The sequence below is a fragment of the Miscanthus floridulus genome, chromosome 6 (genome assembly GCF_019320115.1).
Source record: "Miscanthus floridulus cultivar M001 chromosome 6, ASM1932011v1, whole genome shotgun sequence".
Lineage (NCBI taxonomy): Eukaryota > Viridiplantae > Streptophyta > Magnoliopsida > Poales > Poaceae > Miscanthus > Miscanthus floridulus.
In genome coordinates, this window is record NC_089585.1 from 38,642,509 (window position 1) to 38,714,597 (window position 72,089).

Here is a 72,089-nt window from a genome sequence, read left to right on the forward strand (position 1 = left end):
ATCTAATCCTATGGTCAGCCATGCTATGGAAATGTCTAGCTACGACAACGCATTCCACCACAAATGCATCACCAAGTGGTTCAGCTGGAGATCCACCTGCCCGATGTGCCGACGAGATTTGTCTATGTATCTTCACTCGGTAGTGCAGAGATTCCTCTCACACTTCACCGAAGAGGATTATTGATTAAGATCATTGTTTTATGTTATATAAAATACTTATTATGCATCATACTCCTTTATATATATTTGGTCAAAATTTAGAATCTTTGAGTAAATCTCCGCTCCATCGCTTTCTCCACTCCATCGCTCTAACCACCATGATCTCGTCCGCAACTTCGCTTGTTTTATTTCCTACCTTCTCGGACCTCTCCCATTCCCTCTATAGATCTAAACCACGAGGAACGTGAAGTTGCCTTCTCGTACATGTGCTCAACACATAAAACACAAGACTTCGTGCCATCAGGCCAGACACCCAAGGCAACAAAAAAACAAATAGAAACCAACCGAGGAAACTTCATCCACTACAACATCTTCACTGTCTGAGGCATTTAAAAAATGGCAGGCGGACTTTCTTGCTTGTTCAATAATATTTCAACACCAATGGCTCTTCTTTTCTGCATTAGATTAAGGCTAGACTTGTTCCTCGATTCAAGGTTCTAGCTAGTTTAACAAAGTTTGACACAGACATGCAAATAACACAACATACTATATTAGCAAGGGTTCCTACTACATGAGCTCAACACATACACTACATGACTTTGTGCTATCCCACAGATCAAAGTTAGTCATGGCTACTACTACTACTACTAGTACTACTGATATAGGACAACGAACAGTACCCAGAGCACACAAAATCTTAATGTCGTTGAATCAATTTGGTCTTGTTGAGATAGTTGAGGTCATAATGACTTCTGATCAAGTTGAGACGATGAACCATCTTGAAAATGATGCAGTCTTCACTGATGTCAACACTATATTCAGAGAGCTGATGGGCATCTACAATAGTGCTGCAAAGCACAAAGATTTCTCTAGAATCATGGTCTTCAACAACTCTAGTAATGCGTTGTTGCCCAACAACCACACGAACAATAGCTTCAATAATTAGGCTTCGCGCAACTCAATCACGTACACAACACCCCCAAGACACAAGCAACCTGTTCTATTCTCCTAACTCCACACCTAGCTGTGAATGCGGCAAGAAAGCTAGACATAAGAAGGATTCAAAAAAAAGGAGCTTTTGACCACCATGACACGCTTCAGAGTTGAATGCCTGGTACGGTTGTGATGGGTCTTTTCTATACTTTTTAACTCAAATCCAAGCAGTCACAATAATTAAGGGGTAGATTGGTTGCTACAACATTCAAAACTGATGACCCTTTATACTGTGTCCTATGAGATCAAATATACAGCCGTTGAACTTTCTTGCATCCGCAGTAAAATTCAACAGCTATGTCTCATTCGTTATGCATTAGATCTAAGGCGATACTTGTTGAGATGAACTCCTCGCTGCATGGTTCTTTAAAGCTCAACAAATTTTATCGAAGACTACTAATACGTGTTTGGATCTTACAAAATGAAAGCCACTCATGACTACTAGTACTACTGATACATGTTTAGTTCAATGAACCAAGGCACAAAGCAACCCTTGCGCGGTTGCGATGAGTGAATTGAATGCATGAGGAAAGTCTCTGCAGTTATTTCACTCCAAGCATTCATAGTAGTCAAGGGGCAGACTGAAGAGTGAAGATGAGTTACTCTTGCTTCCATAAGTAATTTCTCTTGCTTGGTTTTGCAGAGCAGTAGCTAGCTAGAGATGGCTACATGGTTTCATAGGTCCTGATCGTCTGCACTCACTCGTCTATGGTTGAATAGGCTACTTCAAATCCAACCACCTTACTAGTACTTCATGCATGCCCCATAGCTGGTGCAGCTATTCTTTGTAGCACAGCTGATCTGGCAAAAGTTCTAGTCACAGCTCAGTAGCAGAGTAAAATGTTTGGGCTAGTCAAATTTACATGACTTATGAGGCGTGCATACGATTTACAAGAAATAGGTAAACATCATTTCATCAATACTGTACTTGTCAATATATATGTGGTCAACAGAGTTTAACCCACCTAATACAAAGTTCAACAAAAGTCTATTTACATGGATATTATTACAACAAGATAAACTAAAGAACATCACAATTGTCTTCAGTGAACATTGAAAACACAAATTAGAACATTAGTGTTATGAGATACTTGAACATCACACCTTTTTTAGAAATAGAGAATAAGGGCATATCTCTAATGCCATAGATACTAAACATTAACATCATCTGACTATGTTGCTACTACTTAGTTGAAAGGAACTGCACGAACTCCACCAATCTCTAGATCATTCAAATGGATTGTAAGATAACAGATACGATGAGAAAATACTTCTGCACCACAGAACTCATAGCGGTATGAAAGCAAAGTCTAGAGATCTGCATTTGAACGAATCACAACAAACACATAGGGTCCTAGCTGATCCTCGGCAAAACAGTAGTTTCGATGGCCAAGAACTTGATGAACAACTACAGAAGCAATGTACCACCTACTGTAAAAGTTAGAATGCATTGCAAGCACTACAACCCTTGTTTGTAGGCCATGGCGAACATGAAGCTCGTGGAAGACAGCGATACACAGACATGTCCCAATAATGATCATAGTTATCCATGATCTAGGTAAAAAAGAAAACAATATGTAGAAAAAAAATGAAGAATAAAGATACCCAATAGTAGGGTAGAGGGCAAAAGCTTTGGGATGAAACTGAAGCAGGAGCTCTCGAGAGCCTTCCTCTAGCCCCTTGTCTCTGCTATTATATAGTTCATGGGTCGTGGACCACCCCATGACCCACGCGCGCATGGCTACGCACCCATGACCCCACATATACAGCGCAAGAGTTGACACGATCTGTATTTTATTATGATCCGACCTATTAAGATTTCTTTAGTATCGAATTGTCTTAGGCCCTATTTGGATGGACTACGACTAGTTTGCCATGGCTAAAAAATAGCCAACTAAGAATCAGCCAATTAGTTGTGTTATTAGTCCATAACTGTCTGTATCCTGAACTAATTGTTGGGTTCTATAGATTAGAACTAGTTGTTATCCCATGGTACTCGGGTTCTATATACTACTTGGATGGCCCCTATATTTCATAGTGATCCGGATCGTCTATATTTTGAACATCTATAGACCTACATCCTCCGATCAAAAAGAGCAAACACCGTTAGTATAACCAGTTACCAAATGACCAAAGGACCTAAGCTACACAACGCTCAATAGAGTTTAACTGACCTAATACAAAGTTCAACAAAAGTTAACACAAACATGAATGCAAATAATACTTCACATACGATCGTCCCACAGACCAAACCTAGTCATGACTTGTACTACTGATACATCCCATAGATCAAGGGTCAAGGCGGGCGTGCAGGATATTGTTGTCCACATTCACCTTCGCTAAGACGGTGTTGGGGACATACTCAAGCGATGGAGAGTATAGCACCAACTGCGACTCCAGCGAGGAGGAGGATGATCTGGAGTACTAGCGAGTCAGCAAAGTGCAAGAGCGCTAGCCAGGAGGAGGATGCTTTCATTTTTTTTTCTCTTCTCTGGAAACTCAAAGCACCTTAGAATCCATGACTACCTTTTCCAAGGTGGAAATCCATGGGGATATCATTTGAATAACCCATTTAGTTTTTTGGAGGGTTTTCCATCCCTGGGCATGTCTTCCCCTTGCTTCCTAATTATAGGCCTTAGTTCAAATAGCCATAGATGCAGTCACACACATAGAAAAATCACCAGTTGTAGCGCAATAAGCTGCAACGAGCATGTTTATTTTTCTTTTTTTGGCAAATTTTAGGTGTCAAATTCATGGATCTTTTAATTGTTTATTTTCATCATTTTTTAGTTTTATGTTTATTTATATTATGAAAATACCAAAAAGGCAACAAATAAGGCTGCTCGAAATTCTGGTCTTTGCTGAGCAGACGGGGCAGTCTGCCCGCCAAAAAATTTGATTTCGCACCGTGCCGAGCAGTCCCGCCAACATGCACCAAAAATTAGATGTCTCTGTTTTGCCTTCCGCATGGAAAATAGGTTTACCACGCCATCAATTTCAGACAAGGGCATTTGTGGTAATGTGATGGCCACATAAAAGCACAAAGAGTCATCATCTCCGCCTCCATCTCCATTCTCTAGCCACACCATCATTCCTCCAGCTCCAAATCCTAGTCCCATGGCCTCCCTTTTCACTCTCTAGCTGTCCCCTCTACCACCCTACTCTAGACCCTAGGCACCATCAGAACAGCAGCTTGACTCCCTCTCCACTCTCTAGCTGCACCCTCTCTCATACATTTCTAAACCCTAGCTAGAGCCGGATCCCCTTTGATTCATCAATAGCAGGTCGATCAGCTGATGGTGGAAGGACCATCTTGATGATGGTACAAGCTAGATCTGGATCCCCTACCTAGCTCAGCACCTATCATGATCGATCGGATCTAATCCCTAGCCGGAGCCGGATCTGGTACCCCTTCATCAACGCTGGCCACATTAGCTCCGCGACCGCGATGATAGGATGACGGTGCCAACGACAAAGCAAAGCTAGGGAACATGAAGGAAGAGGTACTCAAATTCCTTTTATGATGTGTGCTCTGTTGTAGTGGCTAAACTAAGGAATTGTAGATAGCGATGGGGTTACATATTTCCTATACTTGAGTGTAGCTGACATGTGCTTTATTGGATTAATGACTTCCATATAAGTTGTAGTTACTAGTTAGGTGCTTATTTGCATACTCTTGCTCTGTTGTGTTGACATTCCATAGAAGCTTTAGTTAATAAATGCATTTGTACTCTAGATGAACAACCACTAACTGCTTATGAATGAGCATGGGATGCACAAATCGCAAGGAATCATAGAAAGATGGAAGAACTTAGAATACGACATGTGGGCCCAAAACCTATGTCTCCAAAGGAAAAAAAGTCAAGAACAAAGGGTAGACATGGTGAAGATTTAGAATATATCCCTGAACCAGGGGAGGTAGTTGAGGGATTTGATGATACAGATGAAACAGAATCAGATTTAGAAGATGAGCCAGTGCCCCTATCAATTGATGAGGTTCTTGTTCTATCTTGTATTTAGTTTAGAGGGGGAGGGGGAGTAGGTAGTCATGTAATGCTTTACTATTTGGATATCAATGGAATTTGTACATGCTTGCTGCTTAAGTTTGTATCTCCAATTTCAGTGTCTAGGTCGAAGAAGCCATAGAGGAGGCTTTGCTAGTAGGATAAAAGGCAGCACTGCCATGAGTCTTGGGTGAAGGTTCTCCAAGCTAGTGAGGTCAACACCACCAGAAGATGCTTCTCATGGATTTTATACTCGGAGGTCTTCTGCTAGCAAAAGGGTGGAGGTAGCAACAGTAGGTGAACATAATTCTCCATCACGACCAACACCTAGACCTAGGGATCAATTCCAAGTTCATCAATTGACTAGAGACATTGGTCGAGACAACACCGTACCTAGCCCTGAGAGAGACTCCACATGGCCAGATGATGATAGCCCTACTAAAAAGGAGCCCTCTCAGCAAACTCCTGTCTCCCCCCACCTGCAGAACGATGAAAGTTGCCTAGGTTGGTATTACCTTATAGATGTCTATCAATCAATTTGCACTAGCTATTTGATATCCATGTAACATTTCTAACAATCTGAATGTATGAAAACTATGTGGTACCATTGCCAGGAAGAGCGAGGAAGCCGAGGCCTCGAACTCATGGAATTATGCTTAACAAAATGAGCAAATCACTAGGAGTGAGGATGCACATCTCTGTTGCCGAGGGGAATAGAAGGCCACATGATCCAGTGCAAGCTGCCAAGTTTTGTGGAGAGGCAGGTGTAGTAGTCAGGAGTGAAGTACCAATTTTGATGCATTGAAAACAATACAAGGGGAAGAGGCCCAACATCGTCTATTGAAAAAGATTTGTGGAGAGGCTAAATGTATGTATGGGTATCCCCTCTTGACATTCAACTCTGCTTTGAGCAACTTTAATGGATTTACTTTTCATTCACACTACTGTGTGCAGGGAAGGCTACGCGTTAATGATGCTCACTCACAAACAAAAGAAGCTTGCTAGAATGTAATGCAGTATGCGGTATGGCAGGAACGCTATAGGTTGAAGAGAAAATACTTCAATGGCATCCCTGCTAATCAGATCTGTACAACCTCTCCTGTCTCATCCATGAACAATGCACAGTGGTGTGAACTTGTCAATATTTGGTCTAGTGCTAAGAACAAGGTGTGTGAACCCATCGATTTCCTATCTAGTCTTGCTATGGTCTACTTGTGCTGCAGTCCAACACAAATGAAGCTATAGGAAACATCTGAGAAGAACAAGCGAAACCATGCAAAAGTGAAGTACCATCAGGCTATAGGATCTCGCTCCTATGTTGTCTAGATGCACAAATTTGTAAATGATGGTTGTGTTTTATTGTTACTCTTGCCTTTGTATAAATATAAACCAAATCTCATGTGCAATGTGAACAGAAGGAGAACAAGAGGGAGGCAGCAGAATATGATCAAGGACTTGAAGAAAATAGTCCACCTGATGAAGATGTTAATACTGTGGAAGTCTTCAGGGACTTCCATACTAGTAGGAAAAAGGGTCTGAGCAATGTTGCAAGAGCAGCAGTTGTAAGTACCTTCTTTTGTTTCCCTTAAAATCTACTAAAGCCATTGCCCTACAAGAAGGAAACATAGCAGGAGCCTAGTGTTATGGAAATATACTAAAATCTACTAAAACTTATGTAATCTCTATCAGCAGTAGGCTGAGGAAGACCTTGCATTACTTATTATGAATCAATCTCTTAGGTTTTCAATTGAAGTCCTCTTACACTATTTGTAACCTAATGTTTTACTGATTCAATTTTGTAGGAAGCTATGGAAACTATGCAAGCAGAACCTATTGCTGATGGGCAGCAACCAATTACTAGTGTTGATGTTGTTTGCAAGGTTCTCTGCGTCTACTAGGGCAAGGCCCCTTCGAGGAAAGTGGCAACAACCTTTTTTGAAGAATGCTGGTTTCCAGACAAGCTCCAGCAGAATAGAGACATTGGTGGATAGAATGCTTCAAGAATAGCTTGCTGCTAAACAGGAAAGTTCTGCTGCCCTCGTTAATCAAGTGGATGAACTGAAGAGGAAGACAGAAAAGACTAAAAGGGAGCTTGAGGAATACAAGAAACAACAACAGGAGGAGTACAAAAATCTCCATGAGCTATGCATGCGCATCAGCTCTTCTGGTAATTCTCAGTCTTCAACTCCTGTGGCTTGATATAGTGAACATTTGTGGTTTGATGTGTGGACTCATGTGCCAGTTTGATGTGTGGGCTTGTATGCTAGTTTGATGTGGTGATACTCTATCAGTGGTTCACTACTGACATGTGAAATGTTAATTATTGTTATTTGATTGATAGGCTAAATAGTTATGTAGTCAATCTATGTAGTAGTGATGATCTCAAATTACTTCTATGATGACTTGATTATACTCCACGTGGTAGAACCAGGACAGGCCACGTGATCAAATAAAAATGCCACACGTGGATGAACCAGTGCATGACATGTGTAATAGCCAAGACTCGACACGTGGGCTATTAAAATCTAACATGTGGAAGGAAGTCGTGAAGCCACGTGGCCGAATAAAAACATGAAACATGGACGAACAACGCCATGATACGTGGTCAAATAAGAAACGGCCATGTGGACCAATAAAAATACGACACATGGTCCAATTATGAAGTGACACGTGATCCACCGCAACATGACACGTGTGCCAATAGATAACTGACATGTGGAACAATAGGGACCCGACACATGGTCTAGTACAAACTTGATACGTGCAAGAACCAGAGATGGCCATGTTGTGCAATAAGAAGGTGACACATACCCGAACCATCTCCAATGCAACCGGCTATAGCATGTACATGTGGGCTATAGCATGTACACATGGAAAGCATCTCCAATGGAAGTGCCCACCAGTGTGGCAGCCCCCTACCACGCATGCCAAAACAGTTCTATGATGATCTATTTTTCGTCACAGATCTAAACACTTCTATGACGATTCTGTCAGATTCATCATAGATGTGCAAGAATGACATGACTTTTATGATGAACCGTTTTCATCATAAATTCGTCACAAAACTAAAATTATGATGAATTTGGCTCCTTCAGTGATGAAATCTATTCATCATAGAAGTAGATATTTCTACTAATGTCCTTAGCCACGCCCGCTACGTGCTCCTCTCTGCCCTGCCGATCAGACCCGACAGGGATGGTCCAACGTTGCACCGCTCCCTGGGTCTGAAGCCCATAGACCGCACTCGCCCTGGTTGGACAGAGGATCGGACTCTCCCTCTCCAAGGTCTGGTACCAACCAACATAGGGTCTGGTCCCCTACTTCTTTCTCTTTTTCTTTTTCTAACAACTCAATCGCTTCACCCTTGCTTCTATATTGCCAACCACAAAGTGTCTCACCATAGTGCACGTGTGTTAGCATTTTTTCAAGCATTTTTCAAGGGTTAATTGTTAGCACACTAGGTCCTAATGCAAATGCATGAATCACTTCACCTAGTGGCACTTGACAACCATTTTAACCAAGATTCTCCCCTCTTGATAGTACAACTATCTATCCTTAATCCACTCACACCCACTAGGTGTCTTGAGTGGCAAAACAAAATGGCCCTATCAAATATACTTTTGCCTTGAGGCTATTTTGTTTTTTTTGTTTCTTCTCTTCCTAGTCTAGAGCATGATCATTATCATCACATGTCCATCACCATCAACATGGACTTCATCTTGCTCCACCACTTGGATTGGACCATCCTATCTAGTCACACACTTAGATGCAATGATTAGTCCAAATAGGTTTCATCAATTATCAAAAACCAAACTAGGGCTTTTGCACTCGAGCCAAGGTCACATATGGTATTGTTGAATGTCTAGGGTCTAATGGAGAAGTGATGACCAGCCTTCTCGGATAACCTTTCTTGATTGTGATGGGAGGGTCCAACATCATAGATCCTCTTGAACTTAGAGGAAACCCATACCTTGTGGTGACTAAATTAACAGTTTCCATCAGTTCTTCAGGCTTCTCAGGGATTCTTCCTTTCTCAAAAGATGGAACTGCAACTGCTAATTGAGCTAACTAGGTTTCTAGCATCTTATTAAAGCTAAGTTGGTTCTTTATAGCAAAGGAGAAATCTTCTAGTTTAGCATGAATATTTTCAAGCATCTTGTCATCACTATCATACAACTTGTTCATATTATCATTTATTTTACCTTGGCCAAAGATAAGATCTTTAAAAGAGGATTGATTATTATTATAACCATTGAAATGGTTACCACCTTGATTGTTATTGGAGCGATGATTCCATCCTTGACTTAGTTGAGGACGATGCCCATTGTTGTTGACGACGAAGTTGACATCTTCATGGGTTTAGGGACATGCATCTCCTGAATGTCCAACATCACCACAGGCCTTGCACGTCATGAAGGCATCCATGGCTTGCATAGCTTCTTGGCTCTCATCTTCTCATGATCTTCTACCATACTCATGGTGTTGCTACTAAGTTCTTTTGTTGGTACCTAAAGGACATTACATTGGTGGCCATGTCATCTCACCCGTGCCGACAAAGTGGATGAATGACGGGAGTTGTTCAAGCTATGGTGGCGACACCCATGGGCAAGGCAGCTACCATTTATTAGTTAGGTTTAATATAATTTGTATCATAGGGCTCTCAACATAGGAAATACATGATAGGATAGCTCTCCAGTTCTCACTACACATAGGTTAGTATGTGCCTTCATTAATGTTGTACAATTAATTTGTTAACTTGACAAGACTTGAAATACTTGTTTTTGCTAATTGATGTAATCTTTTGTTGAGATGTGATCTTGGTGTGTATGAACTAGGACCCTAAGCCTTGATGTAGTGGAGATGTGGATGACATCTCTCGGTGTTCACCGAGGTTGATTTATTAAATTAGGTCGGTTAAGTGGATGACACTTTGTTTAGGTAATGTTTAGATCAATTAACGCAATAGATCCATACACCAAACAACACATATGAGTAGTTAAACGGAATGCACTCAATGACCTCTACACATCTATGGTATCTGATCATTCGTCCGAGGTATGAATAATAAATTTTATTCCTCATTAAAACTCTCATTTAACCTTTTACCACTTCACACTTCCTAACACACAACATATTTTGGGTCTTACATTGTACCCCTTAAAAGAATTCATCCTTGAATTCTGCCGCTTCTTTGATAGAAACCAATAGAATGGTAAACTACATATAACTGCATAAAACTCACCAATGTCATAGAGTTCAAGATACTCCTTACGCATCAGCTCCACATGCTCCAAAGTTGGTTCACGTTCAGAATGATTTGTCCATAGAGCTCTCACATATTTGATAATCATTCTCCTTAGAACACACTCCAACATTTCTAAGATATGCATTGAGCGACACTCCACAATTAAGTCCTGCTCCACATGAATCGGCTCTAAGTTGATCTTATGCTCTGGACCCCACAAATACTTTCTCACCATAAAAACATGGAATACATTATGAATCCCCTTCATAGACTTAGGAACTACACGTAGTAAGTCAAGCTGCGAACCCAGTCTATGATATCTTTGGTCCAACGTACATCAGGCTAAGCTTCCCATTAGAACCAAACCACACAATGCCTTTAGTGGGAGATACTCCGAGAACCTGATCACCCACTACAAACTTGAGGTCTTTCCTTCTAACATCTCTATAGCTCTTCTGGCATCTCTTAGTGGCCAACATATTCTAATGTATCTCTCGCACCTTCTTAGTTGTCTGTTGAATCTAGTGCAGACCAACTAAAGACCCCTCTCCCAATGTTTCCCAACAAAGAGGTGAGATACATCTTCTACTATACAAAGCCTCATGTGGTGCCATCTTTATACTAGCTTTGATAGCTGTTATCATAAGCAAACTTAGCCAAAGCTAGGTGATCCTCCCAACCTCCCTTCTAGGAAAGGACATAAGCACGTAGCATGTCCTCCAAAGTCTGGATAGTACACTCGAACTGACCATCACTCTGAGAGTGAAACACAACACTCATGTCAAGCCTTGTTCCCAAAGCGCTATGAAAACTCCTCCAAAAATTAGAAACAAATTTAGAGTCATGATACCAAAAGATAGACTTTGGCATACCATGTGATGAGATCCTAACATAGGGGTATGTTAAGCCTCGGGATCAAGGGTTCCTGACCAAGAGACCCCCGACCAACCCTTCTAGGATTGCCTAGGGACACAGGGGCTATACCCATTGGGTACACTCGCGTGTACCCTTTGGCAAAGGAATCAGGCCAAATTCGAGTGCGCCCGCTGCCTCTGCTCGGGACTCAGGGCTCGCTCGAGCCTCAGGCTCTCAATCGAAGGGAGTCTGGATCCGATCCTTGGCTCCCTCCTAGTCTTTAGCACCAGGCAAGGCCCAGGCTTGAGACAGGTGCCCCAAGCCACCAAGGCTCAGGGGCTTCTTAGCGCTGCCCCGTAGGTGTGGCTCTATCAATTCCTCCGACAGGGTCATGCATGGGGCGTTACGCAAGAAGACAAACTCTTCCGCTGGCTTCAGGGGCTTGGGGGCTCCTAGGCCCACATGTTTGCCCCTCAAGCCAGCCACCTTCGCCACCAAGAAGCCTCTAGAAGGCGCACCTGGTGGAGGCTGGTCCAAGATGATACAGCCTAACACTCAGCGTGTCAGAACATAGCAGTCGGACGACGCCAAGAGCTTCTTCGGCTCCACGACATCGCCACGGTCCACACGATGCCACTACAAGACCCTCCTGGACTCTAGCGCATGTAGACCATAGGCTCAACTTCCCAAAACTACCATGTACCTGACCTCCCTTGATATATAAGGGGAGGTCAGATCCTAAGAGGGGAGAGGATGATTTGAGGGGACAATTTCTAGAGGCAGATCATTCGACTCCTCACGATTCAGCTCACGCTCTACACCAAGAGTAGAGCAACCTAGAGAGAGGGACGCCGAGAGCTCCTCCACCACTTCCATCATCTTCCTCCTCTCTAATGAGGGGAAGGCCTCATCGGTGGTGAGGCTTCCTCAGACTAGCACCAAGCGATCCCCTACCAAATCTCTCTCTTACACTTTGTTGTAACGCCCATATTTTGGGTGCTCTTGAGTATAAGGATCATCAAATGCTGGATGTAGGGCCCCCATAGCCCGAACTAGGATAAACCATTGCGTCCCCTCTGTGATTCTTGTGTTCTTGAGTCCACCCAAGCCACCAGAGACATGCACTCTAACACCCGACGAACAATAATTCTTGCCACGGTTTCAACCCCCTTGACACCATGCAACCTCACAACCTCCTTGATATACAAGTGAACCAAGTCTGTAGCGGAACTAGTTGTTTCATTTGAATGAAGTGTGCCGACTTAGTGAGTCAATCAACCACCACCCATATAGCATCCCTACCCCGAGGAGAACAAGGTAAACCAACCACAAAATCCATAGTAATATGCGCCCACTTCCATTCTAGAATCTCTAAAGGCTTCAATAAACCTACAGGCCTCTTAAGGTTAGCCTTCATCTAATGGCACACACCACAAGTTGCAACATACTTGGCGGTATCAACCTTCCTTCTCTTCCACCAGAAGCTCTCACTAACAGTGTATGGAGTCCGATGACCTTCTCGTAGGATATCCATCTCACAAAGGCGTCCTCTAAAATGGACCACATCATTCTCATCAATAAAAAACTCTCGAGGTTTGCCATTTACTATCCTCTTAATATGAACCTCCTGAATTAAACGATCATGTTGTTGTCCCTCACACACCCTCTCAAGAAGGGATGGCCGAATGAGCAACTAGGTCTTGTCTCTACCAGTGCTTTCATAGCATAAGTTGACACCCATCCATACAATCCAAATCTGCAATCAACAACATTGCCACCATAGGAACCCTAGTTCTACTAAGAGCATCTGCTGCAACATTCGCCAATCCAACTCCCAGTAAGTGAAAATAATAATTTTGACATCGCGTGGCCTGATTAGCAAGTTTGAGGATTTGGATCTACAGATCTAGAAGTTAGAGACCTAGATGACACTACCGTGAAAGTTTAGGTACCTCATGTGATCCGTTTAACATATTTGGGGACCTCGATATGCAATGTTGGAAGTATGGGACGTAGATGACACCATCGTGCAAGTTAAGGTGTTAGACTGAACATGTCTGATCCATGTCAGCACTGAGTCATGATGCCACATCGGCGTATGGAGTAGGTCAAAACCCGTTGGACATGTGTTGGAGCCCCAGACAAGTTTAGGTACCTAGAAATAAAAAATGGACATTTGGGACCTAGATGACACCACCTTCCAAGTTTAGGGACCCCTAGGGTATTTTACTCTAAGATATATATAGAAAGAGGTAGAGCATCTAGTCCGTCGGTGTCCACACAAAACAAAATTCAGAGAAGCCTTTACATTTGATTACTTAATTGAACATTAAACGAAATATTTGGACCATTAAAATATATGAACTCTTGCAGTTCAAAATATGACTGTAGTTAATCATAAGGCAAGGGTTTGTTTTTTCTTTGTATAAACAACAAACCAAGTTGGTGCGTAGATCAAACATCCATGGTAGCTGATCATTTTATCGCAACACTATCATAGATCTTGCTAATGGAGGTAAACCAGATGCATGACAATTATGTTCGACAATCCATGACAATCACTAAATACTCTGTCATAGAATTATCGCCTTATTAAATAACTGACCCATATTTAGTCTATCTACGACATTCTACTAGAATATCACATGGTGCTCATCATTTTTTTCTTGAATACGTAGGAGAGCTACATATCATTGTATTAAGAGAGGAAAAAACGGTTCCGTACAATTATACCCCCTACTCCGGACCGAGCCGTAGGAGGGTCTTAAAACAAAGTTTTTCTAACCAATAAAAATACACTCTCTGGGTGAGACCTGACCAACGCTCTAACCGCCTACCTACCTTGTCGCTAGAGTTGGACCTAAGGCATCAAGATTCCGTGCACTCCATATTTCTTGTATGTAATCTGACAGTGCACTCCATATGTAATTCATAGGTAACAAACTTCATATACCCAGAGTTATTAATGCCTCATTGGATTTGGCAGGGAGAGAAATGGCTTGAATGTCAGCACTAGCCCAACTATCGACACCGTGTTTATCGTCAGGAACAGGATCTGGTTACCTGCATTTTGTGTAAATGAAACAAATATATGCACTTAGTTATTATATTTACCTTTCTGAAATCCTATGGCAAAAATGGAAATTTGGACCCATTATTTACCAGGTAAGAATAGCCCGCTTATGTGCTTCTGAGCCCATGAAAATCTGAAAAGCCAAGAAAAGAAGTTCAGCAAATTTAATCCATGATCTTATTGTTTTAGGGAAGCATATATAGTAGCTTTCCAGCCATATAAAAGATAGAAAAGAATATTTACATAATTCCTGCTACTGCTGGAGCTACAGCTTTGAACGTTGACATCATAGTAACAGAGATACCATTAGCAGCACCTCTCTGCTTTTGTGTCTGAACATGTTATCAAAGAAGTAAGAATCTAGAAAAAGGATAAAGAAAATGTATTGAGACAAATAAACCTGCCAGATAGGATCGATATGTACCACTGCAGTATTTTGCAAAATGTTGCACGCAATAGTAATAGTAGCCTGTTTTATGCAAAAAAAATACATTAGCATTTGTTTGTAACAAAGTATCCTTTTCAAATGACTAAACTAGTTATATATTATTAGAAACTCGAATTCAGGAATACTTATTTTTTGCACCAGTAATGCCTTTTTCATATACTAGTTGCCAATGCAAACAGAAGGGATGGCTGAAATTTGACTCACAGCAAACACGTTCTTCAGAACTGATGCCATGTTAATAAGTATTTTGAGCTCCAGGCCATGTAGATTGGACATGAATGGATACGTTGTGAGGAGAAGTATGGACAAGATCTGCAAACCAAACATGTATTTGAATTTGGTACCAGAAAAGATAAATCAGATTAAAGAAGTTATCTAACAAAGACAAGACTACTGGCTCCGTTCGGTTCTTCCGGAACAGGTCGTTCCATGCCTGGAACGGTTCCGGCGCTGTATAAATTTACGAAGAAACCGTTCGGCTGGGATTGAATCTCTAGTAACCGAACGAGGCCTTAGGGACATCTCTTTTAAAAAAATGAACTGGGGAAACCCCATACAGTTCTGTTGAGGATTTTTCGTCCTCCAGTACTACACTACACACTACTCTATTATTTTCCCCTTCCTAATATTCTAATTTATATCTTACAACCTTGATTTATTCTTTTTTTCTGTTAAGTATTTTTTGTCCTCCAGTACTACACACTATTCTATTAAGATTCTTTATCCTTGTAAGAAAACCCCAATAAAGATATATTTCTCACATACCGCTGCAGGACGAAATGTCTTGATTGGTCCAAACTTCGAAAGGAAGGGATAAATAGTAAGTTGATATACCAGTACACTAAGCCCTACAAAGATCAAATGAATTGTTGCCATGTAAATAATTTAACAACACCAAATATTAGAGCTACATGTGCAAACATTTCACTGTAACTAGAGTATAATACATCCCATGGCCAATATCAGTTGAATGTAAATATTTTAAATGCATTAGATGATTTAGAAGCGTAGGTCAGTTATACTGAAAGCATTTCACTATTGGATGGAAGCAGTAAAGATGTATATATATGTTATTATGTAATAATTTAACTCCTGTTACAAGGTATTTTAGTTCTCATATTCAATAACTATTAGCTTAAAGCTTGGGCACATACCTGAGAAGGCGAACACAGTACCAACATCCTGGGATGTAAAGCTTAGGCCCTGAAATTTTCTGCTGCTCACAGCCCAGAGTGAAAATATCTAAAGATGTTTTTTTGAAAAAGATATTAGCATCAACATGTGCAGTATTAGCAGTTATTTCAATGTCTAGAGTGGAAACATCATTTTGCATTGATGTTTAATTGAATGAGTTACTCAGAAGATATCTTGAGGTTCAGAAATATTTGATATAGATTACCTCAAGATAAGCAGTGTCATGGAGAGAAAAGATAGAAAAGATGATTATTGCTGACATCAATTGCCAGTTCTTCAGCAGATTCTGTGTAGATTTAGAACCACCAACTTGTGACTCTAGTTCTTCAATAGCTTCCACTTTGTCATCATCATGAAAGTGCAGCGTTTCCTAAGAAAATGAGATAAAATGCAAGGAACTTTCTCAATAGGAAAGTTTCAGAAGAAGGGTTTTTATTGAATTACAGAAAAGTCCAAACAAATTTCATTTATTTTCTTCAGTATCTAACTATTTGGATTCCAAAAATCATAGGAGAGATAATGTAGTATACCGGAAGCCAAATGCATGCAATACATGATCCTACTGCTAGCACTGATATGACGAGGCAAGGGAGGAAGTATGGAAACCTGAAAGTTAGATGCAGATTTCAAAGGTTTATCATAGTCTGAAAATAATATATAGTTATATGACTGAAATAGGATGAGAATAATATACCTCCCAAATATGGACTCTTCAGAGAAAATTTTTGGGTACTTTCGTGCAGGCTAACACAAGATAAAGGATAGATAATGTTAGTTATATGTATCTTTGCAATAGTTTTTTTATTAGATTATAATATACAAATCTTCACCGCACTTGTTAAAGACTTCAATCATAGCGAGCAATCTGGTAAAAGCATAAAATAACCAAAGAATATATTTACACCAACTTTGTTCCATATATAATTATGGGCTATTTCTAATATCATGATGAAAATCTGAAGTTCAGTTTATATGTTTTTGTTAACTGAACAACTATCCTCTTTTGTACAAATTAGATGTCAGCTTAGATTTAAGGGAAACATGATGAAGGCACTCGACATTTTTTTTTGTGAAACGCACTCAGTGATATTTTAAATTTAACTTATCATGCTATCAATGTACAATAATCTTCACCTGTGCAAGAAAGCCTCCAATAGATGGGCCAATAACAAGAGCTATCGCTCGTGATGATGTAACCTAAGACATAATGTTAGAAGTAAGGTACATGTAAAAATAAACATACAAAATAAAAAGTTATTAAATAAAATTCAAAAAAGTCACAAAAGAATTGCTCTTACAAAAGAGATTCCTAGAGCTTGATGTTCTTTCCTACTGACTTCTGAAGCATAGGCCTAGAAAATGCAGATGCAACCATGAGAATCTAAGACCTATAATTTGCACATATTGGGTCTAGCGATGATCACAGTCAGTTACCTTGATGGGTCCCAATATACCACATAGCAATCCAAGCAATCCCCTAGTTACAATTGCCATCCAGTAAGTTGTGCTAAGTCCAAAGAGTGTGTTGAAAACAATCCTGAAAAGGGAATGGAAGCATTGTTTACTATGTTCTTGGTAATTGAATGCTAAGGTTTATCCCACAATTTGGCTTCATGATCCATACACTGAGAGGATACTAATCACAATGCATGGCTTCCTTCCATACTTGTCAGCAAACATGCCCCATGGCACAGCACTTATGGTTCTTCCAAGGAAATAGGTTGCTCCTGACAAAGAAATAAAATACAACCAGTAAGACAGTAAACAACACCAATTATAAACCATAATCAAATATTGTCGGTTTACTTGGTTATTTGATGAAAATGCACATGTGACATGTGACTTTGTGTGAAGAGTATATATAAAACATTTCTACGAAACCAAGCCTTGAAACCCCAATCATGAAAAAAGACATTGCTCACCGACAAAACCAGCATAAAATCCAATGTCTTGCTCTTCTTTTGCAACTTTCAAGTCCCTGATCTGTTTGATTCCAACAAAGTTGAATACTTCATTCCATTGTACTCTTTTCTAAAAACAATTATGAAATAGAGCAAGTATTTTACACATTAAATAAGGTAAAGGTTGAGGTCTAAAAGAAGCATACCATGAAGTATAGATAAGGGAACAATGATTGGATCGGTAGAGCTAGAAAAAGAAAACACGAGGTATTAGTCACTGAACCAAAAACCTGACCAGAACAGAAAACTGATAAGAAAATAGACATATACTTTAAATTTGGACGGTATAAGTCATTAAACCAAAAACATGCAAGGCAAGGCAGATATGCACGTAGTGTTCAAAATAAATATTAGTCACAGTGATAAAATTAATATTTTGTCTAGTCAATCATAGGTGTATTTACAAGTTACAAGTTTTCACCGATGAAATAGATGAAAACAAATTATACCCAAAATGAATATTGCTAAAACTGAGTACTAAAACACAACCTTTATGAAACAGCCACAACTGCAGTCCTATATCATGAATGAGCACAAGCCCACATATTACTACATACCTTTGAAAACCGGCTAAGCCAACTTTCAAACCCAGTTATCTAGAATTTGGGCAAAACTGAGATTAAGGTGTAATTTAACAGGTTTTGTAAAGGATTGGACTTTTGCCAGGGGTGATCTCCCTACCCAATAAATCTTATCTTATACTCTTATAAAGCTAAATCCCACTAAATGTTTTCTCTCTTCATACAAGATGTCCACATCATTTTCTCACTAAGTGTCCCACTAACTTGCAATCCTTTCATGCAAACTATCCATGTCATCCCTTATTAATTACAAAAAATATCCACATTATGTGCAATACTTTTAACCTTTAATATATTAACGTAAAGTCATCTACGTATGCTATTTGTTTCATCACCTACCTTCTATAATGTGATCAAATATTCTATTGTTTTTTCTTCTATTAGCTTACCAATTTTATATCAAATCCGATATAATAAAATAATATGCAAGTCAAATTCATGTGTATACACACTATACAGAATACTATATAGTAATAATATATATAAAAAGATTTATTTTTAAGAAAATCCCGCGGCAACGCGCGGGGTATGCTTCTGGTATAAATTGTCACAACTGACTATGGGTACCCAGCCGATAAAAAAAACAATATGTTACATTTTTTTTTTGCCTTTTGCCTACTACCCTTTTGGCTGAACTCTCTTCCACACACCTAATTGTTTTCTTCCTTTGCGTCTCGATGATGATTGAAGACATCCTAGCCGGCATGCCACCGAGCCTAGGACATACATGAGTGCGCTTGCCTCATCAGGGTCCCTCCTGGGCGAGCATCCGGACATACTATATAGTCTGTCAAAATTGGCTACGCTAGGTTAAAATCGGTTAGACTGGGGTTGCAAAACAGGCGAAGCCAAGGTTGGTAGAGGTGCTACAAGGAGCACCTTTGAGAGTAGCACGTAATGTGCTTGTGAGATGACATGTTTTACGCAACACCTTTACGCTGATGTCATATGCAACCATTGATCTAGCTATACTTAGAAGAGATAACACGTGGGTAAAGAATCAGTTGGTTGGGTTGCTTGTGGTTGAACCTGTTCACTCGGGTTCAAGTCCTCGATTTGACAAGGGTGCTCGTATTTTCTAGGATTTATTATTCCATAATTTATTGGCGCTATGCTTTCAGTGGTAGGCGATGTCCCCGTAGACAGTGAGGCATCTATGCTGACTTTGTGAATCTCGAGATCTACTGGCTCAGTCCTTCGGAGGAGCTCATATGGATAAGATTTGCATACGTGTATTCATAGGGGTGAGTATGCGTGCGTGTTGTAGACGTCTATGTTGTACTATGTAATTCTTAAGAAAAGATAATACTGAACAAAGGCACCCTATATATCCTGTATACAGTGGTAAGCATATGTGCCCTCTTCTCCCACCCAGGGCACCGCTCGTGCTACCACTATTTTTATGGTTTTCGAGTGTTAATCTTTTTTACCACTATTTTTCTCAGTAGCATATATAGTTATAATACCTAATAAGTAAAGAGTGGAAAACAGTTTCAAGACAGAATTTATATTTTGAAATGAAATATTTTTTAAAGCTATTGATTGTCAAAATTCAAAATTTTAATTTGACTAGAATTTAGGTCAAATCCTCGAGTGTCTGACTTGATGGAGTAAAAGCTAAAGAAAGAAGTCCGCTCCACAATTCCTAGAATGTCGTGTACATACTACATATTACAAGCCAAGAATTAAGACAAAATGAAAACGGGTACCGGAGATTTGCTGGAGGTGAGGCACACGATCCAGCTATATATTGATGAGGTTGAGGTAGGGCCCCATCCAGAAGGCACCCGCACTGTTTGCGTAAACACCCGTTTAGTCTGTTTACATGTTAAACGGTAAACGAAGATTGTCTGTCAACTGTCGTTTAGATCCTAAACGGTAAATTAAACGGTTGGGCCATTTAAACCGTTAAAAATCGTCTAAATGATCTAAACAGGATCAATTTAAATATGATTGAGCGTTGCAAATAGAGGGCGAAATATGCTAGCAAGCTATAGTGGCCCCTATAGCGGCGCTAAGCCAGTTAGCGTTTTCTCATCAAAAAGCATGCATTTTGTAGCTCGGTCTTCGTTGACTTGCATCTGTCTTCGTTGCCAGCTGTTTCATTCTCCCTTTGTACCAGTACTGGACTACTTGTACTACAGTTGGCAGTGCAGTTGTTGTACATACATAGGCGATGGGGGGATGGTGACAGGCAGTGTTTTCCTAAACGCTAAACGGTAAACAGTCGGTCACCTACCGTTTAGCCATTATTCGGACAAAACGTCCCATTAAACGGGCTAAACGGCCAATTAAACGGGGTAAACGGATGATTAAACGGAAATGGCGCACCACTGTGTAGCGTTTACACGGTGTTTAAACGGGCTAAATGACCGTTTAGGCGAACAGAGGTGACAGGTGCAACCTTCGTGTCCACGGTCAACACACACGGAGCGGCAACCAGCAACCACCGACTCTTGCAATTCACTCTCTGCCCCTTATAATCGTCGTTCATAGTTTACTACCATCATTGCCTAGATGCACATCATTACCGTGGCGGCGCAAAAGGTTCAGAACTCGGAGCGAGATCTTGGAGAATAAAGAGGGGAGAACTGGAGATGCTAAGTTTTATGAACATGCTTATACACCATATATAGATAGACTAGATTTGGACCAATGAACATTTTGACGGGTTTCATTTCTTGGTAGGTCGGCTGGCTGCACATTTAGCGTTGCTAAATTATGTGACGACAAAAGTGTGTAGCGCCACTAATGCTTGAAATAGCGCCCATAGCGGCAAGAGCAGTAATATATGCAATATCTTAGCGGCGCTATGTCAAAAACGTTGTAGCAGTGCTATAGCCCATTGTTTACAATACTGACGTGATTAAATAGCTAAACGGCCATTTAATTCACCCTTTAGTCAATAGAAGGATTATAACTACCACATTTGGCACCTAACTAATTAACATCGTAAGTATGAGGTGGAAAGGTATTAAGGATGGCAACGGGGCGGGTGGAGCATCCGCGGACCCACCCCCAAAACCCGACAAGCAAAACCCGCCCCGCCCCTGAAACCCATTTAGGGTGAGTATCCGCCCCCGCCCTCTAACCTGACGGGGACTCCAAACCCGACGGAGGACCCGAGACTCATGTTTCATCAACATAGGCACAGCGAAGGCGAATCTGCAGGAGTCAGGACTGCAGGCAAAGGGCCGTAGCGTGTGGTGGCGTCTGGTGTCAGCGCGTCGCAGTGAAGGTGAATACGCAGGAGTCAGGACCGTAGGCAAAGGGCCACAGCATGTGGTGGCATCTAGTGTCGGCGCGTCGCTTGTCCTTGTCAAGGGGCAGACCGGCAGAGGGCGTGGGGGTGCGGCAAACCGGCACAGGGGCACAGCGGACCAGTGGTGGCGCGGTGCTGTGTGGTGCCGTGCGCGCCTGTGCGGGAACTGTGGGTGGGGTGCAGTGGGGAGTGGGAAGAGGAGAGGGGAGTCGAAGCCGATCGATTTTGGACTTTTGGTACATATATAGCTAGGGTTACAGGTTAGTTGGGCCAGCTATAGTGGGCTTTGGTAGCAGGCTCCTCATACTTCGGGTCCCCAACGGGCACCTGCGGGGGAGAGTGAAAACCCGACCCCGACCCGCCCCTTTTTGGGTCCCCGAACCCAAAAACCCGCGGGGTGAGAAGTAGACCGCCCCTGCCCCTGCTGGGTCTAAAACCGGTAGGTTTCGGGTCTAGACCCACCCTATTGCCATTCCTAAAAGGTATTTAGTTTTCTTCCAAAAAAATATTTGGTAGAATACTTATTTTTTCCATACATAAATATGTATAAGTTTCTAGCATATTTGACTTGTACATATATAAATATGTATATTTTTGTGACACTATACAAAATCTAGGCTGTTTAACTCTGTCTAAACACCGTCTAAACGTTCGAAACACTAAACAAAGGATGACCAGCCGTTAGGTTCATTGCCTACATTTAGATGAGGTGGACAAGGTAACTTATCAACCTTGCCACTGTGAGACTCCATCTAGTGCACCTTGCTTCATGATTAACTTTCTTTATCCTACTTCACACCCCACTCTTGGGCCATTCTATCCTTACGCTAGGTGACCCTTCCATTGGTGGTGTTTTTGCTGAAAGAGGCTCTTTAATTTCCTCTGTGCTTGGTTCGAGACCCGCTAATCTGGAGTGCAGAAACGAAACTTTTACTGGATCTTAAGCCTTTATAACTCAAGGGAGCTTAACCCATAGTGAGTGCTCCAATCTGGATTACGGGGTCACAGCAACAACTTGATACCACAAAAAAAAAAAACAGGTTGTCTCTTGTCCATCTGTTTAATTCTTGCTTTTTACTTCATTGCAGTTTTTGTGTGCCTTTGAGATGTTGATTGACAAATAGACTTGGTTTTTCCTTAGAGTGATACACTAGATATGTTCAAATTTCTGCACTTAAAGACATTTATCTAATGTAATCAATCCAAGGACATGAATTTGTTTAATGGACCTAAGGACACTTCTTAGTATGTTTTGTCTAGTTCTTGGTCTTGCCATGCAAGGGATGAATAGAATTGCATAGTTATGATTGTTAAGCTTTAAATACTTTAGATCTCAATTCACCCTCCCTCTTGGTCCATTCAATCCTTACAAGTAGCAGCTAACAAATTAAAAGACGTATTCACAACATAAGAAATAGCAGAAACAAAAAAACGAAGACAAAGACGCACTGGCACTGAGGCAGATGATCCAGATGAAGCAGAAGTTGCGGTAGGGGATGCTGCTGCTGGCCTTGTTCGCCTCATCTAGTTGGCACCCAGGGCACCCCTGGTAGTGCCTCTTTGTTTCCTCACCCGTATTTACAGGAGGTAGAGGTGGAGGCAACTCTTGAACCTGACCGTTGTGAGACCCCATTTAGTGAGCCAGCTGCACAGGTAAATACAAAGCAAGCCCAATTAGTTAGGTACTCTCTCCATCCTATAATATAGAACATACCGGCATTCAAAAATTGTACCCAAATATAAGGGATTCTAGAGAACCAAAAAACAATTTTGCGTTAAAAATACTTGCATTTATTAACCAATCACAATTAATCATATTGATGATTGCGTCTGATTAGGAAATAAAGTGAGGATACATACATCTTTTGTGTTCTTTCTTAATATATCTTTAAATTTCTAGAATGCACTATATTACATGACAAAGAGAGTAGGTAGACAAACAAACATACACAGTCAAATCAGCCTTTAATGCAACAAATACATCGATAAGACTTCTGAATGTCTAATTCTTATAATAGTATACCAAAGCACTATGGAATTCAAGTAGATTCTAAACACTTTGATAGAGTTGAAGAACTTAATTCAAGTTCACCAAAATCATAAGACGAACAAGAATTCAAGAAAAATAGTGGAATTCAAACGTAATATTGAAATGTTCAGTTTCTTCCATATCTTGTTAGAATTGATATCTTCCCAAAATATAATTATTCACATATGATTAGTGTATCGACGACACCTTGTACTTTCTCTAATGTTCAGGCCCAAATAAAAGTTTAGCATCAAGTGCCAATTATTTACATTGTGCATCAAGGCCCAAAAATACAACAAAAACCTTGGCGACCCATCCCCAAATCCAACACCATATGACAAACCCATGGGTAGAAAATTAATGCCGGGCCCTTTCCCTAACAGGGTAAAACCGCATCATATTTCAGAAATTAATGCCGTGCCATTTCAACAGGTACCCGTTGCATCTTTATGCATGATGCACCGGAATGCAACCTTTGAAAAAAACACGCACAAAGAACCTTCAGTACAAATAAACTCCCCTGCTACATCTGTGCCGATCTTACAACCTCACAAATCCATATATTTCCACCTACATCAGCACGGGGTGGGAGAGCTAGGGGAACAGGAGAGAGTGGTGGAAGATGAAGCCGACCTCTTTGAGAACTTCTCCAGTTTTTTTCCTTCTGCCTTTCCCCCTCTCTATGCCTTTCCGAAGAAAACTATCATTATTGTTGTTTAAATAGTCGTGGTATTAGCTATGATTGGATACACGTAGAGATATAAGGCGGTGCACATCTTTGACTCCTACTATGGACGCCAGTTTGCGTGGGCTCTATATAACAAATTGTTCCATCGTGATGACTTCATGAGAGGCCCAATGGCTGCCGGATAAATGAATTGGATTTTCTTAAGGAGATTAACTCTGTTGTTTAGTAAGCGAATTAAACAACACGTACCCTACAAGTGTCAGAACCCAACATAGGTTAGTCCTATATATCTTTAGAGCATCTCCACTAGATATCCTATCAATCTCCTCTACCTAAAAAATAGTATTTTAAGAGAAGGAGGTGCTGCAGTAGATCTCTTATCTTATCTCTTATACCTAGAGATCTCCTAAAAGAAACATCACTTATCTAAAATAAAGGAGACAATCCCCTCTCCTATCACTAAAAAAATATAGGAGACAAGTTTTAGATAATTTATTGCAGTAATGCTCTCTTATATATCCTAAATTGTTTTAAGGTACTCTCATAAAACAACTTATAGGAGATAAAATAAGAGATCCGGTGGAGATCACATCTAACATACGCCAGCCAATAGAACTCTGTATCTATATCTATATCGAGATCTATATCTATATCTTTTTTTAGATAAGGGAATAAAGCTCTAGCCTCTACCATCTTGGGATCGTACATAGTTGATTGTCACGGTACAAACCAATGCCATAAAGCAAACACACCAATGCGAAAACAAAGCAACAACGTTCCACTCAGCTGGTGAGCGCAACACACAAAAAGGAAACACTAATCCTCAATACAACTCCTGAGTCTCTAGCCATACTTCACAAAGATAGTCATAATCAAAAGTCTCCCATCTCTTCTGCGGCCCTCCTTGAACAAAGGGCGCTCCTCTTCTTCTGCAGCATAGATCACTGTCGGATCCAAAACATCGTCCTAAAAAAACCTGCATCGAAATATTAGATTTGGATTTGTTAAAAACCATATCATTCATATTCAACCATATCGCCCAACATAGCGCAGCAACCCCTAGCAAAATTTGGTTTCTAAGCTTTAGGCTTAAACCATGTAGTCAGGAACAAAATAAATTAGCAAAGCTAGTAGGCGGTTGAATTCCAAAAGTGATGTGAACAGTATTCCAAACAAATTTCGCAAAGTGGCAATGAAAGAACAAATGCTAGATAGTTTCAACTGAACTACAGAGACAATATTTGACACTTCCTTGCCAGTTCCTATTTGCTAAATTATCTTTCGTGAGAGTTACCCCTTTTTTAGATACCACAGAAAAATCTTAATTTTTAGCGGTATCCTAATTTCCAAAGGGGACTTCTATTAGGTATAACACCCTGCCAGATTGATTTTGTATACATAGACTGGACTGTGAACATGCCATTCTTAGTAATACTCCATTGAAAAATGTCTTTTCCATTTGTGAGCTAGCCTTGTACTACTTTTGACACTAAGTCAAACCAAGCCATCTAGTTTGCATTAACCACCTCGCCTAAAGGAAACAATTAGTGGTACAACCCCCAAGGACATTTGCCACCGCATCGTCTTTGCGCCTCACAATACTGAATAAGGCTGGATAAACCTCACTAAGAGGTTTATTGCCTAACCACACGCCTTTCCAAAACAACACTTGCTCCACGTTTAGCACTTTAAAAGTACCACAATTTAGAAAATCATCCTTTGCCTTCATAAGGCCAGCCCAAAAATGTGAATCCCCCGGCCTGTGTTGTACCTGAGTTATGGGTTTAGACAGGTATTTCCTTCTTAGAAGGTTTTGCCGACTCCATCCTTATTAATCAACCTAAACAACCACTTGCTCAAGAGTCATCTATTCTGAAGTTCTAGGTTAAGTATTCCTAGACCCCAAAAATCTTTCGGTGCACAGAGAACACTCCCCTTGGCAAGCTTAGGTTTCTTTTGTGCTCCTCACATTGCCAGAAAACACATGATCGATAGTAATCTAATTTCTAAAGGACTCCTCTAGGGCCTTCAAAAAAGATAACATAACATAGCTAAATTAGTTAACACCGAGTTAATGAGGACAAGTCAGCCCCAACTGGAAGAAACTTTCCTTTCCAGCTACAGAGGTTTTTCTAGAACTTCTCTTCAGTGTAAGCCCAATCCTTATTGGTTAATTTTATATGGTTCATAGGAATTCCTAGATATTGGAAAGGGGAATTTCTTAACCGATACCCAAATATGCGTGCATACTCCTATTTACAATCATTGGCAGGGCCGTAACAAAAAGTTCACTTTTATGAAAATTAATTTTCAAACCTGAAAACTACTCAAAGGTGCTAAGTACAAGCTTTAGCTCCCTAGCCTGTAGGAAATCTTGATCCATAAACAAGATGGTGTCATCTGCATATTGCAGGATTGACGGGCCATCGTCAACCGGATGTGGGACAACTCCCCTGATTTTTCCATTGGACTTAGCCGAAAAATCAGGGTTGCTAACATATCTGCAAACAAATTAAATAAGATAAAAGATAGGGGATCTCCCTGTCTTACTCCTTTCTTGGTCTGGAAGAAATGTCCCACATCGTCATCCACTTTAATGTTTACACTACCGCCTCTCACAATTTGATCTATCCAGTTGCACCATATTGGTGAAAATCCCTTCGTTCTTAAAGTTTGTCGTAAAAATGACCATTTACCTTGTCATAGGCTTTCTCAAAGTCTAGCTTTAAGATCATCCCATCTAACATTTTCTTCTGCATTTCATGATTGGTATCATGTAGAATGACCACCCCATCCAAAATATTCCTACCCTTCATGAAGGTCGATTGAGAGGGTTGAATCACCTTTTGAGCAACTAAGGCTATTCGGTTAGTCAATACCTTTGTGAAGATTTTGAAACTAATATTTAGCAAACAGATGAGTCAGAACTATTGGATTTGCGTCGCCTCTTTTTGCTTCAGTTGTAACATTATTGTACCGAAGTTAAGACTATAAACGGGTAAGTTACCCATGTGAAATTCAATGAAGAGGGGCAAGAGATCCTCTTTAATTAATTCCCAAAAAACTTGATAGAATTCGACAAAGAACCCATCAGGCCTAGGAGCTTCATTATGCTCCATTTGGAAAATAGCCTCTTTAACTTCATTTTCTAGAAAATCAGTCATTAAGAATTCATTTTCAAGTTGTGAAACTTGTGGAATGTCATGCTTAACAGACTCCACCAAAGAAAAATTATTACCGGCCGGTTCCCCAAAGAGACCTTTATAATAATTAGTGATGAATTTCTTTAGATTTCCATCACCCTTGATTACTCCTTCATCTTGCTCTAATAAGAAAATCCGAGTCTTACGGTGTTTGCCATTGGTCACCGGGTGAAAATACTTAGTAATGCAGTCACCTGATAACAACCTAGTTGTCTTGGCTCTTTGGTACCATCTATATCTATATCTATATCTATTGTCTAATATTAAAGAGCGAAGTGATTCTTCTGTTCCTCTTTTGTATTTCCTATAGAATGCTACCATGTCTCACCTTGTCTTGTCTAGGACCCAGTACTATGCTCACAAGAGTCAGAACCACATGCGTTTATCATCTAGCGATGATACAGAGTTTGATTCAAATATATATTGAAACATATGACGTGACAGTTACATAAATCTTCGAGGCACAAGTTGTTCAGGTGACCACACAAGGTGTACATTTCATTGCAACGCATGGGCATGTTGGCTAGTAAGCCTAACACAAGGCAATTACAACTCATCGATATTATAAACTATTTTTTTTTACAAAATAGGAGGGGAAAACACTCTACTGACTTCAATTTTATAGATATAAGTCTGTACAAAAGAGAAAAATGAGGCTACAAAAGACTAAACTAAAGAAAGACAGTCCTTAAGAAGAGATTTCTTTGAGGAATTGCACCTAAGAATAGTAAGACTAAGCTCCTCACGTAGGAGGGGTTTCCAACGCTACAAAGAAAGAGATTTGCCATAAAATAATTCCATTGCGCATGGACTAGATGCACGATGCCGCCACAATCACAATTTCCATAAAAATAGGCTGCCCAAAGGACTGTCAGCTAAGAGCAAGCTTATCAAGAATTGGAACATTCGTATACCAGGTTATAACAAGCAGTCACTATCGCGGGTTCATAACCATAGCAAGCATCGTGGTTGTTCATCGGATGTCGAAAGTGTGGGTCTTCGATGGCTCGGGTACTAAAAATCACAAGAGAGACACAGCTGTGAGGTATTCTTCGTGTTTAGGAGCACCCAAATCGAGGGGTTACAATGAGAGTTTGGTAGGGGATCGCTCAGTTCTATCCTACGGCTCATCGGCGGTGAGGTTTATTCCTAGTGAGTAAGGGAATCGGCCCTCTCTATTGCTGTGTTCGGGGAGGAACACTCTGCTGTTCCTCTCAGTTGCTCTCTTGGCCGATGGTTCTCCTGTCTAATCAGCCTCTAAATGTCTAATATCTCAAATGGGATCTCTTGGTTCGCCTCCCTCTCTCTAGGAGCCGGCCCTCCCCTTATATATGGAGGAAGGTCAGGTACAAGTCGGTTTGGGGGTTTCGGTTTATGGTCTTCATGCGCTAGGTGCTGGAGGGTGTTGCAACAGCGTGGATAGACCTCGACCTTGTCGTGGAGTTGCAAGTGCTGCCTGACATTGCTGAAGCCCCTGACACTTGACCGTTAGGGGTTGTCTACTATGTCCAGCCTCCACCAGGTGAACCTTCTCGAGGGCTCCTTGGCTATGAAGGATCACCAACCTAGGGGGTTGACAAGTGGGCCCTGGAGCCCTATGCCCCTGGAGTTGGTGAAATTGTTTGTCTTGTTGTGTCATTCTAGCTGTGAGACCCTGTCGAGGAAGTGGAGGATAGCACGTCGTGCCTGTTGAATGGACTGGCACCGTGGAATCTCTATATCTGTCGGGGCCTCAGATGCCTGGCAGATTGGCCGTTGCTCGAGACATTGATTCCTTGCCCGAGCGTTGGCTCGGGTTGGTGCTGGGCCAGAGTCAGGCTTGGGTTGCTGTTGCTCGGGAGCCTGAGGATCTGGCGAGCCCCTAAGCCCTGAGCAGTGGCCGTGGGCATGCTTGGGCCCTGCCTATATCTCTCGACTAGACCGTGTGTGTGAGCATACCTGATGGGTATAGACCCGGAGCCCCCGAGCAACCTTGAGAGGTCGGTTGGGAGATCTATCGATTGGGAACTCCACTCAGGGACTTATTAGTATACCCCTAGGTTTGAGTGTCGTTAGCTGCCAACACCAAGCAATGAAAGAACACCTAGAAAATAAGTGGTCCAATGTTTCATCCATGTTTTGGCTGCATAAGACATGAGAGTAAAAAGGTAGATGCATATGCTTCCTTTGGAGAATATTTCTGGTGTTAAGGCAGTCCAAAAGCAATAACAAGAAGACAAATTTGTGCTTTCCTCTACAACTACTCTTTCAAAGTGTAACACCCTGGTGTTAAGCATAACTAAAACTTGATCATGTCATCATCAAGAATGATAAATCATCCATGATAGCTAACCTTGTCTTGAATTCACTAAAAACAATGCTAATTTGTTAGCAATGCAATGCATGTGTGTGATGTGTTGTGTTTAAACCAAAAATCCTTTTAAGGTACTTTGTGACCTTCTAATTTTTAATTTCACCAAAATACTTGGAATTATTCCCTAATAAACTGTGAGGTGTAAAGTGTGTGCTTTACACTAGTGTCAAGTGTAGGGTATGAAGTCAAGTCCAACTTATTAAAATTTGAGCTCCAAATTTGAAATCAGGATTGAAATTCAGCACTTAGTCATATTTGGCTGTCTTGGAAATCAATAATGGATTCACTTTTAGGGGAATTATTAAAATGAATTTCGCAAATAAACTTGTTACAAACAATAGTACCATTTCAAAGTATGAAGTTTGTACTTTGAAATCATGCTATTGATTGTAATGTTTGCTTGTTAGTTAATCACTAATTAATTCACAAACATAGCTAATCTAACTGTTTTCACTAACCCTAACTGAAAGTTCAGAGTTTAGTTTCATGGTACCCCTATTCTTGGCCCTTGATCTCTCTAACCATTTAGAATTAGAGGTTGATACTTGAAGCAAAGTTGAAGTGACATCAAGGTCAACAACTTTTGTCTTTGGAGATAATTGAGTTCATGTGTGGAATCGAGAGAAAAAGGAGGAAGAAGATGCCCTGTTAGATACTACAGTGTCGCCAGTGAGCAGGGTGCCTGCTTCAACGTCGGTGGCCGCCCGCCGACCGTTTTTTCCACCGCCAATGCGCGTGTGGGCACGCAACTGCTTCCACGGACGCGTCACAAGCAGGAGCTAGACGCCCAGAGGCCACGCCGTCGCCCTTATCTCGCCAAGCCAGCCGCCACCTCTTCTTTCTCTCTTTCTAGCGCCGCCGCCGAGCTTCTGTTCGCTGGTCTTTTTCTCCACCACCGTTCCACCTCCACATAATTCATCTCGCAGCCACAGATCGCTTGGGCCAGCTTGCGCCGTTTTCCTCCACCGGAGTCAGCCGAATGCTATCATCTTCCCCGGCGACGTCCGCAGCACCGCCGTGAGCCCCTCGCCGTGGGTAGCCCTCTGTGACGCATCATTTCCCTATCCATCTTGTGTTTTGGATTCGCCTCGATGCCTTGATGCTCATCGGCTCATACTTTTCGCTGTTCATCGATAGGAGACATCAGAACGCCGCCGTCTTTGTCAGTCTGCGCCGCTGGAGCCACCGTCACCGACTGCAGCGCCACCTGCTTCGTCTCCGCCATAACCTTTAAGCCGAGCAAGTCACGGTGAGCACCCTGTATGTGTATAGGTTCTTAGCTAGGCCGATTAGGCCGGGTTTGGCCGAAGTGCTGCCATGCCATCGTGCTCTGCTCTGCCGAACCGCTGTGGTCGTGGGTAGCCACGCTGCTAACCCTAGCGCGCCCAACAGACCCCTTGGGCATGCTCATGTGAGTGAGGTGAGTACGCCAATGACCTTCGCGTCGCCAGAAACCTCGCCGTCGGTCTTGTCTGCCGTGCCGGACCGCCTAGGGCCACCATGGCAGCTGGCGTGCTTGCTGCCATGCCCTAGGTGTTCAACCAGTACCCCAGCGTGTGGGCGAGAGAGAGTGGAGCACATTGGGGTAGGTCTTGTCGCCGGCGAGGTCGCCGCCGACGAGCACCCTCCGGTCAACGGCCGCCAGTGCAGCGGTCAGCGCGGTCGCGCCCCTGGGCCCAGATGTCAGTCAGAGAGAGTAGAGAGAGTGCGAGTGAGAAAACGATTTATTCCTTTTTCGATTTTTAGAAAATGCTAATTAGGGTTGAATCTTGTTTAATTGATAACTAAATAATTAATGATGATAAAATTATGAAATTAATTTTGTGGCTTTGTTATGATATTCTCTATCAGGGGAAAATATGAGTTAGGCTAAATTAGTAGTTTTGCTATGTGCAAAAATTATATCTTTTTATTGATAAAATAGAACTTACATGATTTTTATAGGCTAAAATAATAATCCTAAAATCATGAAATTTTTTTTGTATGATTCGTATGCTTAGATCTACCTTCATAAAAAGTTCGGTACTATTTTGATGGAATTAAAGTGTCCACTTAATTTAGGTGTGTATAAATACCTTTGTAATTGATTAATAAATACCAAAATGATTCCTATAAATACTTAAATGACTTTGGTGTGTTTTATACTTTGATTGTAGACCTTGGAACACAAAACCCCTACTGTCCCTTGGCAACTTAATTACATTATTGTTGTGCTCACAATTGACTTATTAATAATAATAACTTAATTGCTTTGTGAGTAATTAACTTAATTATACTGTGAAGGAAAGTTGTACTCAAGTAAATAATCTTGTTGATAATCATAATCCATGTTAAGTACATCATCATTCTAAAGCATGCATCTTTACTTATGTTTAGTGAACGAGTGTGGTGATCCTATAATTGAGCGAGGAGGGTTTTCAGTTAGTGGAAGTTGGATCTGTTTTCTATGGTATTTCTTAGGAGCCTGACAACCCCAACACCACAGGCAAGCCCCAGAGCATAAAACTCTTTCCTTATGTTTTACAAATATTATTCACTTAAGTCTTATGCTTGCTGCATTAAGTAAAATAGGAATTGGTTGAATACCAACTGCTGCATGCCCGCCTTGATATTTCAATACTCGTCCTTGTCACCTTTTAGTAATGATAGGATAGTGATGCTTAGCCATGCTTAGTTGTAAGAGTTGAGTAAGGAGTTTATGTTTCAATGGACCTATACTCAGGAAAGGTCCTAAGACTTAATGATGATTATGAATTTTAATTTGAGATCGGGCAGACTCTTTGCTTGTATCAAGAATGGAGTCTTGACATAGTGCCCCGCCTATGTCGATTAAGGACCATTTTTTGTTGGCCCTTGGATCAAGATTTTGTAGTATCAGCCACATACTCTAGTAAGCCAGAGACCTCGACTATTCCATTATATGAAAAGACAACCGCGCACTGGGAGTGGGAGATGGTGAGAGTAGCAAGTACCCACCCTACGGAAACATCTAGGATGTTGTAAGGCAGTGGAGTATGTTACCCTCGGGTAGTGCGAACTGGTTCATGTTTGGAGGATCCGAGTGAGGGTTGATGTTTACACCAGAATTTGGAAGGAGGATCTCAGAAGCTCGAGAGCTCCCAAAATCATGTCAGCAAGAAATCGATTGCGTGCGGATCAGAATCAGCTGATTCGGATGCAGCACTAGAATCGGCTTTCTTTAAATAGCACCAGCAGATAACGACAGAGGCTATGATTGGTGCTGGAACGAGACATGCTGGACTCTACAAAAAGGGAAAGATTAGAGTCCAAATTATCTTAAATTAGGAATATTTTCATTTTATGCCAAAGGTTGTAACAAATCATGCTTGAGTAGGATTCATGTTTAGACTCTGGGTATAAAAATCAAACCCCGGCTATTGTAAAAAACAACAATCAATCAAATACAAGTCAATTACTTTTTTCGGCTCCGGCCACCCCTTAGGAGTAGGAGTAGAGTAGATCTCGGTGAGTTCTTCAGCGAGTACGGCTGCATCGATCCAGTCGACCTCCACTGCTTGTCTGTAAGTACCATCATGGTTTATACCTCTGTTCATACGACTGTATCGATCCGGTCGACCCCCACTACGACTCTGGTATAGGCTAGTTATTGGCTCTTGTCTAATTCAAGTATGTCCTGTGTGATTCTGCTTCACACCCCACTGCTTGAATTAGATCAAGGTCAAGTTATCGGCTCTACCTTAGTATGGCAGTCTTTGGTAGATTCATTAAGTTACCGATATTGCTTATTGCTTTCATCATTTATCTAATTACGATAATATCACTCTGCCCGATTGAGATTGATCTGGATTGGCCTTATATCTTGTTTAACTCATCATTTGCTAATTTAAAATTGATCTAATCTACATCTTAAGTGATGAGTTATGTTTTTATAGGCTGTTTTGCATCAATCTTAATCGTGCATGGCATGCGGTTAAGGCATGTCCTATCTTGAGTAGATCTATTAGTTAATGAAAACCGTTCCATGGCCCATCATTATGGCCTGTGGGATTCTACCTCTCACCCCACTGTTGGCACCGTGGAGTGGGGATCGTTAGTTGGTAGACCCGTTCCTAAGAAGGCATGACCTTAACTGTGCGCTATGCCTGAATCAACTGTTTAGCCGATATCGAGCGCTTTCATGAACAGTCCACATTACGAGATCATTGAAGTAGAGATAAGTTGAAATATATGTTAGCCCCATAATCTTATTATTGTATTACGGCATGCATGATTCTGCCTCATACCCCACTGATATTAGTAATGAGTTAGGGTCGTCGAGTCTATTGTTGTTACTATGGCCTGTATGATTCTGCCTCATGCCCCACTGGTCATGGCGATGGATGAGATCTAACACGTTCATTAGATTTATCTTTATTAAACGATTAAGTGATGTTGAATTGTCTCTTTATATAAAAAGAAGTTCGATTATTTGTAATCATTGGCTCAGTATAAATTGATCATCATTGATATCTTATTGTTATTGGTTAATATTTGCTTAAATAATATTTATCCTAAATAATAACCGATTCTTCTTATACGACCCCATGAGCTTTAATCAATTTATTCTTATGAATATGCTGGAATCAACTATTTAGTCGATCTCCTCTCATATCGGCTCTCAGAGCCGCACATTTAGGACTATCTGGCAACACCAGCACGTTCCGTCCTTAATTACTAATGAGCTTTCTCTCTTTGTTAATTACAGGGTCAAATTGACTGGTATGTCTCGAGAGGATTGCACAGGATCGACCACCCTTGCGCTGAAGCTAGGCGGATCTACTCCATCGAGCGGACCCTTCCGGCTTGCTACGTGTGTCCTTGGCATGGAGACGAAAATTCTGTGTCAACACATATTTTTAGCATGCCCAGTGGGACACCACAATCATCATGGCAGCTCACAACAACAACAACATCCTTATGGTACGTTATGAAGACCTACCTGATGAAGATAAGGATACCATCAGCAAAGCTACAGAAGAATTTCAGAAGAAGTATTTGTTATCCTACACCAAAACACGTGACAGCACAATTATTCAGAAATTTTCACTACCAAGAGTTCTACTACATGGGCAGATAGATACAGTCAAAGTTGAAGACAGGCATTTCTTTACGGAAGCCATAGACAAATCTATTCATGATGCCATATCAAGCCACAGTGAAGCTTTCGTTGACGCATTTCACAACGCCATGAAAGAGGCGATTCATGGAATTCCAGTTGGTTAGGTTGGATCGACTTGTTACAACATTCTAGATCCATTGACTCAAGGGACTAATCCAGTCGGTACCAGCCATCAAGAAGCAGCACCAGTTGGTAATAGTGACGTTTAGACACTTCAAGGTTCATCTGAACAAACTCTAGGTACTACTACGAATCAGATACAGTATAATCATTGACCGTCAATACAGCATGTGCAACAGCCGGTGGGGCAAGGTCAGAATCAGGTGATCAATTTTGGCACATCAGGCCATATACCATTGTCGGCTCAAAAAATAGCACCATCAATTCAAAGGATCAATAGAGATATAGATCCTTATGTCTATAATCAGAGACTTCAAGCAGCGAGCCAATAAAGGACCTAACAGATTGAGATTCCACAAGGCTATTACTATGGCATGGATTATAACACCCTCCACATGATGCCAAATCTAGGATATCAACGCACATGGGATTTTAATCCACAGATGGATCAGCAAGTACCGAGAAACCCAAATCCACAAGCTGACGAGTTGCTGCTGAAGGTGACCAAGATGATAAAGAATTAGTTTGATCTGAAGTCAAAGGGGCTGACCTTTTTATACAAACGCTCATATCCAGAATGGTATGATTTGGTCGCTCTTCCTACAAATTACAGGCTCCCAGAGTTCGCCAAGTTCACTGGTCAAGACAGTACGAGCACAATAAAACATGTCAGTCGGTATCTTACACAATTAGGCGAAGCGTCAGTTGAGGATGCCCATCGAGTTCATTTCTTCTCCTTATCCCTGTCAGGGCTAGCCTTCACATGGTTTTCGTCACTACTAATCAACTCCATTGCCAATTGGGCTGACCTAGAAAAAAAGTTTCATACATATTTTTACACTAAGACTAGAGAAAAGAAGATAACCGATTTGACAACTATGAGACAGAGGACTAATGAATCAGTATTGAGTTTCTTTAGAGATTCCGGGAGACTAGAAACTTGTGCTTCTCATTAAACTTGGCCGATGATCAGCTAGCTGCTTTAGCCATACAAGGAATGTTACCAATGTGGAAAGAAAAGCTGCTAGGATAAGAATTTGACAACTTAGGTCAATTAGCTCAATGAGTAGAAGCGCTCAATAGCCAATTCTAGAGTATGCGCAGAGATACCCGATTCTAGAAGAGTACCACCATAGCCAAAGGTTACGATCCATACTCAGCAGATGATGGCTATGAAGATGAAGAAGAGGAGGTTGCTGTAGCTAAATGGAATTGGGACAAGAAGAGAGTAATGGTGCCAAATCCTTAGGAAAGAGGAGTCAAGGAGAGCTATGACTTTGATATCACAAAATCAGATAAGCTCTTTGACTTCTTACTTGAGAAGGGTCAGATCAAATTGCTGGACAATCATGTTATGTTGCCCCCTAAACAATTGAAGAATAAGAAGTTCTGCAAGTTCTATAATGCTACTTCTCATTCCACCAATGAATGCAGAATTTTCCGGTAGCATATACAGAGGGCTATTCAGCAAGGGAGGCTAAAGTTTGATGCACCTTGAAAGATGAAGGTGGATGATAATCCTTTCCCAAGAGATCAAAATATGGTTGATGTTGGGCTATTCAAAGGAAAAACTAAGGTCCTAACATTGGCCAAATCGAGAGAAGCTGGAACAGTTGATCCCAAAATGCAAATATCGGCTGATGAATACAGAGAGATTAGAAAACGTCGTAATCAGCAGAGGAGCCGATATGAACAGGGGGAAATGTCAAAGGATGGAGCGACAAAGCCGCGAGTCACATCTCGGATCTTGTTAAACAAGTGGTAGCGGTAGAAGGAAAAAGATTATCAGCGATGGTTAGAGGATCAAGAATACCAGCGTCAACTGGAAGAAGAGATGTATGAAAGGAAGTAAGCCAAATTGCACTGGAATTATCCTTTCTTCAGATATTGCTGGAACGAAGGTTTGAAATTGCCAACCAGACATAACTATCTAGAATGCAGCAATCAATATTGGGAGTTTAGGCAATCTCAAGTCAACCACCGGTCTATCCATGCCTAGGATGCATATCACCATAATAACATAGATCGGCGCTTAAAAAATAAAAGTATTCATGATCGGCTGGAAAAAAAGAGTTGTTGACCAAGACTAGGCTGATCATGAAGAAGGAAGCAACCAGAGGGAACATGTTTGGCAGGAAGGCCAATGGTGCCCCGGAGGTTTAACACGAAGCCAGAAGAGAAGAGTGCAATGCCTAAGGAATAAGGAGATAGAACAGCCTCAGCCATCCGGTAAAACTCAAGTGTGGCGTACCAAGCAAATAGCCGATAGAAAGCAACCATCGGCTAATATTCAAATGGTTTTTCTATTGCCATCAGAATTTAGGGCTCTGGCAGATCAGGAAGTTTACTCAGACTTTGATGAATCAAAGTATGAAGAGATGGTTGCCAAGTTGACGGTTACACACCAAGCGATATTTGATAAGCCATTCAAACATTGGCACTTGAAGGCTTTATACATGAAAGGTTTTGTTGATGGGAAGCCGATGAACAAAATGTTAGTGGACAGAGGTGCTTCTATCAATCTTATGCCTTACACTACTTTTCGTAAGCTTGGCAAGGGACCAGGAGATTTGCTTGAGACCAACATGATGCTTAGAGACTTCGGAGGGAATACATCTAAGACCCAGGGGGCAATAAACGTCGAGTTGACAATCGGGAGTAAAACTCTGCTCACCACGTTCTTTGTCATCGATGGAAAAGGCTCATATAGTTTACTCCTTGGTCGTGACTAGATTCACGCAAACCATTGCATGCCATCAACCATGCATCAATGTTTGATTCAATGGCATGGGGATGATGTCGAGGTGGTTCGCGTTGATGAGTCTATGAGCATTGCAACAGGCGATCTAGTGTTTTAGGAATTAGGAGACTTTGAATGTCTTTCTAGCAAAACATGGGAAGGAGGCTTCATCAGGATAAATAATGAAGGCCAACAGCCGGTTCAAGCGATTGGCTCTGAAAGTTTGTTTTAATCAATAATCGTGGCATCGCGTCGGCCATTGAGTTAAGGAAAAATAAACATTGAGTCTTGGAAATGGGTTTAGGCCGACGTATGTGAATGTTGAATTAAAGTGTAAGTGCGATTCAGAGTTAATGGGTTTCTTAAGAGAAGTTCTATTTCGCTTAATAGGATGCTTGACTTGGATTGATCGATCGTTTGATCTTTGGAATAAAAAATGCATGAAGAGATGTTATCCTGACATCTGAATTTGATAGCCGATTCATTCTTGGCTCCAATAGCCGATACCAGGAGGGTATCGCCTCTAGTTCAAAAAGTAAAAATCTTCAAAGACAGTAAAAGCCGATATGATATATATCGCCTATAGAGCAAAAACAAAAAGCAAAAATAGTCATACGCAAGGATGTCACACTGAAGCACAATCATAAAGGAACATGAGTCTTCATTCATCGGTTTATCTTAAATACAAACTAGTCGAAGACCTTGTTCACCACATCCTGAGCAGATGTGATGTCCACGATGGCCTCTGCCACTGCGGTGAAATCTTTTATCAGATCTTCATGTCCCTCAGGGCCATCGTCGGTCGGGAAGCCAACCTCCATGGTGTGGAGATCATGTCCGGTTTGGGCCTGAATCATAGCTAGCGCCACCGACGCGCCGTGATGAACGTCGTGAAGGGCAATCTCCTAGACACAGACTAGGACGTCTTGGAAACAAGCATCAATGAGGGAACCCCTGGCATTGACGGCATCCACGGTCGTGTTCGCCACCAATTGAAGAGCTCCAATTGCACTGTTTGGGCTGGCGATTGCAGAAGAATATCAAGATGAAGGCAACGGAAACCAGAATAGAAACATTCATTGGGCTCATCTTACTTGCTACCGCGGTGTCAGACTCAGCCAACCATGCTCGGACGGTGTTGGTCTCCTCCTTCGCCGCATTAAGAGTAGCCTAGAGGACTCCCAGACGAATCTCTAGTTGGTCGTTGTTCTGAATCGCCTTGGAATAGCGGTCCTCGGCCGCCCTCCATTCTTGGAAGAAGCACCGGGCATCATCACCGTCATACAAGTTGGAAGAACCCAATGATGAAGCCAGCGCGGAAGATGCAGCGTCAGTGGGATTATCAGTCCTGGGAAAAGGGTGGAGGCTGTCATTCATAATGAGCTTATAGGCAAGTTGGAACAGATCATCATCATGAACAGAGGTTGCCAATCTTGCCTTATGCATCAGAGACGCTAGTTCATCAGCATGTCTTCTACCGAGATCTCCTCTACCACGCGCTTACCTTGATTACCTTCGCCAACCATAAGGAATGATTGAATCTACAGAAAAGAGGAATGGAACTGCTGCAAGGTTTTGGTAGACGGAAGAAAGCGAAGGAACAGTTGCAGATAGAGAGGCGTTTGGAGCCAAAGCCCTCGGTTGGTATTTGAAGACATGAAACAAATACGCAGATGCCTCGGGACGCACAAAAGGCAACTGCAATTAATAGAAGGCAAAACGCCACTCCACAAATATCGAAATACGGTGCCATATAACTGAGGATAGGAGATCGAAGGGCTCTCTTGACAAAAGCCATGTTTTCAAACCTAAGTGGGATTGAGATCGGGAGTCTGGACTCAGTTATTTGCAAAAGAATCGGCTCTTTAGCCAAAGTGGAGGTGATCAGTCGACTGTAGTGATTCTTTAAACCTCCCACCTGTTCGAATGCCCCTTGGCCAAAGGGGTTTTGCGATCAAACAAACTCCTCTGAGCCTGTTTCACGTTTAGGACTAGATCTTCGAAAATGTAAAAGGGAGACAAGACTCTAGGGAAGGCTGAGAATAGGTTGTCCTTGATGACCAAGAGCAGAGGAGCTAATATGATCGCCTTATGGACTTGTGCATAAATACAATGCAGTCTTTCTTTGGGAAGTTCAAACTAGATCAAGGCGTGTTACGTTGCAAAATGATTTATCAAGCCAAAGTCTACTAGAATTTTGTGATGGATGACTTTAAAGACTTGAGGTACCTTCGGTTGCATGCTCTTGAAAAAACACTAAAGCCAATAAACTGAGGATTGCAAGGTATTATGATTAAAAGGTCAAGATCAAGCAATTTTCTGAAGAAGACTTAGTCTGGAAAATAAAGTCACCGATCAAGTCAGGGAACAACAGGTTCGGTGGAAGGTTAGCCAACTGGGAAGGACCTTATCGAATCAAATGTTATGCGCCTAGTGATACTTGTAGATACTGAGAAGAGAAAGAAAATTCGGCAGAGTAATCAAATGGGAAATATTTGAAGGAATATTACCCTAGCATTTGGATTGATACTTAACAACCGATTTGCTCGATCATCAGTTTTAGTAGCCGATACCAAAAGGGTATCATTGCTAGCGAGAAAGTAAACCCAAAGGGGTGAAAGCCGGTACAATGCGTATCAATTATGCTGATAGAGTGATGCATGTAATGTGGAATATAAAACAAAGGAGAAATCACTTAAGACGAATAAATTGTTTGCTAAATACCACCTATTACAAGTTATGGGCCGGAAGATACTTTGCCTATATATCATTGGCCAGGGTGTTGATGGCCATGGAGTCGGCGGTGCTAAGGAAATCCTCAGTCAAATGCTCATGATCCCCAGGGTGCATCGCATCCAGAAAACCATGAGGAAGAAGCCGAAGATTGTGGCCAGAACGAGCCTATGCGGCAGCCAGAACGAGCCTATGCGGCAGCCAACGCCGTGGTAGCACCACGACGAATGCCATGAAGAGCGACCTCCCTGACATGATTTGGGATGTCATATAGGCGAACTATTGGGATGACACCTCTGGCATTGACAAATCCTGCTAAGTACTCCACAGTTAGTTGAAGGCTCTCCAGTTGAGCAGACAAATCTAGAAAGTTCAAAAGGGAGATGATCAGAATCCTAAAGGTGAAGTTGAAAGGAAACAAAGGTTATGATATTTCACCCATGATTTTGGCCTCGGCTTTGGCCAATTTATCATCCATTGAATCAACCATGGGAGACGATCGACATCGAGCCATGGCCAGGGTTGATTCTACGAGAGAAAGACATTCGGCAAGACTCTGGCTGTGGCTATCAATGGTGGCGAGCAGGTTATCATTGCTGATCTGCCGCCCTGGGTAGCAAGGAAGCTAGTGGTAAGCTATTAACAAGGAAGACCCTAGAGGCAGAATGGAGTCAGCCCTATGACCTGAGGCAGTGGGTGCATCATAGGCTACACCCTCTTGATGATGAAGGCGCTGGTGCGATGTTACAGATCCGTTGAGAGCCCCCTCAGCAGACCTCTTGCTAATTTCCATGATCTCAAGCTTATAGGGACTATATTGAGGATGCAAAGGGATTGAGACAAAGCGGATTGTTGCTCGTCCTTCTACCGTGGCCTATATATATAGCTCGGGAAGGCAAAATTAGTTTCGCTAGAGATATGAAATTGAAATCAAAGACATGAAATAGATCGACACAACAGGAATTCAGGGGGCGGATAATGTAAGGGTAACAGATTCAAACTTATCACTTCCCCAAGTTATGAAGCATCGTGGGACGAATACAAAGAATTTACATGGACCAAAGATCAACCCACCAAGGCTTCTTTTGGATTGAAGGAAGTCTGGATCCCCACAAGGCTAAGGATCATCATAAACCAAGTCACATCAGCCCATTAATAAGATTATGCCAAAGAAATGGAAAGGCCGCCTGACTAGCAGATACCCACAGGTTTCTCGGTGACTTGGGGAAACCGCTGGAAAGAAGCTTGCGGTTCTCCCGATAGGCATTTGATGGAACGAACAAGGGAAAAGTGTCCACACATTCTAGCCCTTGCAAACACTAGAATAGCTCTGCGAGCATGGTGAGAAGACGTAGGCATGTCACAAGACTTCTTCTAGCCACAGCAGCTGATCATCTTGCTCGACAAGGTGGTAGAATGGGCGACACGATCACCCTATGCACAAGAATTCTTCTAACCGCTGAAGATCTTTATCGCACAAAGATAGGCCATGGAGGGTCCAGCGGAGTTGGGAGCACTCAAAAAGACGGATGGAAGAAAAACATGGCTGAAGTGTCGAGTTGCTCTCGCAAGGGTCAGACGAGCGTTTTAAAGCCGGTTCGGGAAGATGAATCCAAATGCTCATGAAACAGTGGTGCTCTTGCAAAAGTTTTGAGGCATAGGCTCATGAATGGACGCAAGCGACGACAAATGGTGGACCCCAGATCAAGGTTCTCTACCCATGATTGTGGACCAATCAGGGATGCAGACAGGATAATTTTGGAATAAAATTACTTTTATCCCAAAATTTGGGGGCATGTGTTTATACCAAAATTTGGAAGGAGGATCTCAGAAGCTCGAGAGCTCCCAAAATCATGTAGCAAGGAATCGATTGTGTGCGGATCGGAACCAGCTGATTTGGATGCAACACTAGAATCGGCTTTCTTCAAATAGCACCAATAGATAATGACAGAGGCTATGATTGGCACTGGGAAGAGACATGCTGGACTCTACAAAAAGGGAAAGATTAGAGTCTAAGTTATCTTAAATTAGGAATATTTTCATTTTATGCCAAAGGTTGTAACAAATTGTGCTTGAGTAGGACTCATGTTTAGACTCCGGGTATAAATATCAAACCTCGGCTATTGTAAAAAACAACAATCAATCAAATACAAGTCAATTACTTTTTTTTTGGCTCCGGCCACCCCTTAGGAGTAGGAGTAGAGTAGATCTCAGCGAGTTCTTCAGCAAGTACGGCTGCATCGATCTAGTCGACCTCCACTGCTTGTCTGTAAGTACAGTCATGGTTTATACCTCTGTTCGTATGGCTACATCGATCCGGTCGACCCCCACTGCGACTCTAGTATAGGCTAGTTATTGACTCTTGTCTAATTCAAGTATGGCCTATGTGATTCTGCCTCACACCCCACTGCTTGAATTAGATCAAGGTCAAGTTATCGGCTCTACCTTAGCATGGCAGTCTTTGGTAGATTCATTAAGTTACCAATATTGCTTATTGCTTTCATCGTTTATCTAATTACGGCAATATCACTCTGCTCGATTGAGATTGATCTGGATCGGCCTTATATCTTGTTTAACTCATCGTTTGCTAATTTAAAATTGATCTAATCTACATCTTAAGCGATGAGTTATATTTTTATAGGCTGTTTTGTGTCAATCTTAATCGTGCATGGCGTGCGGTTATGGCATGTCCGATCTTGAGTAGATCTATTAGTTAATGAAAACCGTTCCATGGCCTATCATCACGGCCTATGGGATTCTGCCTCTCACCCCACTATTGGCACCGTGGAGTGGGGATCGTTTGTTGGTAGACCCGTTCCTAAGAAGACATGACCTTAACTATACGCTATGCTTGAATTGGTTGTTTAGCCAATATCGAGCGTTTTCACGAACAGTCCACATTACGAGATTATTGAAGTAGAGATAAGTTGAAAGATATGTTAGCCCCATGATCTTATTATTGTATTACGGCCTACATGATTCTGCCTCATGTCCCACTGATATTAGTAATGAGTTAGGGTCATCGAGTCTATTGTTGTTACTACGACCTACATGATTCTGCCTCATGCCCACTGGTCATGGCGATGGATGAGATCTAACATGTTCATTAGATTTATCTTTATTAAATGGTTAAGTGGTGTTGAATTGTCTCTTTATATAAAAATGAGTTCGGTTATTTGTAATCATTGGCTCAGTATAAACTGATCATCATTAATATCTTATTGTCATTGATTAATATTTACTTAAATAATATTTATCCTGAATAATAACCGATTCTTCTTATACGACCCATGAGCTTTAATCGATTTATTCTTATGAATATACTGGAATCGACTATTTAGTCGATCTCCTCTCATATCGGCTCTCAAAGCCGCACATTCAGGACTGTCTGGCAACACCAGCATGTTCCGCCCTTAATTACTGATGAGCTTTCTCTCCTTATCAATTACAGAGTCAAATTGACTAGCACGTTTCGGGAGGATTGCGCAGGATCGACCACCTTTGCGCTGAAGCTAGGTGGATCTGCTCCATCGAGCGGACCCTTCTGGCTTGCTACGTGTGTCCTCGGCACAGAGGCGAAAATTCTATGTCGACAGTTGATATGTGTAGGTCTAGGACCTATATATGTCATGTGGTTGGAATCCCCAGCTGGGTTTAATCGGTTCGAATCATCGTTTGCTCTACTATAACCGGAGACTTGATACTCGCACCACCATCATATTGTTAATCACTGAAACATTGTTACTTATGATCATGGGATGAGATGATTAAAGAAGTGATTGGTTTAGATCAGGTGCAAATTGGAGACATAATAATTTAACTTGAGCTAAAACATTGAAAGTAAGGATCAATCGTTACTAAGCTTTTCTACAAAAGTTAATCTTGATTCTTGCTTCAGACTTACCACTCTCATATCTTTCACAGTCGCATCGTAACCCACATCGCAGTCCAATTTTGGCCTCGGCAGTAAGCTATCAATAGTGATGGTCATAGCCTTCATCATCGCCACCTAGGATAGACTGTGGTGTACACTAACATCACTGATTGGCTTATGATCCATTCGTGATTAGGTCCTTACTTCAGTCACATTAGAGCACAACCCGACTGCGGATGTACACTAACATTGTCGCATTGGTAAATGATCCAACTATGTTGAGGCTATCAAAATTGTCATGTGGGCACATCAACCGCCTGTGTAGTGGTCACCAGCACCGTCGTCTTGTACTTCAACCCAACTATCAGCGGTGCGGGTTCACTGTCGGTTCGACAGCCAAGACGCCTATGTAGAGGTTAACACCACTGTCGCTTCAGCGTATGATCCGCCAGTGCAAAGTCATGGTCACCTTCGCCTTACACCACGATCCTCCTTTGATGATCGTTTACTCGATGTCGTGTTACTAAATGATTCGACGGTGATACACTTTGATCCCCGCCTCATAATACGTATAGCGATGGTGTTGGATGTTTGCACCACAAACAGCGATGGTGATAACAAAACAATAAATGACCCTTAATAGCTTACTGAACACAAAGCATATAGATATAATCATTGCATCCATATACCATGTTCTTACAATAACAATGGATGCTTACCATAATATCTTTCTCAACTGATGTCCTAACACAAGCGGTACATAGATTGCAAACTAAAGGTACTGATCTCTATAGGCTTACATAATGAAATGACGTAGCAGTGCTCCTCCTATGTGGCACTCCTGCTTGCTAGGCAAAAATAAAAATAATTAGTGCATCCTTTGAATTGGTAGGCAATGCACCATGCAACCCTTATTCTTCCTCCTAATCAATGCAGGAAAATTGTTCAAAAACACTCAGACTCCACCTGCACAAAGCAGCACAATTAATAATATTCAACACACCATTCCTTTTGTTACAAAGCCCAAATTGGCCTATATATAGAATCAAAACAACTACCTACCTAAACAAAGACATGACGTAATTACAACAAAATACAACATATGCACCTTTACTGCTCTGCTAATGACTCTATGAACAAGGGAACATAATGAAGATAGTGAGGTCCATCGCTCATACATAATAGTTTCTAGGTACTTCTAGGATAGTCGATGGCCTGGTTAGGGAGGACATGAACTTTACTGCAGTTCATGTCATATGCAAGCAGTGATTTGTCCTCCCAAACAAGGAAAATCAAATTCCATTCTGGATGAACTGCAATCACTCTGTATGCCACATCACAAACATTGGTACCAATTTCAATATTCTTCTTTCCAAATAGCTCCAGTATGTTCACCTTATGCTTCAATGTCCATTTACTAGTACCATAGTCTTCAAGGATCCAAATTCAAAGCTCATACCTATTCAAAGTATCAGTAGTACATAAACACAAATGACCCTAAGCTTCATGGATAGAGATTGCATCACCAGTTGGCCTACAAATTTTTCTCCATATCTTTCCCTCCATATCAACATCAATTATCTAGGTAAACTCCAGCATGTGCATAAAACCATTAACAAACACACCTTTCCCATATGTCGATACTACAATACCCTCACCCCATTTAGATTCTTTAAAGATCCATGCTCCAGTTTTAGAAGAGTAGATGTTGACACCTAAGGAGTCATCATCATTGATCCCATATTCAAACACATGGAAGTGCGAGGGGACTGTTGGATCGAACCCCAAGCGAGCTAAACCATAAGAATGGTTGCTACCCGACAATAGTAACCATTTCTTAGTCACCGGATTGGAGACAGCATAGCGAAACCCAGAGTACCAAAAGAGGATGAGGTCCCAAAAGCAATATGAGATCATGACATCCTAAATGGGAAATGACAAGAAGGACAAGGAGGGGTATTCACCGTTGATGCAGGTGAAGTTGCGTTTGCATTTCTAGCTACGGTAGAAGAATCCGATGAGAATCTGGGGTAGCTCCTTACGATACTCGAATTCCAAGATGAGGCTATTCTAGGAGTGACAGACACACTTGTAGCTGCATAAGGAGCAGGTAGTGAGGCGGCTGAGGATGAGGACCAAGACATGGTCTGAGAGGATGGCCACTTCATTCCTCTTGTTGGGGCCTCCTCCATCTTGATGAGGATCTGGTGGAGCAGGGATGGTGATGGAAGCGGCAGCGCTGTTGCTTGAATCAGAGAAGGAGCGACTATGGAGATGTGTTCATGAGCTTGTTAATAATCTGATGGAAGCTTCATTCATACTCAGATGAGTGAAGAAGGGAATAAAAATCCAAGAACAATGCATAAGAGAAGTGTGAAAGCATTACCATTGCCTTTGGATCTTGCGGCATTGAGCTCGAGCGGCGATGGTGGTGATGATTACCACCCTAGTCACTGGTGGATCTATGCTATCTACCTACCGGTGAGGCGTGCCGGTGTGGAGCACTAGCTTGTCGGCAGTGACTGGTGGCTTGCACGCCGCTAAGTAGGGTAGATCATGCAGTTCAGGACTGGGGAGTAGGGGCAGTGATGAGGAACAACACTGATGAGGAGAGATACGGTGGGGAGTGTCCTTTGTAAGCAACTATATCAGACACAAGAATGCAAATTTTAAAAAAAATTGTAAATACGTGCGGGAGTGATGCGTAGGACTCACGTGTGGGCTTGGAAATTGACGAAAGCGGTGGTGAAGGCTACTAGTGGTGATGATTGGGAGATGTTAGCACCTACTAATGACGGACATGTCATATAGTCTACGAGCTCTAAGGCACACAAATGGAACTTTCAAGTCACAACAAATAGAGATGAACTCAAAGTAATAACTACTAATATTATGAACATTTTTATTTAGAATGCAAAGGCATGTTATAATTGAACTACTCATGGGGAACGCTATGAACAATGTCCTCTACATCAATCGTGGCTAGGATGCCATTGCCCATGACAAATAACTCATCGATCAGGTTCTGGCGCTGCCGATAGCTCATCTCTCCCAAGAACCCCGACTCCACCATGGTCAGATCCTCACCCAGCTGAAGCTAGGCGGCAACCATGGCCAAAGCAGCCCCTAGGTGAATGTAGTATGTGGCCACCTCCATGACCCATAGTGACAGGGTGCGGAGGTGGTCCGCCAAGGTCGTTCCCATAGGCGCAGGAGGCAAAAGCACACGGACGGCATTGCCTACAGCCGCATGGACATTCAGGTAGCACCTATTACTCTCGGCCACCACCTAGGAGGAAACACGGGCTTTGTCCTTGACTACCTAGCAAAGGTAGATCGCCTCTGCCCCTCGCCCTGCGTGGCGATCAGCTATTCTTGGACGGCTAAAAAGGAGACAACAAAATGCTACAACTAAAGACACGACATCGCACGTAGTGAAAGAGCAAGATCATATTGTGTTGAATGCCTTACCAGTGAGGCGCGCCTGGGCCTCGGTGGCGGCAAGCTCCATCATGGCCGTTTCCCACTTCCTAGCTCTCCTTGTGGAGGATGGAGGTGGCCATGTCTAGCTGCTCCACCAATGTGAGGACATCATCTTCCCCCCTATCGTCGTCATCGGAGATAGCCAGAAGCAGGGATCGGCTCTCTAGTGGCGACGTCGCTGAGCTGCCCTCCTTGTCCTATCGTAGCATCACACAAAAGTGGGGACGAGCAGGGACAACCTCTAGTGACTCTTCCATTGGGCGCTTCCTTGCCCGATCCGCCATTGATGAGATGTCAAGGCAGAGCACCGGACGAAGAAGATTGAAGTTTGAGAGAAAAGGAATCGTGTACTTGCTTCCCTGCCTTAGCCTCCGCTTTTTATAGAAGGATGGCCGAGATAGGTGCCCATTAGAGTTCCCTTCGATTGCACTGAGTGAGAGCAGGAGTTAAGGCAAGGCCATGTCTCGCATGATCTTAGTGGAGCACACTTCTCCCGATAGAAGTAATGGTGTTGGAACGGTGTTGGAAGTTAGATGGAGAAAATTGACTCAACCACGCGGCTCGGCCTCTCTAGCACTAACCACGATCTTAGGGGAGATGAAGTGACAAACCACTAGCCTATTTTATTCTTATCGACTATTTTGAATTATCTTTTGTAATGGCAGAGGTGGGTAATTTACATGCAAAATTAGAGGGTTCACACGGTTTACATACATGGTTTATGCGGTTCACACGGTTTACACCGTTGGGGCCTCTAATTAGTAATCATAAGATAAAAGATTTTTTCATTCTGAATTTTTTTTCGCATTTTCATACATGGTTTACATGATTCACATGGAGGATGACGATTGACTTCCTCGAGACATTTGACATCCCCGCGCCACGAAACCTTCAAGAACGAAGCGATCATAAAATCCCAAGAGGGTTTTTTAGAACTCACCTTGCTCCGCGCCGATCCCACTCCCCAATGCTCTGCTCTATCGTGATGTCGCTCTAAGGCACACAAATGGAACGTTCAAGTCACAGCAAATAGAGATGAACTCAAAGTAATAACTACAAATATTATGAACATTTTTATTTAGACTGCAAAGGCATGTTATAATCGAACTACTCATGGGGAACATTATGAACAATGTCCTCTACATCAATCGTAGCTAGGACGCCATCACCCATGGTGAAGAACTCATCGATCAGGTTCTGGAGCTGCCGATAGCTCATCTCTCCCAAGAACCCCGGCTCCACCACGGTCAGATCCTCACCTAGTTGAAGCTAGGTTGTGGCCATGGCAGAAGCGGTCCCTAGGTGAATGCAGTACATAGCCACCTCCATGACCCACTGTGACAGGGTGTGGAGGTGGTCCACCAAGGTCGTTCCCACAGGCACAGGAGGCGAAAGCACGCGGATAGCATTTCTTACAGCCGCGTGGAGGTCTAGGTAGCACCTATCACTCCCGGCTGCCACCCAAGAGGAGACATGGGCGTTGTTCTCGACTACCTAGTGAAGGCAGATCGCCTCTGCCGCCTTGCCCTGCATGGCGATCAGCTGCTATTGGATGGCTAAAAAGGAGACAACAAAACACTACAACTAAAGACACGACATCGCACGTAGTGAAAGAGCAAGATCATATCGCATCGAATGCCTTACCAGCAAGGCACGCCTAGGTCTTAGTGGTGGCAAGATCCACCACAGTCGTTTCCCACTTCCTGGCTCTCCTCATGGTGGGCGGAGGTGGCCATATCTAGCTGCTCCACCAATGTGAGGACATCATCTGCCCCCTTGTCATCATCGTTGGAGATAGCTAGAAGCAGGGATCGGCTCTCTGATGGTAACACCACCGAGCTGCCCTCCCCATCTTATCGTAGCGTCACACGAAAGCGAGGACGAGCAGGGACAACCTACAGTGACTCTTCCATTGGGTGCTTCCTTGCCTAATCCACCATTGGATGAGATGTGAAAGATGGGGTGTCGAGGCAGAGCGCCAGACAAAGAAGATAGAAGTTTGAGAGAAAAGGAATCATGTACTTGCTTCCCCGCCTTAGCTCCACTTTTTATAGAAGGATGGGCGAGATAGGCGCCCGTTGGAGTTCCCTTTGATTGCACCAAGCGAGAGAAGGAGTTAAGGCAAGGCCATGTCTCACAAGATCTTAGTGGAGCACGCTTCTCCCGGCAGAAGTAATGGTGATGGAACGCTGTTGGAAGTTGGATGGAGAAAATTGACTCAACCACGCCGCTTGGCCCCACTAGCGCTAACCACGATCTTAGGGGAGACAAAGTGACTTACCCTAGCCTATTTTATTCTTATCGACTGTTTTGAATTATCTTTTATAATGACAGAGGTGGGTAATTTACATGTAAAATTAGAGGGTTCACACGGTTTACATACACGGTTTACGCAGTTCACACGGTTTACACCGTTGGGGCCTCTAATTAGTAATCGTAAGATAGTAAGATAAAAGATTTTTTCATTCTGAATTTTTTCGCATTTTCATACATGGTTTACATGATTCACATGGAGGATGACGATTGACTTTCCCGAGACGTTCGACATCCCCGCACCACGGAACCTTCAAGAACGGAGTGATCATAAAATCCTAAGAGGGTTTTTTGAAACTCACCTTGCTCCACTCTGATCCCACTCCCCATGCTCTGCTCTGCCGTGACGTCGCTCCCCGACCCAAGGATCCATCTTTTGCAGCCACCGCATGTGTCCTCGTTCCAAGGAGATGCTCCCAAAGGATATGGCTATTGAGATTGCTAGCCACGTCGTTGCGGTTGTAGCGGATCCCATGGAAGATCCTGGCAGCCTGTGGGTAACCTGTTCGCAGATACATAGGGTGTGCGGCGATGCCGTAGTGGGATGGAGCATACCACTATGGTGGGTGCTACTGCATGGGATACACCTTGGGACCTAGGACCGGTTCTATGACAATGAGTACCGTGCCAAGCTCATCACCAGGCTTGCTAGCATCAGCAACCCAAAGGCCTACTTCTACGCTAGGATGTGTGCCATCTTCATGGAAGACCGCACCACGCTCATGCCATGGCTCGACATGCTTGAGCGCTCCACCATGATAGGCCATGATGTTGCCGCATTTGTTCTCCCCCTTGTGCTCCACAGGTCCAATAGTGGTGCCGACAACGACAACATTGCTCGACGGTGGTTGAGGAAGGTCAAAGGCGATGAAGAGGGCCCTGTGGTGAATGTGACATGGAAGAATGAGATATGTACATGGCGCCTCCAATAGGCCATGTTCGTGTTGGAGGACTTTGCTGGACGGCCAACACCAGGTCAGTCTAGTCCTCTACCTCCTCTAGCCATGCCGGTGCGTTGCTAGGACGAACATCAATATGTGCAGAGGCAGAGGATGCGGCGTCCATGCAGGATGGGAAGGTTGGAAGGAGTGGGCTATGTTCTGTAGTGAGGAGTGTAGGATCCGCTATGAGTGTGATAGGTTCTTCAGATCAATGTGGTAGATTCTATGCAGATCAATGTTGATATGTATATATCTGGATGACGGGGATTTGTGTGATAAACTCTTTTTTTGTATGATAAACTCTTCATTCTCCTTAATACAATGATACACAAGTATGATTCCTTTCTAAACTCATTACAGTTACCTTCCTTCTCATATGATGCAGTTTAGATTCCCTTGCACATGTTTCTAATTTCTTAATACAAGTTATTCAAGTCATCTCCACTAATAAACACGAGCGGGGAAGGCAACAGTCAAGGTCCATGACATCCACGGCCACCCACGCGAGTCATGGGCGACGAAGCAGGGAAGACAACGCAGACCATTTGATTCCCTACACTTTGCAATCTAACACTAAAGCTGAATCACCGTATGAAACGTTGCAATCTAACACTAAAGTTGAATCACTGTATGAAACGGCGACGGGAGCTGCAATAATGACAATTTGCAAATAAACCAAGGCAAATACTTCCACTCCAGCACCATCTCAATGAGGTGTTTGAGCTCATGTCTATGTAACCAAGGCAAATACTACAACACTTCAAAAAATGGAGTAACAAGCATCACAACCATTTAGTTATTAATTGTTTTTAAGGCAAAAACTATATATAAATGACACAGTAACAATCATCACAACAATTTTATTGATAGCTTTAGTTACATTCTAGTTGTACAATAACAAAGACCTATTGAAAACTATTAGGTGTATAATGACAAAGACCTATTGAGTATTGGTACATCCCATAGTCGAGTCTAGAGATAGGCAGTGCAAGCTAAGGACAAGGCAACACCTCGCAAAACTTCCACTAGCATCTGTACCTCTCATGGTCGAGAGAGAGAGAGAGAGCAAGAAGAGGAGCATCTCAGTGAGGTGCTTTACCTTCCCTGATGCACCTCTCATGATAGAGAGAGTGCAAGAGGAGCATCTCCACCTCTCATGGTCATGAGCATGTGCATTCCCGCATAGGATGACTAATTGTCAACATGTAAGTTTAGCAGTAGGAAAAAATGAAGGAAACCATTTTTTGCCCACCTTTCTTGTGTAGTAACTTCCTTATCGATTAGGATATGGTCGTGCTCACGTCTCATGGTCACGAGGAGGGCATGGAAGTGAAGCACCACCGTCATCATTGCTGCTCCAGAGGAAGGAGGATCGCCAGGGCGCCAGGATGGTAAATCGGCACAAGAAATGTGCAAGGCAAACTAGGGATACCAAAGTGCATTGAGTACCCCTTGGCTTGCCCAAATAAGCAAACCCCCTTAATCGCAAAACTTTCACTAGCGCCTAGGTCGAGCAGCTCCCGCTATGCCTAGATGCCGGTAGTATCCAATCTTGAAGGCCTTCTCCTAACATTGCTGCTGTCGCCAAAGGAGTTGGAGAAGGAGCACCATGGCGATGAAGAAAATATAGATGGTTGGCTCAAGAGCTTTGTCTGTATCTATTTGTATCTAAGAAGGAAGGAGTGTGTGGATTGCCAAGAAGCGTATCTAGCCCCAGCTTAAATAGGCTAACCTTGAAGATGGATAAGTAGAGAGGTGCAGTTAATATAAGCATTAGGGAAGACGAAAGTAATGGTGATGCAACTGTGTTGTGGGTAGTTGGGAAATGGGGAAATAACTCATGCTGAATTTACTAACGCTGGTACACCAAACGGTAATGTAGGGTTGGCGGCCATAACACCTATCCCAGTTGGCTCGGTATTCCAAACGACAATGGATTTCAACCCCACTACCACTACCGTATTAATGGTTTTCAACTGCCAGTTTCCATCGTTAGGAGGCCTCCGTATCGGTCCAACAGACGGTGGAAGTATCACACCGACGCTTTTATCACTATGACAGTGAAAGTGGCGATAGTGATAAGTCAATCTGTAGTAGTGTACCTTGATTTCCCATAAGCCTGCATATCCTTGGAGTCTTTCCTTTTCGTCGGTTAAGTATTGTTAAGTACCCTCAAGTACTCAGGGTTTATTAACCCTTGTTGCAGGTGAGCCTCACCAGCAACTAGGCCTACGCACCTGCTGTATGACGGTTCTAGAGGAAGAGAGCCGGCAGTAGAAGAGTTTGTTGTGCACCCTTGGGCAGGGTGAATCTCCTTTTGTGTGTTGTATAAAGTGGTACCTATCATGCTACCTTAATGCCTTGATGGCTAAAACTTATGGTTTGTAATAACTAAATAAATGGTTTGCAAACTTGTGGTTGTAAGACTTCCGCTGTTTATTTCGATGTAATATATTTGCATATTTATATGAACTATTGTAATACTGCAACGTCTTCTGTAATGAAATCCTGCTCAGAATAACAAAGTGGATGATTCGGGTTTTCGAGGACACCCGACAGACTACCGGGATTGTGTGGTTTACATGTGCAGTAGTCAGAAGTCTAGGAGACAATAATAGGTGCACATGGGCCATATAATTTGAACGGTTCTGCCACACAAAGCCACTTGAATTTTTTTCAATCTCTAAGATCTCCCCGTAATGGCTTTATACGCTTGCCTGCTCGTGTATAAGGGTCCCCAAATGTCTGACCACTGATCATTCAGGTGTTGTATAGAGGTGTTGTATAGGCTAGAGAGACAGGAACACGTCTTACAAGAAAATCAACTACTTAGAAGCTTTCGAAGAGAGTGGCAAATGGAAGTTATCTTCGACACTCCTAGAAAGAAAAGCAGCCACCGAGATGTTTTGGTTTCTTGCAAAAGAAAAAAAGTTGTGGGAATTCTATCTTCAACAAACCAAAACTCCAAACATCTCCCCAGAGAGATACTGAAGCACCACTGCCTACCACACATGAGGCTAGGCCAAAAAAATCCCAAGATAATTTCATAACATTTCTCCACCAAAAAGATCCAACTATTCTTCTTAAATGTGGGGGTACTGTATGCAAATAAAAGGCAGTCATGTAAGCTGTACCTAAGGAGTTTCACATTTGTTGTAGAATTTATCAGCAATTTTTAATAGAAGTGCCTTATTTTGTGCCTTAAGATTTAAAATACCAAGGCCACCCTCATCCTTTGGACGATTGGCCATTATCCAAGCTACTATGCACTTTCCTTGACTATGCAGATCCTTGCCATCCCAAGGACAGGCCTTCCTAAAATTGTGAATTTGCTTGATATCGGCCTTTGGGAATTTAATGGTGCTAGGCCAATACATGGGTAGGGATGAAATAAGAAAGTTAACCAAAATCAATCTTCCATGGTAAGACAACGAACTGGAAATGCCGGCCAGTCTTCTTTCTATTCTGCACACTCGCGGTAGAAAATCAACAACAGTTGGCCGAGTGGTACCAAGGGGCAAGCCCAAGTAGGTAAAAGGAAGCTGACAAACTATGCAACCAAAAGTGGAGGCTAGATGCTATGCTTTCTCCTCTGTCAGATTGATGGGCACCAATGAAGACTTTGTAAAGTTGATTTGCAGCCCTGTTGAATCAGCAAATGATCTTAGGAGTCCCTTCAGCAAAAAAAATTCTCTAGCATCAGCTTTTAAGAATAATAATGCGTCATCAGCATATTGGACTATGGGAAAATCACCACCAAAAGTAGATCCCAAAGGATGACTGGTCAGGCCCGTAGAGGATGCATCATTAATGATACTTTAAAGAAAATCAATAGCAACCACAAATAGAAGGGGTGACAAAGGATCACCCCACCTCACACCTCTTTTGCAATGAAAAAACTTTCCAGGAGTTCCATTTAACAACATTGCTGAAGTTCCATGATATAAAATTTGAGATATCCACCCAATCCACCTTGTGGTAAAACCTTTACAAGCTAGCATCTGCAAAATAACTTGATGCTCAACTTTGTCTAAGGGCTTTTCAAAGTCCCACTTAAGGATGACCATTTCCTTCTTGGATTGATGACAAATGTGTAAGAACTAAAAGGCCTAGGCTAGATAATCTTGAACTGTCCTTCCCTTTATCAAACCATACTGCACAATACTAGTCATCACAGTCTAAAGTCTATTAGCAAGCATTTTGGTGAGAAGCTTGACTGAGCATTTAAGCAAAGAAATTGGCCTATAATCATTCACTATCTTTGGATCTTGCTTTTTAGGAATAAGAGTGGTATAGGAACTATTGATAGGTTGCAAATTCACTATACCTTCATAAAAATGTGCACAAAGCCTCTTGAACTCAGTCAGGATCAGATGCCAACATTTCTTATAGAAATACCATTGAACCTGTCTAGGCCAGGGGCATGGTCCAAGGGCATAACAACCACTGCTAACTGTTTGTCCTCATCTTAAAATAATCCATCCAAAATAGGCAAGTCTATCGGCTTAATGAGGGCTTGCAGATTATAAGAAATGGCAGAAAAATCAGAACAACCCAGCCTATCTTTAAAAGCATTGAAAAGGATACCCGCTTTAAGCTCATGATCTATAACAATAGTGGACTCATCAATTCTGAGAGAGTAGACAAAATTTTTGCAATAGCTCCAAGTGGCAAAAGTATGAAAGAATTTTGTGTTTTCATCACCTAAAGTCACCCACCGAGCAGTGCTTCATTGCTTCCAATGGATTCTTTTAGCTTCAAGAAGAAACATCAGATGCCTGCCCACTAAGTCTCTGAAGTTTAGCTTAATAAAGTGAGAAGTCTTTATTCCTCTAGCCCACCAAGTGGTGCTAAGACCCAATTGCAGTTATCAGTTAATTGACTTAAATTTGTAAGTTTCCTGCTCCACTTTGTCAACCCTTGTCTAAGAGACTTAAGCTTAGCATTCAGACCTTTGTCTGGCCGGTAAAAATAGGGTGACATATTCCAGCAGTGCTCCACCAATGGTGTTGATGGTCACTAAACACCCAATTTGACCAACAACATTCCACCCAAATCAAGGTAAAACAGCATAACATGTGCCATATTATGTTTATAATTCACCTAGTTCCACTTGTACTTGGAAAATTTATTTGTATGCATGAAAAATCACAAAAATGGACAAAAGATGTGCATAGGAGGCAATGGGACATGAAAGGGGGCTGTGGGCCCACAAGCCACATCGGCCGACGCCTAGGGACGTCGCCCAATGGCCCCACCCCCTTGCCACATCACTAATCCACGTGAAGCCCTCCACACTGCTGCTCCAACATTGATCCATATCAGTTTGATCCAAGGGACGACGTTGAGCTACCATGGATCATTGGGTCCACCGTCATTCACTTGGGAGGCCCAAACCGACCTCCAAACCGCCATTCTGACCACGGCAACCAACCTACCTGCCATGCAACCGCCTCTAAGGGCCATCAAGCACTGTTGGATGGCAAGGCAGTGAGATGGACGGTCGGCTGACGCCCCCTATGTCGACCGACGTCCCCTGCCTCTCTACCACCTCTCCTTCGCCTACAAGTACCCCCATGACCTCTACACACGATAAAAGAGGTTGTGGTGCTCGGTGGAGATCATCACTCAAGCAATTCTCAAGCATTCCAAATGTTCCAAGCCATCAGAAGCTCTCCAAGAGTAGTAGCTTAGAAGTAGTAGCTAGCTAGTAGTGATAGAGTAGAGTGGAGCTCGCCTCAGAGTCCGAAAGAGTCTTCTGGTCTGGTATAGCTTCTTTGTAATCTTTCTTTTAGCATTTACTTTATTTAGTACTTTACTTTGTCGAGTACTTTATTCAGTAATATAGCTTTGCTTAGTTCAAGTCCTGTCTTGCTCTTGTCTATCATTAGTGAGCCTAGGTGCTTGTTCTTTGTTATTAGCATCATTATTATCTTAGTGTTTAGTTCATTCATCGTTAGTACTTGTTCTATCGTCTGGTTAGGGTGTTTTGATCTTATTTCACCGGAGCTTGGATCAAAACAGTGAGTTTATAGATTAAGCGTGGTGCTTAGGCTATATCTTGCCTGTAGGTATGGCTCGATCCCCGGATAGATTGTGGTAGTTGGCAGGTGGTGACAGCCCTGTCCTTCCATTGTATTCCATCACGTTGGATCTAGTTATTAAAATGTAGGGCTCATAGTGCTCTGTGCCTAATTGAATTCATAGCAAGTACGCCCCTCGTACTAAGGATGTTCTCACTATCATTAATTTACTTTTCATGCTTTAAGATTACATACTCTACTTCTTACACTCAGCTATACTACACTTCTAGTTACCTCTGTTTGTGTGATCAACTCTTTTTATCTCTTCTTTTACATTCTTCATCCATCAACCCCGTGTTGCTTAACATACCTACCTAGTCTACCTAACCACAGTACCCAAACAAGTCCTCCTGCCTTCCTTTGGGAACATATAAATTTGACATTTGGTTCTCACCAGGCAAAGTGCTACACGATAGTTCTGTGCGCTTGTGGAATCCCCTTTCCAATATATACAAACATACGAACCATCAACAAGCATTTCTGGCGCCGTTGCCGGGGAAGGCAACTAGTGTGTGTTACTAATCAGTCGTTAGGTTTTGCTAGCTTTGTCTCCGTCTTAGCAACTTTCTTTTCCTTTTTCATTTTCTTTTTAGTTATCTTCTTTTCTTCCTAGCACGGTCATGGCCAATAGGACCATCCGTGAGTTTTCTGCCCCTTCAGCTACTAATGTAGCCATAGGTCCTGACATCATCAATGCGGACACTCACTTTGAGCTTAAGCCTGCATTGATCATGATGGTGCAAGCTAGTCCTTTCTATGGTAAAGCCCACGAAGATGCTACTGTGCATCTCCAACACTTCTTGGAGATCTATAGTACTTTTACCATTAAGGGAGTGACCCAAGAGGCCATACGTCTTCGTCTTTTCCCCTTCTCTTTGTTGGGAAAAGTGAAACAATGGTTCTACTCGAAACGCAATGTTGTAGATACATGGGACAAGTGTTCCAACGCTTTCCTAGTTAAGTTCTTCCTGATGGGTAAGACCAATGCTCTTCGCAACAAAATCTCTAGCTGATGAATCGATTCCTGAAGCCTAGGAACGAATGCAAGAGTATGTCGCCGCATGCCCACACCATGGTATGGAAGTTTAGCTTTTGATCTAGAACTTCTACCATAGCTTAGTTCCATTGGATAGGTGCCATTTAGATGATGTCACTGGTGGAGCATTCTTTTTGCTTAATGTCACAGATGCCAAGGCATTGATCGAGAAAGATGGTTTCCAACCAAGGATGGAACGATGAATGACTACAGCCCCGCAAAAGAGGTATGCATTCTCTTAAAGAAGCTGACATGCTTGTAGCCAAGGTGGATCTGCTCACAAAAAGACTAGAAAATTACGAGAAAATGAGTTCCCAACAAACTATACAAGACATGGACACCCACAAGGGTGAAGTTTGTGGAGAGATGTCCATTCAAGCAATTTCTGCACTGAGACCCATGAAGACCTCAACTTTGTCAATAATGACAATGGTTTTCGTCCTCAAAATCAAGGATGGAATCAGCGCTCCAACAACCAAGGAGGTAATAATTACAATAGTTATTCACAACATCCGAGTAAACAAGGTAATGGTCATCCTTTCCATAAGGATCTTGTCTATAGTTAAGGTAGAATGACTGATAGTATAAATAAGAAATTCCATGCTAATGACAAGATGTTGAAAAACATAAATGCTAAATTGGATGATTTTTCTTCCGCTATAAAGAATCAACCTAGCTTTAATAAGATGCTAGAAACCCAATTAGCACAATTAGCAGCTGCTATCCCATCTTTTGAGAAAGGAAGAATTCCTAGAAAGCCTGAAGAATTCATAGAGACCGCCGACCTCGTCACATCAAGGTATGATTTTGGTTTAGATGGTTGGGGTGTTCCTATTAAGAAAGGTGACCCTGGAAGTCCTGTTATTACTTGCTCTGTTGGTCCTCATACTTTTGAAAATGCAATTTGTGATCTTGGATCTAGTGTGAACATAATGTCTAAGGAAACTTATGAAAACTTGTTCTATACTAAATTAGCTCCAACTTCTGTCTATTTGCAACTAGCTGATCAATTAGTACGTCATGTCGAAGGAATAGCAACTAACCTTTTGGTCGAAATTAGAGGTGTTTATGTCCGAGTTGATTTTGTGATATTAGACATGCTAAATGATAGGGATACACCCCTCATACTTGGCCATCCTTTTCTCAATACCACTAATGCTTGTATATATGTGGCATCTTAGACGAATTAATTTCCACTTAGATGGAAGGAAAGAAACATTTGCTTTTGCATCTAGAAAACCTGTCTTTTATGAGAAACAGGAATGGAAGAAGCAACCAAAGAAGAGAACAACCAGAAAGCCAAAGCCAATTGAGGAGAAGGAAGAACCTGGCAAGAATAAGCCAAAGCCAAGAGGGACATGGCACAAGAAGAAGGAAGCATCATCTACATCATTGTCGCTGTCACACCCAATTTTAAGGATAAAATGGGATGCATAAATCTTATGTGCGCCCAGAGATCAGTCGCACACATAAGCTGACAAATTACAAAGTATCATCACGAGTGTTTATTACATCACGAATAATAATTCATTACAATAGTACCAAGTCTATAATAAAAGCGGAAGAACTAGATAACTACTCTCCACGAGAGCCTCCAAACTCCACACGGACTCGACTGGTGAACCACAAGTCTAGTAATCCCTAGGAAAGTCCTCATAACCACTGCCATCTGTTACCCATCCGGGATTTTTATCCAAATAATGAAAATAAATAAGCATAAGTACATCTCATACTTAACAAGAATAACATGGGGTTATGAAGTTCAAAAGGCCGACACTGGTTGTACTGTGGTTAGCATTTTCGTAAGGCACAATTTTAACATTACTTTAGCATAAAGTTGTGCTTAAGCCCCAATTAACCCACATGATCATATTAAGCAACATTTCATCTCATAGTGCATCATCAACATATGTATAAATAATCATCATCATATTTCACCCTCTATTCTGTGAGTTTTTTGGGCCGCTCGTGTCTGTAAGCACGGTTGTTATAACAATTTTTAATACTCTGCAGAGTTTGTACATCAGCCTTGATTTTTCTTTTCGCCCAAGGTAGCTAATCTCTTGACCCTCTACCAAGCAAGGTCGGTAGGATTCACTATGAAGGCTTTGAAAGGTTTCCCTAACAAGTTAGTGGCCACTAGTTTTCCAATTGGCAAGGGGATATAGAACCCCCTTTCGAAAGGCACACTCACGCAGAAGTACTCTTAGGAACAGAGGCCGCACTATACCCAGCTCGTCAAGCCCCTTTTGCGCCCTTGTGGGTCACCACTAACAAGCTATAAAAAGGTCATGCTACTGAGTTAAACCCAGAGCCATGTAGCACTCCTGGTTGTACTATATGTCTCAACTTTTGCTGACAGATAAGTCCTTAGGGAGGGCCAAGAGCATCATGATGAAAACAAGAGCTCTCTCGCCCTATGTCCAAATTGCTAAAAAGCAAGTTTTAACAGTTGTTGCTTATAACCATTAGTCAATGTTTAGATCACGTATAATTAAATTGAGCGCTAGCAAACTACCCATATGCAAGTATAACCCATCGGTAACAAGGTACAAGGTATCAAGTAACTAGGATGTCCTTACGGGTAACAATAAATTGACACATGCATATGACTAATTAATTAATTATGAATAGGACATCAAGAAAGATCCCATGCTATACTTGCCTTGCTCAAAGTACTCCTGCTGATCCTGCTCTTCAAAGTATTGCTCTTGACCACCAACGAATTGCTCACCGTCTATACTCGATCACAATTATAACACCACATAAGCATCCGCAGCCAATCATGCACAGCAAATAATAACTATAATTAGAACAGTACACCAACAGTAGAAAAACAAGTTGAAAAGCTTATAAATCTAATCTATATGTTGCTATGATCACATAGACGCAAATTGCACTGAAATCGGATTTAAAATAGAGAAGATACGATGACAAAGGGCTCTAGATGGCAGTTCTGTAAATAACACAAACTAATTTATGAATTAAAATAAATAAAATTTGAGTTTTAATACTATGCCATGGACGGCGGGCACAATCATGAGAAAGCCAAGGGGCACTTTAAGAAAATGGCCAGCGAAGGGGTATGGGTGATCCTAGACCGCTGGATCTCAACTGGATGGATCAGATTAGATGATATACAAGGAGATAAAGGATGCGGCGGCCCAAACAGTAGCCAACACGGTTGCAGCCATTGCTGGCGGCGAGGACCTCACCAGCGAACACGGAACTCGGCCTACGGACCACTATTAGACGCGGGGAAAGCACAGGGAGAAAGAGAAGACAACCACGAGCTCACCTAGGGCTTCAAACCAGTCCAAGGCGAGGCGGAGATGGCGAGTGACTAGACAGGGTGGCCGGTGATGTTCTGTGGAGAATCTACGATGATGGGTGAGCAATCAACGTCTAAAACAGAGGGGAAAATGGTGCAGGGAGCTTCACTACTATGGAACGATGCTCGGCGACGGCTCGAAGGTGACGAAGAAGCGGCGGATGGCAAAACCGGCAGCAGCGATGGTGGCTAGGGCTTCTCGTCGGCGTTGTGAACTTGATTCAAGGGTGGCTGCACGTAGTTAGGAAAAGAGAGCACGAAGGGGGGCGGCGGCTTCTTTATTGGGCTTCTACTCGTGCAGATTGCACCAAATCCTAGAAGAATCAGATACGAGGCTGCGGGATTTGACTCAGAGTAGCGTCAGGTTCGACTCATGCATAGGGAAAAGAGTTAGGGGGTGACCCTATTATGCAGGCCCTGCATGATAGTGAGGGCAAGGGTGGGTCCTGACTGTCAGCTAAACAGATGGAGAAAGGGAAACAGGAGCATGGCTTGGGCTTCGGTCCTAGCTAGGCCGCTGCGGGGAAAGGCACTGGGCCACGGGGAGCACTGTAGGAGATGGGCCCGAGCTGCTATGGGCTGAGGCTGACTGCTGCGCTAGGGAAGCAGGCCAGCAGGCCAAAACAGAGAGGGAGGGAGAAAAATAATTCTTTTCCTTTTCTTTTTCTGAAAACTGAATTTCCAAATCATTTTCAAATGCGTTTGAATTCAGTTTGGGTTCAGTTCAAAACCAGACAGTATAGAAACAAAAATGCAGCAGCATGTAAGCATCCACGTGTATCTAGCCTTATAGTTGATTTTAATTTCATAAGAATTATTATTTCCCTAAGTTTGAATGCTCACCAAAAATGCGTAAATAAATCAATTTAGCTATTTTGAAAGAATGAAATTTTTAGGGTGTTATAGTAGCCTAATCCTGTGAACATCTCTGAAGAGAGTAAGGAGGAAGAATTCCCGTACAAGGAAGAAGAACCCCCGTGCAAGAAAGAAGAGCCATGAGCTGGTACTAGAAGGTACGCTTTTACTGCATTTTCATTGCATTTAGTATAGGTTGCATTTGCATATTTCCCTTTTCAACTTTGCATTACATGTTAGGTTATTAGTTGCATTGCATGCTTACATTTTCAATAAAGGTACTTATGAAGTACTAGCATTTAGAATAAATTCATAATAATATAAAAAAAATCCAATAAAATAAATCTCATAATAAATAGGTTTAGTAGTAAATTATCATAGTAGTAGTAATTAATAAATAAAGAAAGATTCAAGAAGAGCCGCCTGAGAAGAAGATTCCAACCTCCACAAAAGGCAAGCTTGGGGGAGAACCTCTCCCGCTCAGGTATGAAGTTATTCACACCTTCTCTTTTATCTACATTAATTCTTTGTATTGAAAAAATGCATGATATATACAATAACAATAGTAGCATAACAATGACAATAGAATATGGATACAACTATGCTATTATAACCATTGTAGAGGAGAATCATTAAAGCTGCCTAAATACTCTTGCTCTAAAAATTGATGTTCAAATACCTTTTGGAAATGATGAATAATTGCTCCGTGATACTTTACAAAAGCTTGTTATACAACCCTTTACTTCTCAAGTTTTGAGCATGCAAAATTAGAGTTCATCTTATGTTGACTGCTTTTGTGGGTTGCGAATGCTAGAACCAAGTATAGGCTTTTGTGAGATATGTGTGGCAAAGATTAGAGTAAATCTTTTAACTTGTCGGAGGAATAGTTGAGACAACCTGGAGTTTTGTTCTTACAAAAACATAAAAACCCTTGCTAGAAGTTCCTCAATGGTGATTTTTTTTCTACCAGAGCCAAATATATGCTTTCTAATATGATAAGCCTACACAAAAAGTTGCTTGTTTGTTTTGAGCTTTGTCAAGCCTTGTTGATCTGAGTAGAGAAGCTTGTCATACCTTTTGATCAAGATCACGTACACTCCACATATATATATGCTACTTCTACATAGGAAGTATGCAACCACCATTCCATATTTATGCACCCCTTGCTCCATAAGAGACACATGTTGATACCCCCTATAGCTATCTATCACTATAAAGAGAGGCATGGGCTACCAAAAGAGAGAGAGAGAGAGAAGAGCAAAAAGCTCTATAGTTCAAAAGAGAGAGAGAGAGAGAGAGAGAGAGAGAGAGAGAGAAAGAATAAGGTAGCCATTCTCTCTTAAAGGAAGCTAGAGGAAGGGAAGTTCTCAAAAGGAGTACCACTTCCACCAAATACCACACACTTGCACATCTTGATCATTTTGTATGACTTGTTGCTCCTTGTGATCTAAGTGTTTGACTTAGCAATAAATTCAATTCAAGTGAGCCTTGTTTTTTACCCCCTACCTATGAACTCCACATAAGCCTTAGAGTAGGAGAAAGGCTAAGATCTTTTGGCCTTAGGGATGATTCAAACACCATTGAGAGATTGAGCCATTTGAGGGACTAGGCAAGTCTTTATTTCAAAAATGTTGAAAAACTTCCAGGAAGTCTTGACTAAACCAATGCAGGGAAGAAAGTTTCTATCTATGCTATGCTAATCTTGCAACTGTCTATGTCAAGGTGAAAGCTATAAGCCCCTTATGGCTAAGACTGACGGTGAATTTCTAACACTAACTTGCTCAACTCAAGAGATACTATTGGTTTGTATATAAGTTTTTGCAGGGCATTACATTGAAGCAATTTCTAATCCAACATGCTAAACCCGCATATTTGCTCAGGATGAGCAAAGGGGTAGCTTGGGGAGCTTGTTGATGGTCACTAAACACCCAATTTGACCATCAACATTCCACCCAAATCAAGGTAAAACAACATCACATGTGCCATATTATGCTTATAATTCACCTAGTTTCACTTGTACTTGGAAAATTTATTTGTATGTTGGAAAAATAACAAAAATGGACAAAAGATGTGCATAGGAGGCAATGGGACATGGCAGGGGATGTAGGCCCACATGCCATGTTGGCCGATGCCTAGGGGCCTCACCCAATGGCCCCACCCCCTTGCCATGTCACTGATCCGCGTGAAGCCCTCCACACTGCTGCTCCAACGTTTGATCCACGTGAAGCCCTCCACAATGCTGCTCTAATGTTGATCCATGTTGGTTTGATCCAAGGGACGACGTTGAGCTACCACGAATAGCTGGGTCCATCATCATTCACTTGGGAGGCCCAAACCAACCTCTAAACCACCATTCTGACCAAAGACATCCGACCTACCTACCATGCAACCACCTCCAAGGGCCATCAAGCACCGTTGGATGGCAAGGTAGTGGGATGGACGGTTGGCCGACACCCCCTGTGTCGGCCGATGCCCTCTACCTCTCCATCGCCTCTCCTTTACCTACAAGTACCCCCATACCCTCTACACACTATAAAAAAGGGTTGTGGTGCTCGGTGGAGATCATCACTCAAGTAGCTCTCAAGCATTCCAAGTGTTCCAAGCTCTCAGAAGCTGTCCAAGAGTAGTAGCTTAGAAGTAGTAGCTAGCTAGTAGTGATAGAGTAGAGCGGAGCTCGCCTCAGAGTCCAGAAGAGTCTTCTAGTCTGGTATAGCTCCTGTGTAATCTTTCTTTTAGCATTTACTTTATTTAGTACTTTACTTTGTCAAGTACTTTATTCAGTAATATAGCTTTGCTTAGTTCAAGTCTATCTTCCTCTTGTGTATCATTAGTGAGCCTAGGTGCTTGTTCTCTAGCATTAGCATCATTATCATCTTAGTGTTTAGTTCGTTCATGATTAGTACTTGTTCTACCATCTGGTTAGGGTGTTTCGATCTGATTTCACCGGAGCTCGGATCAAAACTATGAGTTTATAGATTAAGCGTGGTGCTTAGGCTATATCTTGCCTATAGGTACGGCTAGATCCCCGGATAGATTATGGTAGTTGGCAGGTGGTGACAGCCCTGTCCTTCCTCTATATTCCACCATGTTGGATCTAGTTATTAAAACATAGGGCTCATGTGCTCTGTGCCTAATTGAATTCAGGCCAAGTACGCCCCTCATACTAAGGACATTCTCACTACCATTAATTTACTTTTGTTGCTTTAAGATTACATACTCTACTTCTTACACTTAGCTACACTACACTTCTAGTTACATCTATTTGTGTGATCAACCCTTTTTATCTGTTCTTTTACATTATTTATCCATCAACCCCGTGTTTCTTAACGTATCTACCTAGTCTACCTAACCACAGTACCCAAACACATCCTCCCATCTTCCTTTGAGAAAATATAAATTTGAAACTTGGTTCTCACAAAGTGAAGTGCTAATGATAGTTCTGTGTTCTTGCGGAATCCCCTTTCCTATATACACACATACGAACCATCAACAGTTGGCAGAAAGGAAGCAAATTCCAACCAAAAGTTTTCAAATCAAAAAAATCTGAGCTTTAGGAATGCCATTTTGTATCTACAAGATATACGAAACATGATTTTATATTGGCCTAGATAAGGCCTGGACTGAGCTGTTGGGAAATGACGTGAGCCAACCAGAGTTAAAAAAGACCTAGTCAAGTTTAATTAAAAGGGGTGGATCCTACATTTTTGACCAGGTGAAAGAGCACCCATTGAATGCATCTAGGCCCTAATATGGTGAACTTGGGGTTTTGGTGATTGATGAACGCAAGTACTATAACTAACATATGTTATGCTATGGTGATTGCATTTGAGTTAGTCACAGTGAGAATAGCTAGTAGTGTCCTGGACCTAAAGGCTTAGTTCATTGATTATCTTATTGCGCAAAAGTTTATTCATGAAGATTAATAAGGATACTATAGAGTGAATGTTGGTTGTGTGCATGGAGACATTCACTGTAGTGTGTGTTAGGGCTTTGTTTTTCCTTTGGCCATATTATTAAAGAGTCCCAAGGTGATCAACTTAAGAGAGTCAAAGCGAGAGCGTGTGGATGCACAAGAGTCTAACTTTCAGTCAAGTTGATGAATGTATGCGGCCCCATTAAGATGGTTTCAAGTTAAGGATCTCAAAGAAGTTCGATTGGTCAATAGACTTGAAACATGTTGAAAACAACACCAGAGTATGCATGAGATGATAGGGTTGATCTTCGTTGGATTCTATAGCTAGTCATACTGTTTCCTGAGTAGAAGTTATTTTGCCCTAGTGACTAAGTGATCATCATATGATCTGGTTTGGACTGTGCCCCTAATGGGTCATCTAGGGAGCCACAACTTGACTTAGTGGCTTGTTGGCCAACTCACTGACATGTTCCATATGATATGGTGTGACTTTATGAATCATGGTAGTTCATCTGGTGAAAGTATAACTTGAGTTAGTAACTCATTGGAAATATACACAAACATACAAACACAAACACACAAGGTGCTACCATTAATAACTATCTACAATCAACACCAAGGATAGTAGCAAATTGAGAAAAGGAACCATATTCTATGACACAGCAAGCAATTCTAACAACAAACCAAACTCATCTCTAGCTCATTCACTAAAGATCTGTATACGTGGACTTGAGGATCATGAGACAAGAATGAACTGATTGTAGATACCTCTTCCTAGTTGGTGGAAGGGGACTACTAGATAGATCCCATCCTAAGATACCGATGTGATGTTGGATCCATATGACTTGTGTTTCTCATGTGGAATTTTCTGAAATCGCGACTATTGATGGTGCCAAGTTGGTTGAATTGCCATGTGTGTGTGCAGTATGTGGCACCATGGCAGCAAGGGATAGCTGTTGATGAGATATCATCAATAGTCCACCGAGGGGTATACCCACGATGGTAGATTGTGTGGTGAAGGTGCGCGTGATTAGGAACTAGATGGCAATAGAGACACAAGATTTAGATAGGTTCAGGCTGTCAATACGATGTAAAACCCTACGTCCTATGTTCTGTTGGTTTGTATTGATTGTATATTCGGTGGAGTAATGAGATGAGATGACATGAGGGGGTAACCTTATATAGCTGGGGGTAGGGTTACAGGTCAGTTAGATCTAAGTCTAATCATGTAAATGATAAGCAATACAAGGAATCAAATATTTCGCATATCCTAACAGATCAATCTCTATCTTCAGGATATCCTCTAGACGACTTGCGTTGCACACCGACTAGTGCCTTGCACCGCGTGTCTTGGTCTTGTGGGCTAGACCATCCCTGATGGTGCGGCCCATGTCTCACGCCATGGGTACCTAGGGTTATACCCCCCCCCCCCCACACACACAATAGCCAGCCATAGAGCATTGTGGCATAGGGGCAGAGAGAAAGGACCTATGGGAAAGCCTATCATACTTGTTCCCAAGGAGGCTAGGCTAATCTCTCAAGGGTAGCTAGCTAATCAATTTGTTTTGGTAGCTCATGAGCCCCAAACTTCCAAACATCACAATGGTAACTACTCTAGCTATAGATCACAACGTTAAGCAAAAGCCTAATTTCCCAAGCCTAGCAGCATTTGTTGTACATGAACCTATTAATGAGAGAGGAGCCATCAATACACAATACTCGTTAGGTTTTACCCTTGTGTACTCCTCTCATGTATCACTTTCTAAGGATGCCATCTATACACCACGTGTTGTGGCTCCACCATTTAGCTTGCTGAGATGGTCAATCAGACCTAGCGCTACCTACATCTCTAATGAGAATCAGTCACGGCTACCACTTTCGTACTTCAAGCAAGGCCACCCAAGCTATATATTATAATATTTGCTCTTGTTGGTTAAATAAAATATATATACCATATGCATGATAGCTTATTTTTATGTTTTAGTGCTTTGTAATTCTATTCCAAGCTATTTTAGTATTTGATTGATCTAAATATCTGTCTATGCTTTGTTATCCAAGTTATTAATGAGAACAAATAAGAATTAATAATAGTGTTTATGTGTATCACCATTACAAGCATCTATTTCATTCCATCCAACTACCAAAATATATTCCTTAATAGGGCTTGCTCCACAATATGACCATGCAGAGAGTAGAATACACTCGAGTCTTCTAAGATGATAGTGGAATCATGGTTCTAACCCTAGATAGCCAGCCCTAAATAATTATAGACTAGGGGTAGTAATTTAGCTTACAAATATTGAGCCACAAGGGATCAATCCCCATCCTCAGTACAAACACATAGAGGTGAGAAAACTAAGGGTGTGTTCGGTTGAGCTGTGGCTGTGGGAAAAAGTTGTTGTGGGTTATAAGCTGTGGGAAAGCTGCTGTGGGCTGTGAGCTATAGAAAAGCTGAAAGCTGTTTGGTTAAACAAGTATAAAATATACCTTCTATCTTTATCTCTCTTGAAATAACTATGGAAAAGCTTTTTATTCCACCAATTTTGAAAAGCAGAAAGCCAAAAGCCAAAAGCAGGGTCAAACCAGCTTTCAAAACTGTACTACGGAAAAGCAGTTGCTTCTGAAAAAGCCACCTGAAAAAGCAGCCCCTTTGGTTGGGCTTTTGGCTTTTGAGGCCAAAAGCCCAACCAAATGGACCCTAAGCTTTCCACATAGAGCCATGAGCTAGACTCAAAACAACCCTCACTAGCATTAGTAAATTACAACAATCACTACGTAAAAAATGATTTTTAGCAACGGGTCGAATTTTTTGTAGGGGCGGCTGGTGATGAAGACGCCCCTACAGTGGCGTGCTTGGGTGCCCAGACACCAGCCGCCCCTACAAATGGAACAACAGGGGCGGCTGGTGATACGAGCCGCCCCTACAAATGGGGTCTGATTTATAGGGGCGGCTCAATCACCAGCCGCCCCCTGGAATTTCTATTTGTAGGGGCGGCTGGTGATTGAGCCACCCCTACAAATGCCCCCGTATATATAGCTTAGATTTGTAGGGGTGGCTCAATCACCAGCCGCCCCTACAAATGACCCACATATAAAACAGCTGTAGCACTTCTTCCTCCTCGGGTCACTCACTCCAACCCATGAAAGAAAGGGGGGGAGGCCTTGGGCACCTCACAAAAATTGCTCTACTAAGGGGGAAGGTTTTGGTCTTAAATCCTTTGGTGGAGAGGTTGTAGAAGGTAAGAAAATGCTATTTCACACTTTTTTAAAGTTTTAATGGTTGGTTAGTGAGTAATTAGAGTTTTGTTTTTCTCTCTCTTCTATGGTGCTTGAGCTACTTATGAAGCAAATTAGACCCAAGTTTTAAATGTACTAGGGTAAATTAGGGAGGAGAACAAGATCAATACCTTATTTGGTCCATGTTTTTTTATTTTAGTGAACAATTAGTTAGTTTTATGGATGTTTCATGTGCATGTGGATCTAGATCTAGGGTTTGGTTTTTTTATTAATTTTGTTTTTGTAAATTTATGTTTGATGAAATTGGACTAGGGTTTGTATGAAAGATATTGGGTAAAGTATAATTGTTGCTAATTGTTGTCTTTGAAATTGTTTATTGTAATCAATAAATATGTATTTTCATTATTTATGGATAAATGGGCCATTAGTTAATTTTCCTCTACCATGGTATGTTTGTATGCTTCATGTAATTATATTAGATTTATATTCGTATATATCTGAAGTATATACAATTATTCTCAAGTAATTATTAATTTGATTCATTTTTATATATATCTGAATAAGTAGTCTTTTAATGTTTGTTTTGTTGTTGTTGTAAAAGATGGAGTACAGGAACTCTTGGATGTATGGTTTGTTAAGGTTCAAGGCAGGTTTCCATGAAGAGGTGGATAAATTTATTGAAGCCGCAAAGAAGCATGCAACGACATTGAAAGAGAATAAGGATACAATTATTTGCCCCTGTAAAGATTGCAAGAACCGTATGGCATGGACAGATGTGACTATCATTAGATCACATTTGATTATGCGAGGATTTATTGAGGACTACACAGTGTGGATTCATCATGGTGAAACGGTTATTGTTAACGATGAGGATGAGGAGGAATACGATGACGAAACCATAGAATCCCTGTCCCAATATTCAGCAGAGCTTGATGCACAAATGGATTTTGAGTTTGGTAATGAACAAGGTGGTGATGCTGGTGGTTGGGATGGTAACGATGAAGATGGTGCCAATAATGATGGTGGAGCATATGTCGGGGATGGAGATGATTTGTAGGACATGATTCGAGCCCTTGGACCAGAAATTTTACTAAATAGCCCGAAAGGTCTAGAAAATTTGGAAAGGGTGACAAAAGCATTGAAGGAGACTATGTATGGTGTTGAAAAGGGCTATCCGACACATTGGACATTGCTACGTTTTGTGCTTGAGCTGCTCATCCTGAAGGCTAAGTATGGCTGGTCAGACTATAGTTTCAATGATCTATTGCATCTCCTGCCATGGGTGCTGCCACAACCAAACTCAGTTCCCACCAACACATACCAAGTGAAGAAGGTCATAAGTCCATTGACAATGGGGGTTGAAAAAATCCATGCATGCCCCAACCACTGTATACTTTTTCATGGTGAAACGTTCAAGTCACTAGATAAATGTCCCTGGTGTGGGGCCAGTCGGTACAAGAACAATGACCTTTATGGTGGGGACGAACCCTCCATGGGGAAAAAGAGGAATAAGAAGGGTACAAAAAAGGTGGTACAAGAATCTCAGCCCCCAGAGGACACTCCATTAGGCAACGATGCAAAGCAGAGAAGAATTCCTGCCTTGGTAATGTGGTACCTACCAGTGACCGACCGCTTGAGACGTATCTTCCTAAACCCTAAAGAAGCCACACTCATGACATGGTGGGATGATAAGCACAAGGTGGATGATGATAAGATTGCACACCCGGCTGATTGTAATCAGTGGCAAAGGTTTGATGAGAAGCACAAAGAATTCAACAATGACCTAAGGAATGTATGGTTTGGCTTGAGCACCGATGGAATGAATCCCTTCAATGAGAGGATGAGCGACCACAGCACATGGCCAGTGATCTTGACCATGTACAACATCCCAACATGGTTGTGTCAGAAGAGAAAGTACCTTCTCCTCACTATTCTTATTTCTGGCCCTAAACAACCAGGCATTGATATAGACGTGTTCCTTGAGCCTTTGATGCAAGAAATGGAGAGGCTATGGAGGCATGGGGAGCAGATGTATGATGTGTTCTGAAAGGAGGACTTCATATGTAGAGCAATAATATTTGTTACTACCAATGATTACCCCGCGTTGTTTGCTTTGTCTGGACAGATTAAAGGAAAGATGGGATGCTTGGTTTGCTTGGATGGTACTACATGGGTGTACCTAGATGCATCCAAGAAGATAGTTTACCTAAGGAACCGATGCTTCTTCAAGACAAGTCACAAG

The 72,089-nt window shown here is 42.0% G+C and overlaps 1 protein-coding gene across 1 annotated transcript; it reads right to left on the reverse strand.

The window, feature by feature from the left end:
* Nucleotides 1-14,218: 14,218 nt before the first annotated feature.
* Nucleotides 14,219-23,408, reverse strand: LOC136458110 (protein ZINC INDUCED FACILITATOR-LIKE 1-like). Its single transcript, XM_066458106.1, has 17 exons — nt 23,225-23,408; nt 18,079-18,119; nt 17,894-17,954; nt 17,596-17,698; nt 17,406-17,508; nt 17,270-17,323; nt 17,106-17,168; nt 16,666-16,715; nt 16,502-16,577; nt 16,177-16,341; nt 15,932-16,019; nt 15,543-15,625; nt 14,982-15,089; nt 14,754-14,798; nt 14,573-14,661; nt 14,419-14,462; nt 14,219-14,319 (listed from the first exon to the last, which is right to left on the reverse strand). Exons 1-17 carry the CDS (start codon nt 23,406-23,408, stop codon nt 14,219-14,221), a joined length of 1,458 nt encoding a protein of 485 aa, XP_066314203.1.
* Nucleotides 23,409-72,089: the final 48,681 nt, after the last annotated feature.

Bases quoted from the DNA above. Each gene is read 5' to 3' on its own strand.
- LOC136458110 (XM_066458106.1), bottom strand. From the start codon at position 23,408: ATGGGGTCTCACAACGGTCAGGTTCAAGAGTTGCCTCCACCTCTACCT. The intron at 15,090-15,542 runs GTATGTGAGAAA...TTTGGTTTGCAG, and splicing joins AGACATTTCGTCCTGCAGCG to ATCTTGTCCATACTTCTCCT. The intron at 14,320-14,418 runs GTAAATAATGGG...CACAAAATGCAG, and splicing joins AAGCGGGCTATTCTTACCTG to GTAACCAGATCCTGTTCCTG.